At 39.8% G+C, this 54,271-nt stretch overlaps 1 protein-coding gene across 1 annotated transcript; it reads right to left on the bottom strand.

The window, feature by feature from the left end:
• Nucleotides 1–26,188: 26,188 nt before the first annotated feature.
• Nucleotides 26,189–45,294, bottom strand: stk35 (serine/threonine kinase 35). The gene is made up of 3 exons (XM_084367116.1): nt 44,377–45,294; nt 40,618–41,432; nt 26,189–29,230 (listed from the first exon to the last, which is right to left on the bottom strand). The coding sequence occupies exons 1-2, from the start codon at nt 44,933–44,935 to the stop codon at nt 40,690–40,692; spliced, it is 1,302 nt and encodes a 433-aa protein (XP_084223242.1). The 5' UTR covers nt 44,936–45,294; the 3' UTR covers nt 26,189–29,230; nt 40,618–40,689.
• Nucleotides 45,295–54,271: the final 8,977 nt, after the last annotated feature.

Raw genomic sequence — 54,271 nt, 5'->3', positions numbered from 1 at the left:
AGACACCTTTGAACTGATGGTAAAGACATTTTAATAGGTTTGTAAGTCCCAATGTGAGACTGAGTGAACAGAGGTGTTAATTTGCATTCCTCCTCTGTCCTGATGCGATAAAATATAAATTCAAATTAAATGTCTATGGCTTATCATAAATTTAAATGATGGAATATCTGTAGAGCTGGGTCAAGTTAAATTCTCCCTGGCACAGTTTAATTAAAAGCTTCTTCTCTCTCCATCTTTTATTGATCCCTGGGACATCATTTTTCTGCTCTGCGGTATACACGCACAGCTTGTGTGTTTTATTAGCTGGTGGTCACACAGAGTGTGGATGAATTGGTGCTGGATTTCATTATGGATTTCAGGCAGCGTGAGGTCAGTGGGGTTGTACTCAGGTTTAGATAGGGTCAAATTCTGACAGCAAGCTAATCTACAACTTGTAGATTGACTTAATAAATCATTCTTGCCACATTTTCTTGTCACATTAGTTATGTAGGCAGAGATTGTGTGGTTGATAATCTCTGATGCTCGCTGACATCAGATGTATTTGCCACACACATTCACCATATTAAATATCCAAGGTGATAATATGTGTAGAGATATAAGATGTGATGATTTTCAGCGTGTTGTTGAGCTCCGACCCCAGGTAGCTGAGAATAAGTGATTACGCAGCATTAAAGTTAATTCCTCTTTATAGGAAATGTTCACCCATATGTGAAAGTCATTATCTGCTCACCCCCATGCTGAAGGTTGGGTGAAGTTTCATAGTCCACAAAACAGTTCTGGAGCTTCACAGCAAAGCAGCGTTCTCCTGTCATGGGTTTGTGTTACTGTGTACTTCCTTCTCACCTGTGTCCCCACTGTTCTGTTACCCTGTTACCCTCCTCCCCACACCTGTCTCACAGCAGTCTCATTAGGACGGCCTGGTTTCCAGTGTGTCTCCACCTGCACCTCCTCCCCTCGTTAGTTTAGTTTGCAGTTAGGTGTGATTTCCCCTCACTCTTTGTTGGTTCGTCTGTTCAGTTCTCATCTCCACGTCACTCCTGCTGTCATTTGCCTTCATCCTGTGTTTCTGAGTCCCTTCCTGGTCCCCGTGTTCTACAGTTGTTCCACTTGGATTTATGCTTTGTTCTCTGTCTTTGTTTTACAGTTAATTACAGAAATGTTCATGTACTACAACATTTTTGAGTGAACATTTGTTTTAGGAGTCGTTGAAAGACCTTCAGTCTTGCAGGAGGGGCCTCTGCAGACTGTGTAATGTGTCTATGCGATGAATGTTGGGCTTTACTTTTCAGTGGACTCCTGGTGCAGCCGCCTGCTTCTCAGACATTCTCAGATAGATCTGAAGTATTATAGCACAGTTGCGTGATCAGTGGTATTTGGGCTACATGCCGTGAAATGAAAAAGTCTACGGTACAAATTTATATAAAGCCGCTTGAACAACCACCCCTGGTTCGAATGTTCCTCGTGATGAATGGACATTTTTCAAGAGATGACACTTGAAAAAAGAACTGTGAGATGAAGAAAAAAGAAAATAAACTTTTTGGATATTTAATAGTCCATAGATCAGCATGCTCAAACAATGAAATATAGGACACCAACTATGTAACATGTTGCTTTGCCCAGATGTTCTCTCTTTTATGGCAAAACATGTACTTCATGTACAAGTGTCACTTTTTATACCACGAGATGTAAAAAATATATATATAAAATATATATAAATAAAATCATCTCGAATAAAAACACATCTAAATGCATTTCTTTTAAAAAGTGGTCGATTAAACAGATTATTTTCCTCGTTTACCTGCATGTAAAAATTAGGATGAAGAGTCTTACATTGGGATTGCAAATGTTTGACCACTGATTAACTCCGACCAAAACCTATAGGTGACTCTGATGTTCGAGTGGAAACAGAATGAGCAAATCAGCCAGGGTTAGGGTTATACACATCTCAGTAAAACATAACGCAGTTCAAATCACAAAAACAGCCTCCAAAGTGGATTATTCTTAGTTACAAACTTCTTTTTATTAAGTATTCTGTGTTGTATAATGACTAATAAATCACCTTGAACCTTGATAAACTAGCATCTGAGTGTATATCCAGAGCACAGCATCAGTAGAGCGGTCATGCCTCAGAACCCACAGAGAGTGGGAGGAAAAACAAAGGAGCTCTCCATGAGATTTCTTCTCTGTTCGCTAATTTCCTGTCGTGCTGATTAATTTAACTCTAAAACAAGAACTTGCATTAATATTTCTCGACTTTTCTGTGCTTCGATGAAACTTATTTTCATATTCTTGCAATTTTTCACATTTCCTTTGTGTACCTTTATTAGCTTCCAGTGGTGCTGCAGTAATAAGAGAATTATTCACCAGTCTCTCAGGGTGATACTAACATGCCAACTAATGAGTGTCCCCCCCATCCAGCTTTAACATTAAACTCCCTGTAAACAGAATAGATTTCCTGTGGTGTTGTAGGAAAAATTACCACTCAGACTTCTCTTGTATTAATGTTCGTGATTATAGCACTATCTGGAGAAGGTGAAAGCTGTGTATGGCAGGTGGGAACGAAGCACCAAAACTGGACTTCATTGACTTTAGCAACTTATCAGGGCTTTGTAGATGGGATTAAAAATATGCATACCCTTAGTACATGGTTAGCTACCTATATAAAATATAAAGAGATTGAGAACGATGCAGCTGTGAGTCAGAAAAACCTCTAAGTTAACTGCTGCTACCACTACAGCTTCTGTGTCAACTGAAAATGACGTCAACACAACTAATGCATCAGTCGCTATGGGGTGATAAGGCATGGGCGGATACAGTGGTGGGGCCACAGGGTATTGTCTCCATCTTAGAGGGATAGTTCAGGTGTTTTGATGTGGGCATGTATGGGTTAGGGTTAGGGTTAGGGTTAGGGTATGTACTTATCCTAGTCAATGTGTTACCTGCAGTAGATGACCTGTGTGGAGAAGCAGTGTGTAACACAGGCAGGGAAGCAGAGCATTGTACTGGTGTAAACGGTAAAAAGAAAAATGTAAATGTGAAAGACCGTGGGAGTTTCACAAACTACAACCTTAACTTTTCTATTGCGCACTAGTGCCCATCTCGTTTGGTCAGTAGGATCTGGCAAGTCTGGTGCTACTGGACCTGTTTCCCCTTTTGCCTTGAGTGAGTTATTGTGTTGTGTCATTATCTGTCTTTTATCTCTTAGTGAACAGCTATCGTAGACCTTCTTCCCTGCCTCTATAGAGCAGCCTCCTCTACATAACTTGTGACTTATTTCACCCTGAACTCCTATGCACAGTTTCTCAGTAATCCAAATTATATTTAGCCTCTTCAATTAAAACATCAGTACATGGGTAGCAGTTCTAATCACTGGCAATCAATGGCGAGATGTTCCATCAGCTTCAAATGTCTCTTTTCGTCCTCTGACCTGCAATCAAGTGCTCCCAGCATGCCTTTGTTCTACTGGTCTGTATTAATTGGACCACTTAAATGTCCCTCTCATGTCCAGAGCAGAGCGGCTGATGAGACTGTGGTCCTGCTGACAGTGACGCCAGTGACTCAACAGCTCAGTGTTCTCATAAACTGACAAGGACGGAGGAAGTTTGCTTTAATTAATGAAGGTGACCTCATCCTTGAGATGCGGCAAACTAATTACCAGCAAACACTGGAGTCGTGTCGTCAGCCGCGCTGAAAGCTGCATATGCACGTGGGGGATGTGGTAAAGAGTCTTTGGTGTTGATCATCATCCCTGTAGAGTCAACTCTGTGTCAGGATCTGACACACTAAATATGTCATGAGGATTAATTCATCCTTGTGCAATTAATCCAGATAACACTGGATGTTAATGTTGTTGCTAGAGTAGGAAACATGCTGCCGGTGCAAAGATCTGTTGAAATGTAAACTTTCACTAACGTTATGTTGGAGACCTGATTCACCTGTTGGGCCACAGACTACAGAAAATCTTAAATGAACCCAAAATAGCAGTTAGACTGTTGAGTAGTTATCAAAGATGAGGTGCTCTTGGAGACACTAGCAAAGCAACACAGTACATAAAATAAGCGGAGCAGAAACGTTTGTTAGGTCCGACCACCATGTTTAACTTTAGATCTGAAAATGACATGTCTGATGAGTCACAAATAAACAAGTTGACAGATCCTACATGTCTCCACACTGCAAATCAGCCGCCAGTTATCTACCCATGAATTCATTAAAAAACTATTTCCTGTGCATTTGTCACTACGGGCGACACCTTTTGCATTACACATACAGTAGCCACATTGTCTACATTAAGTATTAATTGTTCCAGCTGGTGCTGTCACCAAATATAGAAAGAATAACATGAAACATATCAGCAACAGGTGCTGTGTAGTGATAAATATGCTTCTATCATTTATTGCATCCAACAGCCATAAAGATAAAGTCAGATTTTAATTTCATACCTGACGGTTCATACATGATACTGGCACAGTCATGAAGGTGTTCATTAATGAGATTTACATTTCAGAGGTGGTGCTCACACTGACAAACAAACCAACAGAAGCCTGTGTAAGAGCAGACCTTTATGGACATTATTTATTGAGTGTAGATCAGGAAATTGAATTGAAAAGCGTAGTTTACAGGCACATATATATCTGACAGAGCTGTGTCTTCCTGCTCTAATCCTGCATGTGTTGGCCTTTATCTCCAGAGCTAATAAAAATGATGCTTTAGGTTCGACTGGAGAGACTGTGAGCCTGTTTGATTTAGGATGTGGCTAATCTCTGCAGCACTCTAACAGCTCCCACAGCTGGATCTGCTTCATCTCTGAGCCAAGAGATGAATCTTATATATGACATTATACTGTTTTGATTGGATTAACTCTGAGCTGGTGTTCTGTTAAAGAACATTAAGGTGTTGACTTCAGGTATTTCATATCAACCCTGTGTAAAATAAGGTGTGTGGGTCATCTTGTACGGACGTCACCATCTGTTACGTCATTTTCTTTCACAGTATGTTGTGACTCATCAGACATGGATAGTAACACTGACAACCGTTCTTAAACTCCCTCATGGGATGTTATCTGATGTGATGTTGTTCAGCTCGAGCTGCACCACTCGCCACCTTGACACGGTCTGTTTGAGATGTCACATCCTGGGAGGAAGCTGCATTTCCTCTCCAGCACAGAGGTGTTCAGCAGGATTAAGGCCAAACAGATCGATGCAGCAGCATCACAAACCACAAGCACCGACTCAACTCGCAACCACAGCTAACTGTGGAGTCAGAGGCAGGTTGCACAAAGATAACAAACTGTTCAACACAGGAATCAGTGTGTTTGTTAGATTGTCATCTGAAACATCCTCCCTTTTCACATGTCCAGAGTGGGAAATGGGGCTCTGTGTTCGGTGTCTGAGCCAATCTGACAGTCATGCTTATTTACACAGTGTCTGACCAGGTGTGTAGATGTGTGACAATGGGCAGTATTTATAAAAGACACATTTTAAACTATGCTTAACTCGTTTATGTAATAACTGTACGTTTTATAAGTTAAATTGTTGATGTTTGAGGGTGTACAGAGCAAAAATCTGACGGCAAACCCAGTGAGAGAGGTCAATATTGTGTTCTTAAATAAAACACACAAATACACACATTGAGCACAGAAGGGTATTGTTTGTCCTCAGAGTTAATTACACTTTGCCTTAGAGTAGTAGAGTTGTGTATCTACGATTGTTTTTCAGTGTTTGTGTTAAGAGAGAAGGGTACATGAGGAAACAGCTGCTGCTAGTCTGGTTCTAGTTTTATTTTCTTACATTCATATCAACACTGTTGTCATCATGAGAAGACTTGCATAAATAACCTGCTTCACTGACTCCCACCTAGTCTCTATCTTGAGGACTTGGATTGGATTGTAATTCAAACTGATCATTCACTGTCTGCAGGAAATAGAGGATTTAAAAATGTGCTGAGTCAGTTCTCCATCAGTTAAAGAAACCTTGGAGGATAAATGTCTGAGACTGAATGTGACCCTAATCAGAGGTCAAGAAGTTTCTTATAATCACTTATTGATCCATGTTGGTCAACGTGTGGTGTACTGGTGATCATTCCCCACCAGGGGGCAGTCTATAACTGTAATGAGAATCACCACCAGCAGGTTTGAGAGAAGGTTGGAGCACTAACATCATGTTCGTCCTGACCACAGCCTGATCCTGGTTCCACTTGTAAATCATTTATTGCTTTTAGCTGCTCTGTTCTGAGTCCTGCTTGTGAGTCTATGCATGTGTTACAGATAGGCGTACATGAATTTATATAATTCATTATGTATAATCACTTTCAGGCTTTGCTGTGAGATTTTCTATTTGAATTGAGCATTTGCTGAACAAACATTAGACTGCACATAATAAGCTACAGTTTGCACAAACATGCTTGTTCAGCCTTCCTTGTTGAAACTGTGGATGGGAATTTAAAGACAAAAAGAGTAAGAGTAGTTGTTGTAGCAGGAATCTCTCCGCAGGCAGGAGATGTTCCACCACGAGCCTCCAGAACAGCTTCGGTGCTGCTTCTAGATTATCAAGGTCTCTAATGGGAGGATGAAGCGCATCCAAAACATATGATCCCTTTTGGGGTTTTAATGATTGTACGCTGCCTAACTCGTCACTCTAGAATCTAAGGTGTTCATGTGGACTGAAATCCTCTGACCTTACCTGTATCAATTTCCTCTTATCCATGCTTTAATTTGAAATCCTACAGAGCAGATACAAAAAAAAACGCCTTCCTCACATTAAAGTTGGGGGTTTTCTACACTTTAAAAGTGTCTAGGTATAATTAAAATCATTTTAATTGTACTTGTTCATTCCTTAAAGTTAAGACTAGATCCTTGTAAAGAAAAAAAATTCACAAGGCATTTTAGCCTGTAAAAGAGCTCCTAAGGTGAGGATCTGTTAGGAGAAGGGAGGAGGACTTATAAGCAGTGGAGAAAATGGTGAGGAGGGAGAAATGTTCGCCAAATACTGAATTATATTGAGTTAGTGAAATGCTACAGTTTAGATCAGGCAGGGATAATGTTTGTGGTTGATCTCATAAGAGATCCACTCACATCACAACGCAGTGATCACAGCACAGAGATACTAGGCAACTGTAAAAACTGTAAAACATGCAGCACTAATACTGTAAGTACATAAGTATAATGTTCATTATTACATCATGTCTTAATAAAGACTACATTTTATGGTTAGGCCTTGTGATTTCACTGTCCATTTTCTGCCCATTATCTATAGAAGTGCATATTTATTTCTTTTTTGATCAACCAATCACAGCTTTTAAAAGAATGTGTCACGCAAGCAACAGGGTCGACCCCGCCTCCTCACTAAGATAAAACCTTCTGTCCTTTCCTTGCTCAGAGTCGCTCTAAGAAGTTTCCTAAATCACTCTGAAGCTAGGACTCCTTGGTAGATGCTACGTTAGGAGCTCTCTGAGAGAATCGTCAGAATATTTGTGAAAAAGGGCCTTGGTGCCTTCACTTGTGTCTCGACAGGAGTTGTTAAAGGAGTTCAGTATCCTCACCCGAAATGAGCTCTTTGTGAAGAGCAGCAGCTGCTTCTCACTTATTGAAATAAAAATAAATCAGTACAGGGCTACACCTTTGGACTGACAAAACTAGATGTGTTCTCCAACATCTCTTCAGAAAATGAAATGGGTGCCTGCTTTGTTGATCGTTACGGTCAACACATTATCGACTTGAGATAAACTTTTGATAACCCTCCAAGCAGAAACTATGACTAAAGAAGTGACACGATCCCTTCACTTCACAAGATGTGCCTGTACTCCTTTCAGAAGTCACTTAATGGTAACTTATGCTCAGTGCCATTACACAGCACAGAGTATCATGCATATACAGTATACAGCTAAATACATCTTTAGATATCTCACTGTATAACTCAGTGGTTCTTGACTGTTTTTGACTGATGACCCCGTAAAACAAAGTCATTTTTCCTTGAGTCACCTCTCTTCTTTATTTTTTCTTTTATCAGAATATTATGAAGAGGCCTGATTAGGTAACAACTTGCTGTGTGGTTAAGTTTGCATCCACTGACAGATTTCCTGTTTTTATTTGATATGCGCATAACAACAACATTAGTGCTGCAACACTCAACCATGCACAAGCCCCACATGCTCTGAGTTTAGTCATGATAGCAAAATGCTAACCTGTCCAGGGGAGCTAGAGAGAAGGAATTAATATAATACAGTTACAAATACTGTACAATTATAAATGCAAACAAGTACAAAAATACAAAGCTGTATAGGTAGATGTGAGAGAAGTGTTATTTCTCTTTAAACACATTAAAGTTGTGTGGCATCAACGATCCTCTGTCTGCTGCCATCATTTGTCCATCCTCGTGTCCGGCTGGAGCAGGGTTCTGCCATCCATCCCTCAGCTGTAGCCATCTATCCTGTGCAGCAGACTACAGGGGTCTCAATGACATCACTGTCAATAAATGACAAATGATGATAAATGACATTCTTAGAGACTTGAATGATGACTGTGTTTTCATGTACCTGAACCACATAAACTATGTAATCAGGCTGTTATAAAAAAAGGTGGGTTAACTGCTTAAAGAAAAATGATAACATGACAGCTTGAGTTGCAAAGAAGATTGAGGTGCTTTTATTTCCAAAAAACAGTGATTAAACAAAAACTTGGACTCCCACAGCAATAAGAAAAAAACAACTACACAAATACACACACACACATATATACATATATATATATAGGATTGTTACACTTACTTACATTAAACGAATAATCGGACTCACCACTTCCAAGTCAAATACCTTTAATAAACCCACATCATTTCATTGATAAAGCAACAGAACCTCTGGAGTAGTTAAACATGGCATCTTCCACCATCAGCACCCCTGAGGAGGAGGAGAACAGCAGTTTAGGATAATGACACTTCAGCAAAACTTCCCTCTATAATGAGTATGAATAAACTAATGAGGATTAACTAAACAGTGAAGTCAATGTGTGTGTGTGTGTGTGTGTGTGTGTGTGTGTGTGTGTGTGTGTGTGTGTGTGTGTGTGTGTGTGTGTGTGTGTGTGTGTGTGTGTGGTTGTGTGTGTGTGTGTGTGTGTATGTGTGGACGAACATTTGTGAGAGTGTCATCTTTACAACATGCTGTCCTCAGTGACCAGTGCCTTTGTCTTCATTACACAAGCTTAATGTGAAGAAGAGCACATGAGTCAGCACTTATAACATTTAAATTTTAATAATAAATAAATAATAATAAAATATATTCTCATAAAATGTCCTATACTGAAGTAAATAACACTGTTTATATACAAATATAATATTTTAATAAGTGATATTTAGCTGTAGTAGCAAATAATAAATGTCAATAGTTGATCATAATGTAAAGACTCGTACACAGGTCCAGCCCCAGCAGCCTGCTGTTCACAGGGCTGTGGTTGTTCCTGTGCTGACAGGCAGAGAGCAGCACTGCTCTCTGCAGGCTGCTGCTGTGCTTCATGGATGAGCTGAGCTTTCATTTAGCTAGGAGCCATCAGCTCCCCGGCTGAGGACACAGAGCTGTAAACGTGCTGGGACATCGTGTACTGAACGCTGTGTGCTGCTGCTCCAAACACACACACACACACACACTCAGACAAAAGACTGAACTGCTGTGCTGTGATGTCCTTGTATGTCCAAAGTACTGGCACACCGGAAATGAGAATTTCATCTCTTTGATATTTCATTTGAAATATAGTTGTTGTTTTGCTGTTTGTATTTGTTGCCTTTATCTTTTGTTTAGTCCATTTTTGTATTTTTGTATAAACAAGTGACAGAGTTTCCTTATGCTTTGAATACGTGGTCGGTGCTCATAATGTACATGCTACAGTCACATTGTCACAGTGTATATACAATTGCCCCTGACTAAATAAATAAAAAAAAAAAAAAAAACTTTCTCAAGAAATCATGCCATTGGGTATGAAAGATATATAATATGACTCTTCAAACAGATGGAATTGGAGTGGATAGATACAAATATGTTGGCTGTGGATGCCTTGTACTGAAAATATTTAAACTATAATACTATAATATATATAATATAACCAATTACTGTTTGACATCATTATTTCATTAATGCTGCTTGATTTTAAAATGCAATAATGGTCGAAATTCAGGGGAGAAAATATACAATACTGCTTTTTTTAAATAGTAACTGCTTTTTTTGCTGTTGAATATTTAGCCAAACAGTGTTGAAATACATGCAGAAATGCATGTATGAAACTAAATAAACATGACCTGCAGAGATAGGATTTTGTGGTAAGCAGATGAATGGAACAGAAAGGACAGCATAATGAAAATACAAATAAAACCCCAAAATAAGTGAGGAAATGAAGCTATAAGCAACACAGAACATGTGGAGGACAGGGAGGAGCTGTCCTGTCCTGTCCTGTCCTGTCCTGTCCTGTCTCTGTGTGCTGACATTTTCCTGCTGTGTCATCGTCAGCGGAAAGGATGGATTTAGTGCCATCACCCAGGCCAGGTCAGGCTGTCGAGGCACAGTGTGTCCACGGCTTGTTCTCACAGCAGATTAAAGACCTGAGGATTACGATTAGTCAGATCTATGTATACCTGTGCACACTTCCAGTCTTAATAATGGTGGGAAGAAGGAGGGTGGGGAAGTGAGGAGTGACCTGAGTCAGTCTTGCATTCATGTCACAACAGCGTTGTTGTTAGAATCATCTCCCCCTTCAATGGTTGCCAGTTTGGTGCACTAGCTAACATTGCTAAGGCCAGCTAATGAACTTCTATAGAGTGGTGTAAGAATGACGTATTTCTGTAGGCCAACCTGGAAGTAAAGATCAGGGATTTGTTAGTTAGATTTTGGGTTATTGTCAAAAATAAGCTCTGTGGCAGTTTATGATACTTACACGTTTGGTTCAGCAGGATAATCTTCACAGATGAACACCACTTTTGTTTTTTCGAAGCATAAATTAAATCATTAGAAGTAAAAAGCTAATGTGCGGCTATAAACAGACAACTAAAGTGAAGTAAAGACGGACAAGTGAGTAGATGAGTCTCCATGTTCGCTGTGATGACGTTTAATGTCCCCGACAACCTCTGTAGTCTCATTTAGACACTTAAGTAACTGCCGTGTTTAAGACACGCAGACGCTTTGAATTAAATTGTGGGACATTTAATGATGTATTTTTATGTGTCGGTACCGAGGCAACAGATCATTTTCCTGAAAACATCATCAAAATTATGAGGCAGGGAAACGTGACTGCTCTTAACAAAATCCTCCTGGAAAATGCTATTTTTATTTAAACACTGCTAACAGCTGTTCTTGTCTCACTTTGCTATCATTGAATTTAAATGTCTGTTTAAGTCTCCCTTTAGACAACTTTTTTACTTTAACTCATCATCCTGAAGTAAATAATGATTGCAAAGTGTCATGGCTGTAGAAAAATGAAACCATCTGTGTACAGATTGGTTCCCACTTAACCTCACTTTCACTCTGCTGTCCGGCCTGCCTGCCAGCACTGAGTCTTCCTGCAAAAATGACGGCAGTATTATAGCAAAGGAAACACGTCTGCCTTTGCACAACCATTATTGTAGGCATTATTCTCCTAGGTCACAACCCCCAGGTAACGGTGGAAGAACTAGAATAACTGTGGAAACGCTGCAAATAAAAAAGGAACCTCACTGATGGAGGAGGCAAAGAAGGTGAAGAGGGAGAGTGATAGAAACACCAGGAGGGGGGATTTGATTTTTTTTTGGCAGGAAGTGACGTACCTGGCAGTCTTTTTTTCCATCGAAATGAAGGCTCATTTCTTCCTGTCTGTCAAATTTTGGAAAATAGGGCATTTTTCTTCCGTGATATTTGTGTAGTTCTGTCTCCCACATCATAATAACAGCACGGCCTGTTTTCTCTGAGCAGCAGGTCTGCTTCTGTCTGCTCTTATCTATTGCCAGACTGTGGCCACTCAGTCTGTACATTGTCACTGTCTTCTCATCAGTCACTGTGGTTGGGTAGTCTGCCACAGTGTACTGCCGGATTAGGTCCCAATATTTTTCTAGTGTATGTTGTGAGCTTAGAATATAATTCCATAAGTGATGTCATTATCTTTCTTTTCAGTTATAATCAGGTTAGGTCTCATCTCCTGTAAGTGTAACTGCTCTGAGGCTGACTGGTGGGTGTGATGTCAGAAGGTCAAAGGTCAGCCAGCCTCAGTTGGATTAGATGACTCCTTCCTATGTTCAACTCATGGCAGGATAGGGCTTTATGATGATAATAGGCACGGTTGCATTTTTTAATATGGCTTTTGTTTTTTTCAGCCACACATTTTGCTCACGTCAGCCTGTTACACTTTGTACTGTTAGTGAAGCCAGCGGCTTCCAGCAGTTCCCAGTCTTGTAATGTCTTTGGATGCAGTGAGATGAAAGTGATATTGATCTTCTTGTCTGACTCTGAGACAGAAAACAAAACTCAGTGTTCCTTTCAGGTTTTCCTTGTAGTTGTGTGTTCAAATCAAAGGGCATTGAGCAGGGCATCGTTTGTTTATTGTTTCACACAGATGGACCCATCGTCACTGTTTTTAAAATGAAAAGAGAAACATTTGAATCATGATATGGCAGAACAGACCAGATATCCAGTGACCAGTGCAATGTTTCTATGAGCATCACCATGACACCATGTTGATCTGACAACAGTCTGATTTCTGCTTTTCAGTCGGACTCTACAGACAGAGATTAGGATAAACAGAGGGCAGATCTCAACCTTGATTCAACCGGTCTGTGTGTGTGTGTGTGTGTGTGTGTGTGTGTGTGTGTGTGTGTGTGTGTGTGTGTGTGTGTGTGTGTGTGTGTGTGTGTGTGTGTGTGTGTGTGCACGGCAGCGACGGCTGCCAGTGCCATGTGCCGCCCCGGAACAAGGCAGCCACACTAAAGAAGTGGGTCAGCTTGGTCTGAAAGAGCCAGACAGAGACATCAGCTCCCTGCAGCTTGTCTGACACGTGTTAAGATTTCTGTACTGATGCTGATATTTTTGGATTCCTCTAGTGGTTCCTACCAATGTGTATCTTTAAATTAGACTATTTTAGTGCCAAAAAATAAAGCAAAACTTAAAGAAATTAAGCACATTGAAGAGCATGTCAAGCAAAATAAATGATGTTTTATGTGAATAAAACATAAACAAATAAAAAGCCTGCAGTTATGTCACTCAGTGGTTAAGTTGCATTGTGGGTAATGTAGGCACTGGGCTTTGAAAGACAGTCCACCAGTCTATCATTGCACTCCTTTGACACTATTGGACTCATCATGGACACCAACAGATGACTAAAATCAACACAGAGGAACCAGAGATATCGGCTTTTTTATTCCACGCATTCTTCTACCTTTTCAAAACCTGTTGCTTACATTACCCACAATGCAACTTAGCCACTGAGTGACATCACTGGAGGCAGTTTATCAGATTACATGCAGCTTCCTCTGGAGCCACAAAAAGGGTTTGTAATACTTTTTTTTCACATATGCAGTCTAACTCCCCAAAACATAAACACACTTCAATGTGTAAAATTCTTAAGTTAAAGTCTGACACTGCAGAAATTGGTAGGCTGATGAAATGATAAAGATGGTGAATCTTCGAAGACTGGTGATGGCGAGGTGGAAGGGAATGAGCTGAGAAAGAATCATATTTACGTGAAACGACAGTAGCAAGATGATCAATCTGGGTGTGTCGCTGTGTCATTGGATAGACGTGACCGTCTGATGTGAACAGCTGATTTCAGTTTACAGCCCCTCATAATGACAGCAGGAAATTATAAGTGAGCATGTGTGAGAAGAGTGAATGACAGGATGGTATGAGTTATAAACTAATGGCCTAGACATGCAAAAGAGGAGTCTTCCTGACTGGACTTTCACGAGAGCTTCATTACACAGAGGAAATTATGTACTAAACCAACTTTGAGAGATCTCTTGACTTGATAACTCTGGAGCCTGCTGGAGCCTTATAATAACTTCAGATTAACTTTGGAATACATTTATGCAGAGAAAGGATTCCTCACAGTCTCTTCATGGCCAGAATGAAGGGGGGATGTATCCAGACGCAAACTGTTCCAGTCTTCATATGGATAACTGAGTATTGTTTTTAAAGACTTGTGAATCTACCACTGAATCTATCCACTGTCCAAAGTTCAAAAACACAGCTACCGACATCTTTAAAGAACAGCTGGGTTGCTGGAAGCAACACAGCTGGAAACATCCCAGCTGTGTTTGAATTTTACAACAAGTAGCCAGGTTCCAACCAAGCAACCATGTTGGTCAACTGAACATTTAGAACCTGCTCAAATCAGCATGACGGCCCACCTCGCTCATCACTAAACATAATTCTCTGCAAAATGTTCATCCTTAATGTTAAGACCAAGCCCCCAGGAAGAGAGCCAGGCTTTGAAGCCAGTTTTTGTACTGGCCAAACCGTCATGTGACGCATCGTGGCCCAAAAAAGACTTGTTCCCATTAGCTTACATTGTGAAAGAAGCTTCTACAAAGTGGTGGATACAATTATTTTGAGCATCACAACCCCTATGAAATGACTCATTTCACTACAATCATTTATACGATTATATTATTTTAACCCCATTCAAGTTAGGCGGGTGCTAAACTGAAAGTTAGCCACCTCGGTCAGTGGAAGTCTCTAGAGCACCAGCTCTATGGGCCCCACAACACGGTAGATCTCGGTATTTTCATACCTGGGTAGTTGAGCTTTGTTGGATTCAAAATGCCACTGAGCAGCTTTCATAGGAATGAATGGGGCTCCGCCTCCAAGGCTGTGTCCACATTTAATATAATGTCCTTGGTTAAGTTTCAGAGATGTAAATTATTTTTGCAGCAGATATCTTAATTATAACAAGACTGATGTTTAGAAACCCCATATCTCTGGAAAGCATTAACATCAGCTCAAGGTTGGCTCAACATGGACTAGATATCGTCTCTGTTGCTAGGTCGTTACTAAAGCTCAGCTGGAGTAGTAAACAAGGTTCCATTGCATATAGAAGTCTAAGGACATGACTGATTGTTTTAAAGTGAATTGATTTTAGAAGACTTTATTTAAACCTTTTTTTAAGCTGAAATCTTCACTGTAGCTGCTAAGCTAAAAGCGTAAATGGGTGTGAGTAGATGACGACTAAATTTTTCTTTTGTTGAACTGTCGCTTTAATTCAAGAGCAGCTCGGGAACCTAAACTGTGAAGTAGGATCAACATTGTTCTCCTGTCACCTCAGATCTTCCCATGGTAATGTTACAGTAAGGCAGTTGTGTTTTTAAAAGGCAGCAAAAAAACCTAAATCCAATTTTTTCAAATATATTTGTGGTGTTGAATCGAAACTGCCCACACATGTTCTCAGTTGGTTGATTATCCACGAGACACACCAAGGTCATAACAAAAAGATTTTCCATCATTTGTGTAGTAGTTTGAATTGTGAATAACACACACCCTGACCCAACACTGACAGTCCTACTTCCTGTAGCTTCAGCTCTGGCAGTTCTCATGAGTCTCTGTAGGTTTTAGAAAATGTTAGGCCTCTCTTCAGCCAATGAAGCACTTTTATAAATATAGAAAGAATTGTATTTGAACAAGGCTTTTATCATGCATGTATGAAAAGGTGTTATTTCAGACGGACACAACCTATAAACAGAGGCCCTGATGTGCGATTAAAATCAAACCAACAAAACCCTCGAGCTGCATCAGTCACCTCCTGCACTGTCTCCTTTTACACTATGACTCATAAAGTCGTCCTTCAGATGCAGTCATCAGAGTACATGATGCTGTTCCGAGATGTTTTAAGGGTTAATCCAGATCATTACTTCTTTTATGAGAAGAAACAGAAAGGGAGAAGCCATTAGGCCCATTAATGAACATGTTAACTGTATCAAACAGCACATCAAGCACATTATTTTTACATCTTAAGATGTCCGGATTGAGCAGAAAATCAGTTACAAAGTCTCTCACCACATTAAAGCATGTGCATTTGAAAGGACAGAACCTAATGGAAAATGTGAAGATCATGAAATCATTCAATAGTGTGACTACTCTCAGCAACATCGATTTATCCTTTATAATGAATCTTTCCATTAGGATTATTAGCTGTACAACCCACTACATATACAATAATTAAACAGTGTTCATAATAATACATGTTATTTGTTGCATTATAAGATATCATTTTAACAATTTGGTAAACTGTCATTTCTGGGCTCATTCGTTTTGGGACCAACAAATACAGTCACAAACACGGCGTCACCAAACGAACAAGGCAGAAACTAATAATACTTTCTACTAATTTAACATTTACATTTCTGCACCCTTTCTGCAACACCACCACCCGAGGGTCTCAACATGTTACTGACCTGTTATTTGCACTCCAAGGCTGTTTGTGCAACAGTGTCACCCTTATTAATGGGTTAAAGAGAGACAACAGAGGACGGGGGAAATTACATCCAAATCGTACAAGAAAGTATAGCATATACAGACGGACAGAGAGACGGACAGAGAGACAGACAGATAGAGAGATAGATAGATTTTTCTTCTCACCTGTTGTGGTATTTGTTTCTCCATTCATCCATGTATAATAAGCTTCAGGACTTCCTTAAATTAGACACATCTGTACTTTTTAAAATCAGACCTACTTATTTTGCCTCTAACCTGTAGTGATATTTCTCCATCTAGGTTGTTTTGGTGTGAGTTGCTGTGTTTTGGAGGTATCGGCCACAGAGATGTCTGCCTTCTCGCAAATAAAATGGGGAGCTGGTTGGCCTTCGGCTTGTGGTCCTCAAAGAGCCAAAAAAAAACATTTGAAAAACTCAACAGCAATGTGTCTTTTCAGAAACCATGACCTGTTTACTCAAGATAATCCACAGACCTTGTTGTGAGCAGTTTCCTGCAGGAACTATTTTCTTTCTGTATCACTGCGCAGAAGGAAGTGTGCGTCTACTGAACTAGAGCCTAGCTAACGAAGCAAACTAAACAATGTTACATTTGGGCCGAGGAGGACGCCATCAGTGTTTACATCCCATGCTGCTGAGCATGAGCCTCTCATCCATGAGTAGATACATGCTTCTTCTGCACAGTGATTTGGTTACCGTGTGACATATTATATTAATATTCTACATGGATAAATAGCACTACATTTAAGAGGGAAAAATGTATTTTGATTTTAGGATGGACTGTCTCTTTAAGAAGTACAGGAGCATTAATTATACAAAAATTGATCAACAAAAGCTCAAATTGTTAAAATTGGTTTAATAATTGTCGAACTTCCTGGAGCCCTCAAGCTTATTCCACCTGTGAGGACTGTAAAAGAGCAGCTTTCCCAATTCCATATTAATATATGTGGTATCTAAGGTAAAGCATTATCTTAAACAAATGTGGTATATCTCATTTTTCTAAGTCCTAAAAGTAAAGTAAAATGGTAGCTTATGAAAAAGAAAGTGTTGCTCCCTTTGAGTGGCAGGCGATGGCCTCCCTTTGTTGTCATAGAGGAAACTATGAGGATACAATAAGCCACAAAGTGAGTGTGAGTGTAACGTAAGCTGAAATTTACTGCGTGACCAAAACATATTTCTAACCCACTACTGAATTTCTGCTCTTAAAACAGCAGGTGACATTAACAGCTGAGTTCAGTTGCTATTTCTAAGCACACGTCATGTTAAATAAAATCAATGTGTATTGACGTCATTGCTTCACATCTGAAGAGTGTCTGTGAAGAAAACAATGACATCAACAGTGACATTAGACTCACAGATTGATCTGAGTTGCTCAGCAATAAGTATTTTTGCGATGTTTTTGGAGCATAATTAAGACATCTTTTTTCAATGTGTTATTGTGAATGTAGAATAATAGCTTCTATTACTGTAAGCTACAACAGTCAATATTTTGACATCAAAAGTGGATTGAAGGAGTAACAACTGGCTGGTTAGCTTGGCTGATTAGAGCATGGTGAATAGTGATCAATAAAGTCTTATCTTAATGTGAAAGGCATCAATCCTCCTGCAGTGAATTATCACCGACTCTGCAATTACTCTCAGCTCTGAAAATTATTTAGGCTACATTATAGTCAACCTGGTTTCAGGGAGCAACAAGCTGTTTTCAGCCACTGTTCACTACCTGCTCAGCAGCAGACAGCAGACAGACACAGTAAGGGACCAGCTGTTGAACACAGGGGAGCATTTAGCAGCTAAAGAGACAGGAGTTGGCGGACTCGGAAACAGAGCTAGACAATCTAAACAAAGTTAAAATCGAACATTAATTGCCAACTGCCAAATTAGTCTGTGTGAAACTACATTTAAGTTTGGTTTAAGGCAGAGTAGTGTAGTGAATGTGTTTGGTTTTATTGTAAACATACAGTGAGTATAACATGTGTTTACTTGTAGTGAGGTCCAATCAAATGCATCCAGAGACCCAAGAAGAACAACAGCATCAGTCATTTCAGCAAGTACCCCAAAACAACACCTGTTCAAGTAACAGAGCCCTCTAGTGGTAGTAGTCCATGGGGGGAGGAAGTACAATGTTTGTTGTTACATTCTTCCAGAAGTCAGTATTGTTTTTTTGTAAGTATGGTAAAGACTGGTCATCAAAGGTTATTTTAACCCGAGCACAGATCTTTGTCTAAACCTAACCAAGTGGGTTTTGTGCCCAAACCTTTAAGAAACAGTTCACCCAAAAAATGAAAATTCAGTCATTATCTCCTCACCCCCATGCCAACAGAAAGTCAAAAAATTTCTGGAGCTTCACAGCAAACCAGCATTGCAGCATTCTCCTGAACAACTGAAGTAGCTGTTTTAAAACGTGTAGAAACAACCAGGAACAAACATAAAATGGCTCCGTAAAGCTTAGCCGACATAATCTTCCGTCTCCATAACCCCAGAGATCCTAAATTGATTAGAAAAAAAGATTATTATTTACACCCTGGACGTGCGGCTGAGCTTGTGCACCACTTCAGACAGTGTGCGCGCTAACGCTTTTAGCTTGGCAGCTACAGTGATGATTTTGGCTTATAAAGGGTGTAAATCTGGGGTTCCAGGGCATGCTGAAACTTGGATTAGCCAGATGCAGCCATTTTATGTTGTTTTTGGTTGTCAGTCCCTATCTACTTCTACTTCAGTTGTTCAGGAGAATGCTGCAGCGCTGTCTTTGTGAAGCTCCACAAATGTTTTGTGGGCTAGGAAACTTTGCCCGACTATCCATCAGCATGGGGCTGAGTAGATAATGGCTACATTTTTATTTTTGGGTGAACTGTGTCTTTAATGATAGTGTTGTCACAAATTAATTCTCCAACTGTGATTTGTAAAATATTTATAAGGTACAGACAAATAACGTGACCCTTGTTGTGGTGGCTTCACATCAGAAAATACATGTCATTCTAGAGAACATGGACAAACAGTGCATTTGGTAGTTTTATATCAAAAGACTCGTTAGCTGATATACTGCTCTTGTACCAGCTTACAGTGTTCTGCTCTCAACATGTCGGACTCAAACTTCCAAAAATTAAAGTGTGAATTTGGCATACTCTGTATTAAAAAAAGTTCAAATAATAAAACTGAATTTGGGTTTGGACCCAGCGGTATTACATTATGAGGAGAGCAAACTGACTACAAGGGTCTGCTTATGTAAGCTGGTGAGTATGTGTGTCGCTGCCGGGGTTAGCTGACCTCGTCTATACAGCGCATTTACACATGTCAGAGGGGCTGAGGATGGGGAGTGTTTGCTGTCTTGTAATCCTGACACCAGAGCAGTGTATATGATCCCTTCAATGCTCTCTCTGTGTCTGTGTGTGTGTGTGTGTGTGTGTGTGTGTGTGTGTGTGTGTGTGTGTGTGTGTGTGTGTGTGTGTGTGCATGTATGCGGTGCCCCTCCCTCCTGTTCTATATGTTCTGGAACATGTTGTTCTATGGAAGCCGGCCTGAAAACACCAACGTATCCTCAGGCTGCAGCACATGTGTTCTTACATGTCCCAAATTTGACTGGAGGGGATTTACTCCTACTGTCTACAGCTGACAGTGGCTACTAGGGGAGCGCATGTCATGTAACTAGGACAGGACAATCATTAATTGTGTATTGTGAAAAGGGTAGGTTGAATTAGCTCTGGCTTCTGCCAGCACCGTTTTTTAGCCACTGTGAAAATCTGTTTTGACTTTAGTTCATTATTGTGTGTACAGCTGGGATGGACACCTCCTTCATACTGTACACCACCCATTTACATGACAAAGAGGGGGAACTCACCTCCACCATCTAGAACTGGACTTAGAGAAATGATTTAAATGGAAAATCAACCAAAATCAAATTAATCACCATAATAAATCATGGCAATGTACAGTTTTGTAAACCACAAATATGTTGAACCTTAAAATTTTTTAAGAAAAATTCAGTCGTTGTGACAGCGCAGGTCTTATGGTCTGATTGGGTTTAGGAACAAAGAAACACTTATTTAGGGTAAGGAAAAGATCATGTTTTGGCTTCAAAACACCTATTCTGGTCGCCATAGACATGGCAGAAGATGTCCTGAGGTCTCCTTAGAGTTTCCAGTGGTGTCTTACAAACTTAGTCTTGAACTGCGGTCACTTGCTTCACAGCCTTCTCACTTTTAATGACACCACCGTCCCTTCCACCGCCTGACATGAGAGTCAGCTCATATAGGCTACTTGTAATGTGAACGTGATATGGCACTTTTGTACAAACGTCAACATGGTACGTATCACTTTGAACATAGCGAACGGTTTACAAAAATATTACCTGCCAATATTTTATTCTGCTGACTGGGCTGTCAACCATGGTGTGAGACAGAGAAAACAAGACAGGGTCGGGAATATGTTTCCTTTAGATCTTGAAAAGCCCTTCATCTGTTTTCATCTATATATGTTACCTTTAGTGAGTTGTCCCTAAAACGTATTTTACTGAACTCAAAGACTGAAGAGAAACTGTAGTGACGGTAGAGAAATTTTCCAAGTTTCCAAATTGAGCATTAACTCATGTAGAACTCCAATTCATACATTTGATGCGTTTGTCAAAGTGTGTATTCTTTTTCTTCTAACTGGGGTGAGCTCATGGGAATCTACCCATGTATTATCTACAGTATATTCACTTATCCTGTGCAGGATTGCAGGTGGCTGGAGCTGATCTCAGCTGACATTGGGGTGATGGGGTACGCCCTGGACAGGTCACCAGTTCATCACTGGTCTGACACATAGAGACAAACAATGAAGGCTGGGCAATATAGCCTTAAAATGACACTGTGCTATTTTTAGGCCATATCAAAATATACAATTTAGATTTCGATTTTTCAAAATCTTCTGAAAAGCCCTTCATATGTTAGGACTGACATCAAATATCACAGTAATTTGGACCAAATACTTCGATATTGATATTGTGACAACACTGCAGGGATGACTACTGGTGCTTTCACTAAATATAAGTACAACAGTCTGGTAAGGTCAGAGAATGACATCACTTCACTGTAATGCAGCCTTTAAAACCAGGAAAACAAATGTCCTATAATGATATAACAATATCCAAAATCTAAGATGATGTGTAGTCTTCCATCATGAATACAATATAATATTATATTAAAACATACAGGCACTTTAGAAACTGATCATTAGAATGCTTCCAGGGCATTTAGCCACATCTGACGGCCTTCATCAACAGAGTTTGCTTAGTTGTCATCATGCAGTGGGACTGAGAACAAGAGCAGCTGTGTTTTCAGGAACAAAAGCAACAGTGTCAGCAGTGATTCTACTGTCAATCACAACAAACGACCTGTTGGTATGTTCTACTAATTTCAAACATTAGCATATGTAAAAGAAATATATGAATAAAAAATCAAATATTTGTAATTATATCAAATTAATATAATATAATATAATATAATATAATATAATATAATATAATATAATATAATATTGCACAACAACTAAATAATACATTTAATACCTCCCTCATCAGCACACATAAATAATAAACATGTTTCTTGTTTTTTTGAGTCTGGTCCTTCACTGTGTTGTCTGGCAATTGAGGACTGTTGCACTCCTATTGGCTGTTTGGTGCTCGTGTCACAGCTGCTACAATCTTCCCTGATTCAGCGGCGTCTCAAACTCCCCCCACCCCCGCCTTTTAGCTTCATTTCACCCTCCTATAGCTGCCCCTCCCCCTCCCTGCTCCTCCACTCTTAGAACACTGTGTACTGAGCTGAACATAAAGAGCACAGAACACTGACATATTGTTGTCGGCCGTGTTTATGCATGAGGCATTGTACATCTATACTGTAGGAAGTATCACTGGGGTTTCCCTGGACCCCACCCATCATTAATCTACACATTCCACTTAATCCAGAAGGCTAATCAGACTGTGAGCTTTGTTTCTGACCAGGACTGTGACATGGCAGCGCTGATCTCCTGTGGAGCGCTTTATAATTCAATCCTTACTTATTTAGGCAGGGGGTTTGCCACTTTCCCTCAGCCAATAGGATCACTGCCCTCTGTTATTCTTTCTGTATTATCCCTTTTAGCTGCTATCGCTGCAGCTGCTGCTCTTCCTGAAGTCTACAGAAAAAACACTCCAGACAGCAGACACTCACATGCACACAGTCCAAACATAAACTCCTAACTCACATAGTGGAAGCAGAAAAAAAACAGTCAGAAAAAAATTAGGGACAATCAATAATGTAAATCTTCTTCTTCTTCTTCTTCTTTTTATTATTATTATTATTATTGTGTTGCATTTTGATAAAGTTGGTTGATTCAAAGAGAAACAAAAAGAAACTTAGTAGATGTTACTGCTACACAGTACACTGTTGTGTCTTCACATTCTGTTGATAGTGTTAGTTCATTTTTTTAACGTTTTAAACTAAAATACTGCCATATCTTACAAATTGCATCATTAAACTCCAAAACACTGGAGGTTTGGGGGTGGTGATTGGATTAAAGCAACAGTTCAGTCATGATCTACTCACCTCCATGCTAATGGGAAGTTGGGTGAAGTTTGTCATCCACAAAACATTTCTAGAGGCTTCAAAGCAAAACAGTGTTGCAGTGTTCTCTAAATAACTGAAGTAGATGGGGACGTAAAAACCAAGAAAGGCATACAATAGCTCCATGTAGCTTGCCTGGTGTAATCCAAGTGTCTGAAAGTCCCAAGACCCCACTGAGCAGCTACAGTGAATATTTTGGTTCAAGAAAGGGTGCAAGTAATGTTTTTAATCTCATCTACACCCTATCTACTTCAGAATGCTGCATCGCTGTTTTGCTGTGAACCCTCAACACTTAAAGACAACAAAACTTCACCCCACCTTCCATCTGCATCTGGGTGAGTAGATTATGACAGAATGTTCATTTATGGGTGAACTGGCTAACCCTAACCCTTTAACTTCATTTAAGTTCATTATATAACAGAGTTTAATTATAGAAACAGTGTTGAGTGAGTTTAATTAGCAGTTAGCATAAAGAACCACTTTGGTCAAATTAAAACTATTCTTGTCACTTAAAATGACATTTGAACCACAGGGTTATATAAGTCAGTCTGGTCGTTCTGTAGAGCCTGACTGGGATGTTTACAGGTCTATAACTGTCGTCATTACAACAAAACACAATGCAGATTAATCTGTTTCTATCCTTTGTCCTAGTATAGCCTGTACTACAGTCTGCATTGTGCTCTCCGTAGTCTTTACATCAAAATGGGTGATTAGTAGAATCCTGAAATGGTCTTTGACATGAAACTCTCACCCTCTGATAACTGTATAGGTTGTTGTTTGAGTGATGATCAAAGATAGGCGGCAGACTGGTGTTTCTGGACTGAAAAAACTAAATCTGTGGGATTATCCAGTGAGGATCGAGGGGATTAGTGACAACCGTGGGAAACAACTTCTTCCATTTGGTGCCTGTGCCTAAACAAACAGTGATGGGACATGGACGCTGTAAAACAAACCATTTTGCTATGTTTAAATGAGCAGCACAGTCGCTACACAAGTCAACAGTTACAGACCATCACCGTCACTGGAAAATGTCTTCACTGCCTGTTTAACCAAACGTCAGTCAAAAGAAGAGTTAAGCTTTATATCCACATAATGAAGCTAGGTATACAGCTATATGGACTCTGAGTTCCAGGGTAACAACTGATCATGAACTCTAATCTAACCTCTGAATAGTTTTTACACAATAATTCAAATGAATAATTATGACAATAATACTAAAATAGACAATGAAGTCTGTTTTAGTCACTGTAAACAAAGTTCAGACAGGTAGACTCCTCTTTAGCATGCTTTGGCCTTTAGTCTATGACTCATACCATCGTGCCATTTACACTTTAATTTGCTGCCTCATTGATTTCAGCTGCTCACATCAGCAGTCAGTCACTATCCAGTAGAACAGTGACTCACCTTCACTGTTTCATCTTGCTGCCATCTTTTTAAAAATGATGCTTTCTCTGCCCTCAGTTCATTCATGCTGCTGTTTATGATCAGCTTCTTCAGCTTCATCACCTCATCAGTCTTCCAGTCTCAGAACAGCCATCAGCCACCACCACCACCAGTGTCTGGACTCCATGGGGGGGTTCTTGCAGCTGCTCAAGTGCCAAAGACTTTCTGATGAGACTCAATTATCACATCATCTGCTGTGGTAAACATCTTTAATTCATTCACTTGTCTCTCCTGATTGAACTGTTGTTGTAAAATTTGACATGTTGACTGCAAATAAAATGTTTTCTTCTTTTATAAATTCAGTGTAAATCATGTAATCAGTTGAAACAGAGTTTTCAAACAGCTGGTGAGTGCTTGCGTCTCTCCCTCTTCATCTGCTTGCTGTTGGTGACTGTGTCTATGCTGCGGCTGCTTTGACCTCAAGTGTGTGGCCTATTTTGGCTGTTCAAATTAATATGAAAATCATGAATATTGTACATGATTTTCTATGGATCATATAGACTGACCTCTCAGCACCTCCAACTGTGACTGACTTCGAGTGTCCCTAGGCAACCCCCACTGTAAAGACAACACTTCAGACATGTTATGCGATACAGTAGCTGCTTCCCAAAGCCAACAGGGTGGGAGCACCAGGTCAGTTGTCCCGGGCCGTGGGTCATGAAATGGCCCTCTTACCCTTAAAATAATCTGAGACTATCAGCTTCTGCCTTTACTCTTTGTGCTAACCTAAGGTAACATGTTTCAGGCGTGGCTCTTTGTTTCTCAAACACAAAGAACAGACTGATATCAACTGTCTCTTTTTTATGGGTGCAACAAACAGGGAATGAAACTTGTGAAAAAGTTTTGAATGTTTACATACTGTTGTAGTCAATGTAGTCAATCAGGAGTGGCTGACATTTCAAAATTTGTGGCCATACTGAGATTTTAAATAAATATTTGTTTACCATGAACCAAAACGTCCCAAGTTCACTTCTGGCTAGGGACCAATGGGAATTGACCTGGAGTATGTTTACGACTCTTAAAATATTAGCTGTTTGTAATTAAAAAAATTGGGAGATAAAATGTATATAGGTAATCAATAAAGGTTTGATATGAAAGAATTTAGTTAAACTAAAATTATCAATAGAATGTGAAGAAATAACAGTTTTAATAGCAGCTACACACCTGCTAACTGTAGCTGCCGTTAGCTAGTTATCTCAGGAACAGAATGGGATTTGGCTAGCTGGTTAGCATTGCTAACTTCAGTATATATTTTTGCAACACAATATATGGGCGTCATAACATTAGAAATGTTATTCACCTCCTGTCAATTATTGAGTTAAAGGTACTCTATGCAACTTTTGCATGAGCCAATAAACAGAGATAAAGCTCACATGAATTGTAGATGTAATTTAAAGCATTCATGTTTGTAAACATTCGAGCAAAACAGGCTTATATTTTGACTCATGGTGAGGTGAGAACAAGAAGAGCACATTGCCCATCCGGAAGTCCAATGGTTCAATAATATGGGACTAAATAACCAAAGTTGTCATTAAGAAAGCTGTGTAGTGCACCTTTAGAAAAGCCTTATTAAATATACAGTATACTCATTAAACACCTTTAAAGGGCTAGGTAAATATTTCCTTGATGTGTGAGGTACAGCTGGGAAAATTTGGGTTTGGGACCTCAGAATTTGAATCCTGGCTGTATCCATGCACACACACACACACACATACATATATACACACACATATTCAATCCAGACAGTCATAGTTTTATCATTTATTCCAAGAAAAGTTGTCAAACATATTTACAACAAAAAAAAACATGATGCTTTCTCAAACATCTAATGGCTCCTGTCAGCGTCATAATTTTACAGAACATCTGAAACAAACATTTCTGTACACACTGGAAATATGCACTAAAAGATAAAAATTCAAGATATTACACGCAATTATTTGAGAACGGTGTGGCTCTGTACGGTGTTTACAGTGAGGCAGTGAAACCTTTTGCATAGTGTAAAGTGTTCTCAAGTGGAATCATTACTAGTCAGAAGAGAGCTAAATGAAATCGCATATACAAAAATACAGTGACAGCAGGGCAGGTGGACCACAAGTTTTTGTATCTATGATTTAGTTGGAAAGATCCTCAGTTAGCAAATGCATCAACCACAGCAATGTCATACAGTCTTTTAACCATGTTAGGTTTAACGCTAAAAGCAACATGTATATTGAACAATGCTGAGCAGGTCAGAGGTTTAACATCCCACAGATGTATCTATGTGCTAAACTAGTCCTTTAGCGAGAAGTGAAAAATGAAAGATAACGCAGCCATCAAGAGAGAAGGTAACAGGTGTTTCCAGATGTAGTCATTCTAAAGGGAAAAGCTATGCGTCACTTGTAACAAGCAAAACAATACACAGGGAAGTCAGTCAGAGGTTGGTTCAGGATCGAAGAGATTGAGTCTGAGGTAAAAAAAAATCTATCCCACTGTCCCAAACTAACACAAGGCTGTTAATGAGAGGGTCAAGGTAGATAATACGGTTCAGAGTGCTGAGAATGAGGTAGGATCACACTACAAAACACCTCAACAGCTACTACTACTGCTGAGTCACTGGACTGTACCCAAAGCTAAGCAGTGCTATGAAGCCAAAAGGAGGTTTTAGTCATTCCTCTGGTCTGTGCTGGGGAGTGAAGGCCAGCAGCGCTTTCTAGGTCTGGAACAAATATACATTTATAATGTACATTGTGTCAGGCTCACCACTGTATGCTTTAAGTCCCATCTGTTTTCCTTTTTTCTTCTATCATCCTGGAAATCCTAGTTTCTTCAAGTACTGTGGACCAGTCATGTGGTTTGTGGCCCAATATTTTTTGGTTAACCCCAGGGTGCACATGTAGCGGTTTTCTTGAATCAGAGCACAAACTAGACATGATTTTCTCCCAACTCAGATAGTATTCTACAACCAACCACTGCCTGCAAGAGTTTGAAGCACTTCAATAAAGAGGGGAAGGAAGGGAGGAAGGAAGGGACAGTTAGGGTGCATAGCTCATGGCTGCTTTTGGGGATTATTTCCAGATGGAAAACCTTCAAATGTCCTGTGAGAGTCTCCAAATCAGATACTCTAACATTCAGCCGCAGATGGCTCAGTACTGCTTAGGTGTCAGGCTGTTCCCATAGAATGACCCATGAAACACTTTTCAAATCACACCAATCAGAAACCTTAAAACTCAAAAGGTATAGAGCACAGAACAATGGTCAGTAACATTTTGTAATAACCTCAATTTAACTACAGGTAAATCAATAGGTAAACTTTAGTTAATAGTTTTTGACTGTTACCAAACAATGAAATGCTTTATAAACTTGCATTCTCGCACCAGATGTTTAAATAAACCTTTACAACTACTTAATAAATGGTTTAATAAAGCATTTCATTGTTTGTTAACAGTGAAAGAACTATTACTTAAAGTTGAATTAACCATTAATTTACCACGAATTACCCATTGACTTGATATCCTGAACTGTATTTAAAGTGTTACTTCAACTTCTGAGGAATCCTTTAAAGCCACACTCATCATCATTGTAAAGAACATTCAGTATAAAGTCACCAAAACCCACCAAATGATCATGATTGTTTCTTGGTCACACGTTCATTTCACAAATATGTTAATACTAAGCTTTGCAGTGATGATAAACAGATATATGCATTTTGTCCAACAGGCGTTTTTTGGATTCAACAGGAAAGTAATGCCCAATAAGACCAGTGATTGCCCTGCCGGATATTGTTTGGTTACAAATGTACAGTATTTTATGGAGTTGATGCAGGCCTGCTACTTCTTAGGTGTGCATTCTGTAGTACACCTTCAAAACAACATAAAAAACTGATAGTATTCACATTTATTCTGCCTCTGCCTCCGGAGTATGGCACAGATTTGTGAAATATTCTTGTAAACCTTCTTTGCATGGGCGTTCATGTGACACAGAAACAAAATCTTAGGATAATTATCATTATCATCATATCATATGATTCATTTTAGTTTAAGTTTTTTGTACATTTCAGCTCCATCACCACAATTGCACTTTAATTTTTAAGCAGACGGGGGCCACAACATGATCTCATTCTCACTTGACATTATTGCCTGCCATATTGTTTAAAAAGTGTGACATCATTGAAAGCAAAAGATTCCATTGGTCAATTGTGAATTTCGCCAAACAGAAAGCTGCATTAGAAAACCATGGTTTCTGTCTTGGTGTTTGAGCTTTCACTTTAACCCGCGTAAAGATTTTATTTAAAGATCCAATCGCACTTCTGTGTTTCATCTTTAAGGCACGAGGTTGTATGGAGCAGTGTGGGAAAGAGAAACTGCTATTGTCATCGGTTGTTCATAGTTTTTCACATACTATCATCGGTTTAATGATGGGTAGCCCATGCTTTGACCTTAGAACACTGGTACAGTCCGGTGCAGTAACCTGTGCCACAGCCGAGTACATTACAAATGTTAAGGAAGAGCAGGCCTGTACTAGAGCTGTTGGGAACAAAAATCAACAAATATAAAACAATAAATGTCATAAACCATCCAGACACTGGTATTATCCACCAATTAAATGTCCTCAGCTCTAAGGTGACAGTGATTGTAACAGGATGGTGCTGGAGTGCTCTGTAGTCTGATTTGCATAATGTTCCTGTCCCAGAGTTTGGAATCATCAGCTGATCCTTTACTTCCTGCTCAAATTATGATTGTGGATTCTTCACAGTTCAGTTTGTCAGAGTCCCTTTTTCCATTGGAGTCCACGTCCATGTAGTAAACAAAGCTGCAGAGACACAAAGATTAAACAGGTCAGCATGGAACAACAAAGGCTCAATCCCAATACACCCTGCTCCCCTGCCACTCAGTCCTTCCCCTCCATTTTACACAATCATGCCTCAGGGTAGGGTGCTGCAATTCTTGCTGAGATAGAGACTGAGGGTTATGAGAACTCTCAATGTATTATGGTCCTTTTCTTTATATAAAAAAGACGCTTTAGTTTGCTGATATCTTGGTAGATAACTTTCTAGCTAGCTAATGTTACCTTGTTATTGCTGATTTGTTCATGACAGTCTCACATTTTGACATATTTCCGTCAAATGATGACGTATGAGGGTCTTGAAGGGTTGTCCCATTTCATAAGGGGAGACTTCAACCACTACATCTGTAACTTTATTCCGAGGGGAAAGGGGGCACTAGAAAACAAGGGGTATGGGGTGAAAAATTGGAAATGTGAATGACTGGGAATATTATTTCAAAGATAATGTTTTATTTTTGTGGCTGTATGGAGTCACTGGCTGTGTCACAGTATAAATATGCAGCTCTTCCACACCTGCCTCCAGCACACCACCTGTACTTCCTGCCTGTAGATGTGTCCAGCTTTACTTCAGTGCTGTGTGCTAATAATAGCCCAGTGGTTGCATGCCACAGCTTGGCCTAGCAGTGGTTTGTTCCTCTTCTCATAGGTTGCATAACCTCACAGCACATGGTATGAACACAAGTGGGTCAGCTTAGCAGGATGCATGCATGATGGACATGCTGAATAAGGTATGACGTGCTGAATGGAGACATGGAAAGTGCTTATGTCACTGCTGATGATAAGCACTTTTAAATCTACACATATTTACAGTAAGTTACAGAATACTGTTTATGTCCTATTGGAAAAAATGTGTCCTAAAGGCAAATACAAAATTAATTCAGACTGGCTATGAAAACACAGAGTTAGGTCCAGAGGATTCCACCAGTGGCTGATTTAATTGTTGTTCTGACTTAAACTCTGTTTTCCTTTCATCTGCCAACATACTCTGACCAAAAGTGTTGTTGCTGATGAGTTCACAGTGCTCTGCAGTGTCTGTCTGAACTCACTGGCATGGTTCTAATTCTTTAACACTCAGCAATTTTTTTTCATCTCTTGTTTTAACAGGAGCAGCGCTGACCGTCCTCTCTGAGGGAATGTTGTACCTATGTGTGAACTATCTGAACTTTAATGAGCATGCCTGACATACCTGAATTTACACCCAAGCATGGATAAATCATGGAACTCTCTGACAGCTGACTACAATCACTGCTGCGTATGTAGCTCTGCTGAGGGCTTCCTTTGAGACAGTTATTGGTTTATTGCTGTGCTTTCTATTAAAGTAAAAGCATGCACACTAACAGTAAAACTAAGTATTCTGAAGGAATGTTTGCATGGTAAATTGTAATCTTTTGAATGGACTTTAGAATGATAGGTTAATGGCAGACATTTTAGACGAAAAAAACATTTCTATGATTATGAGTAGAATAAAAGGCTCCAAATGCACTCAGGTAGTCTGGAACATGCACCAACCCAAGCTGTAAAACTGGAATGTGGTCTTAAGATGAATGCAACACTTGAGTCATCGTGTTCTGCCTGTGTCAGCAGTGGATAAATTTAGCCACAGACCTGCTGGTGGCTATGACACATTTTGAAGAAATGGCCTATAATCCTGAAGTTAAATATCAGTTTCTTTCCAGGGAAATTGTAGGGAAATACAGGGACATAAAACTAAATTGGAATAAACACATGTGGCTGACAGTTGTAGTAGTTGTAGAAGCACCAGCGGAACACAAACCATTAACTCGATGGTGTGACTGGCTGTATTGATTTCAATTGAAGTCTAAAGCTGGGTTGCACCAACAAGGATTCATTTCACATAAGATTAGCTCTAATCAGAGTTTAGTAAAATTAGGTTTAATGAATAAATCTAGATTTAAAATAAAGCAGAGCTCTGTTGACCCATTCAAAATTAATCTCTGCTTAGTAAAGCGAAGTTTATTTATGTAAACCAAATTTCATCTCAATCAATGTGTTGATGCTGCTGAAATGATAATATTATAATAATAATTAATAATAAATATATGAATAAAATCAATTTGTGTGCTGCTGTGAAGGGGAAACACGTTTTGGCTGCTCTGCATTTCTTAGTAAAATATCATGTTGTTTGCTAGCTAACTTAAAAATTAGCTTAACTGTTTGTTACATCATACTGGTTTTCAGCTGTTTCAGAAGCCATGTTAAGTTACTGCTTGTGAAAACCCAGTATTCCCTGATTTAGCTGCTTTATAATAAAAGCTTTTTAATGACAAAATGACATAGAGCTTTTATTGTGAAGAATTTATAGGAAATTAAGTTTTACCAAATTAGTGGAGATCTGAGGGCGCAGATTCTTCAATAATAAAGCCAGGGGGAAGAGTGTTTACAGCCGCTCCTCTGACTGCTAGTCACAGCCATGGACCAGCCCGCTGCCTTCAAATGTCTTCTGCTCAAGACAAATTTCTGAAGTTAAAGACACACCTTGGAGCTGGTAGGCCTGTTGTCATGGAAGTATAAATCTGTGCAGAGTCAAACTGAGTCAAGCCAAGCTAGCACATGTGGAAATGCCTGATAAGTTTACCAGCTGCATCTCCTCCCCTGCCCTGTCTGACAGTCGGTCCAGTCTTCCTGCTCAGCTCCAGAACTTACTTAACTGGTATCTTGATAAAAATTCAGCAACATCATGAAACTCATTTGGTTTGAGTCCATCCCTTAATTTTATTCCAGTACCTTGACTATTTTGATCAGTTCATTAAAAAAATACATGCAATTTTAAAAGTTAAAGCTCCTCACGTGTGAGTTTACAGATAATACTGGATCACAGTTTGAACTGGAGTTGAAAGTTTTGGTGCAACAGAATTCTATTTAATCTAGCTTTGGAGGGGGAAAAAAACTAAACTGAAGTTTAAAGAGAGGTTTAAATTTTAATCTAGTTTTATAGTTTTGTGCAAAAGAATCTAAACTTAAATCATGAGGTTTAAAAGTGAATCCTTGTTGGTGTTCTGTCAGATGTGTCCAGTGTTGACAGCCTGTACCTGTCTCCTCTGATTGATTGTTCTGTTGGGGACATTGCTATTCAGGCAGCTCTTTGACTGACCTCAACATTAGCGTCCCCTTGAGAATTCACATTTTGCCTCCACAGTCAGAGTATGGGCAGCTGTTCTTTACATTTTCAATACATAATGGACCCAGTGTGCTTAAGTCCTACTGGTCCATACAGTGTGTGCTCTACAGGCGTTGAAATATAAACATGTTTCAAGCTGTTAACAGCCACAGTTGAAGGCAGAGGGACGAGTCTTACTTCATAAAGAGGGGCAAGATGAAATGGAAGCGTAGGAAGTCCTTCCTTAGTCAGTCAGTAAGTCAGTCTGATGATCAGAGAAGCAAACTCAGTCCTTAAAGGATCCGTTCACCCAAAAATTAAAATTCAGTCATTTTCTACTCACTCCCATGCCAATGGATAGTCAGGTGAAGTTTGTCAGTCCACAAAACATTCCTGAAGCTTCACAGCCTCAGTCTCTAGAAGCCCTGATATCCCAAATTGATTTGAAAAGATGCTGTTTATACCCCCTGTAAAGATGAACTCTTCACTGTAGCTGCAAGCTAAAAGCTCGAATGAGCACCCCGTCTGAAGTGGCTGCACAAGCTTGATCAAGCATCAAAGATGCAAACAACAACTTTTTTCATACAATCTTGGATCTCTGGGCTTTTGGATCCATTTTATGTTTTCTTTCAATAGTTTTTTTACATTTTAAAACAAGTCCCCATCTATTTTCTAGGATACATGGATTCAAGTCCCTCACCTTGATGTCCCACAACAAGACAGTAAATCTGTCAGTTCCATTGGTGCTGACCTCTGACCTACCAGCAGAGGAGGGGGTAATGACCATTTCCTCTACACAGTAGTCAAGACACACATTATTAGCCAGACTTAGATCAACAACACACTGACCAAAAGGTTACAGTCTAATAAGTCAGTTTGTTTTCTGTGGTCTGACCACTGAAACCTGATCAAACTAACATGGTACAACATCTAAACAAACAAACCCTCACTGAAATCAGCGGATCAGTTTCCTGCTTCTTTCTCTGTTGGAGTTATTAATTCTATGTAAATAAGCAAAATGAAGGAAACGAGTCAAGGTCGAGGCCCAGCAGATCCTGGACTAACATTCGGCCTGCTGCCTATTCAACCATCCTACCAGCCTTTTGTTGTTACATAACTTAAAAGCAGAATACCTCGTAAAAAACCGGCAGGGACCGGTATCTTTGGGGAAGTGGTGGGGGTTGATTTCTTGTACGCCTGGGACACTGTGGCAGCTCTGTATGATAACCAGTTGGAGAGGCAGTGTTAGCGTTTTACGAGTTTGGGGTGGTTTTGTGGCTGGGAGGCATGCAAAGCAACACATTCCACTTGGCTGGCATTCACAAAAACTGTTCATTATGCAAGTTTAGGTGTGTGCCTCCCAGTTCCTCGTCATGCAAAACTGACAGAGCATTTCCAACAGTCCACGAACAAGCAGTCCAGAACCCTAAGAGGTTTTTCCTGATAAATAACTTAAATAGTTCGATAATTGATTAATTAATATTTTTTGGGTTGATCAATAATCAATTAAAGTATGTCATTTGTGCCAATAGGGGTCTCTCAATCAAAACAGAAGACATAAGTCATCATCATCATGGGAGTTTTCTGTCTTCACCATTAAACAACCACCAATGCTGATGAAAATCTATCTGACATGACTCAGTTTACGGACACCGTAGTGTTTTAAAGTTTTAGTCATGCTCACCGACTTCCTTCCTCACTCTCTTACGAAAAGCGATGGGTGACCAAATGAAACCGTTGGTCTGGGACAATGGAAGTACACAATATATAAAATATACGACAAAGGTCTAAAGGTTTAGACATAAAATAACTACTTTGTCCAAATTCAGAATACTTAAGAATTACATAAGTACTTAAATAATACTAAGTCCTGAGAAAAGAGACATTTGACTAATGAAGGCGCAATCTGGTCCTGAAATAAATAAACACATGCATATCTCCAAAGCTTCTGCAGCATTTCAGAAACAACAGCTGAAAATGTGAACGAGGATAAATATTTTCTAAGGCCAAGCTTAAAGGTTTGTTCCACTGCTTGTTTGTGTGACCATCTGCGATCCCTCCGGTAATCCTGTCATCTTGAAGTTCTTATTTTTGTATTTTGTCACGGGACAGAGCGCACAGTCAAAAACAGCAATGACACAGCAAATCCAAAAATCATACAGTAGACCAATCTCTGCTGTCTGCACCAGTTGCTGACCACACCTCTTTTCATCTATTATTTACACGTCAGAATAAAGCCCGTCAGCTTTAATAGAACTGGTCCAACAAGACTGAATTGTCAACACAACAGTGGAACCACAGAACTACCGAAGAGAATCCACTAAGAGGCCAAAATATTACCACGTACAGCACCTGCAGTGAGGCTGTGAGGAGATTAACACGGTGTTAAGAGCTTACAGCCTATCAGGTCCAACAGAGCCACCATGAATGGGGACAGTGGAGTGGAAAAGACCTGGATCTGTGTTATTCCAGAGTACTGTGGGATGGCAGGGTTCCCTGGGCTGAACAGGGGAGCTGTAAGGTCCATCATAAATTGTCGACTTTTATGAGAAATGGCATAATAAAAAAGGAAGGGGTCAGATTACTGAAATGGCTTGAGCTTTTCACTCAGGCTTTTCCCTTCACTCTCCAATTTTGAATAAACACAAGAACACAAAGAGTTGCTTCACCAGAATCGTTTGTGTAGGAACTCGTTTTTGCGGTTCTCGCTCTGGACCCTGAGGGCCCTGAGGAAATATTTACAACCTTCTCAGCCACTGAATGCTCGTTTTTACGACCATGTTACATAAGAACGCCAATGTGCTCATCTCACCCACTCCCAAAAACTCGTAAAGGTGGCCTCTCTCTGGCATTTCTCAGCCCCTCTGTAATACCCCCCACTGACAGAGCCAATAAGGAACATACTGTACCCTGCCTTCAAACTGCTGTCCAAACAGCTTAATTTCCTTTAGAGGAGCAAGATCAGCATTCTCTCAGACCCTGATGCCTTTGTTCAAAATGTATGCTGCTTTGGAGTATTCAGATAAGATGGGAGAGAAAAACATCAATCCTGCTTGAAGGTATAAGTATGTTTACTACAGTGCGTGGAGGCATTCTTGCATGCAGTGCAAGGCCAACACCCTGAAAATGCCTCAACATGTAAAGAGCCCGTTCATGCTGTCGATGAAATCAAAAAGGATTCCCAAAGTAAAAAGTGTTCACGTGGGCAGGGCCGGGGCTTATAGTGCTCTGGCCTGGTTTAGACTGAGGCGGCACATGGCTGGCAGGCAGCGAGAGGACAAAATGTTCCAGACGCAAGCCTTCATAAGCCCTCAACCTGGAGCAGCACTCTCATTGTCCAGCAGAGGGGAGAAGGATGGAGGGGGGATGACAGGGAGGATGGGTGAGATAGATGGGCAAAACACATGGTCATGATACAATGTTGACAATACACATTTTATATAGATGCTCCACTCCTGATCCATGTCATTACTAATTATGTAGTAGTGCCAAAAGACAGCATCTTCTCCAACTCCATAACTGACTGCAGCTCACAGAAAGAAATCTAGTGATGGTATGTACCGAAGTACATTTTCAAGTGCTGTACGTAAGTATAAATTAGAGGTACTTTACTTGAGTTTCCATTTTCTGCCACTTTATACTTCCATTTTTACTCCACTACATTTTTTTATAGCTTTATTTGATAGAAAAATTTAACAATATCAAGTATTAATCAATTACTTTTCAAGTATTTCAATGCTACATCAGAGCCACAGCAGTGCATATTTAAAATAATTCATTCTATATCATTTAAAAAACACACCGATTCAATGAGGCCAATAACTGGCTGACCAGTGTGTACATACAATTAAATATTTCATTATTATAAAACATATGTTTGATACTTTTGATACTCAAGTACATCATGTTTTGTTTAAGAGTGTAAAAACACAATTGATAACAAAAAGAACCTGCCAAAATACTTTGTAAGTCATCCGTGTATGTTTAAACTTTTTCGGATAAACTTAAGATTGTATGTAAACTAGGTACATTTCTGAGTAACGTTCTGCCTCTGTTTAAATAACTTAGCTAGTACCAAAGATCTACTCTGGCTGTTTACCATTGTCCTATGTATTTTTGTTACTTATATGTTTGTACTCTGAGAAAATTACTTTTGATAGCTAAGTACACTTAATATCAGATACTTTAAAACTTCTACTCAAGTACTATTAGTATTGGTGACTTTCAGTTTTACCAAAGTAATATTTAAGCACAATAGCTTGTAGTAGTAGGACTTTTGGGTACTTTTGGGTACACTGATGAAATCGCAATTCCCCTTAGAAGGGACCTTCTCATATGGATTATTGTCAGCAGTAATTGTGCATAATCTCTTTTCATGATAGCACAAACCCAACAGCTCACCAGCTGTCGGGTTTGTGCTATCATGAAAAGAGTAGAGCAAACATGGGACTGACAAATGATCAGGCTCAGGCTTCGGCTCATAAATCTATTAATATTATTCGGAATTGGTCTGTATGTCGGTCAATAATTAACATCAAATTGCAGTATTGAAATGTAGATGATATGTTTGAGGTAAGGGTTGGGCAATATATTGATAGTATATGGTTATCTTGATATGAGACTATGTATGGTCTAAGATTTTGGACATCGTTAAATCATAATATGGTATAAGTCTTTTCCTGGTTTTAAAGGCTGCATTACAGTAAAATTATGTCATTTTCTGGACTTACCAGCCTGTTCTAATACTTACCTTTACCCACCCAGTCATTATATTAAAATTACAGATGTAATAGTTTAATCAAAAATATGGTGATATTGGATTTGTCAGGCAGTCCTAGCATTTATGCAGTGCTTTTGAGGAGACTTATATCGAGATATACTGTATGTTGCTTTTTGTGATATAGGCAAAAAATATTTCAATATTATTTTAAGGCCTTTTTTGCACAGACCTATTTGAGTTAAAGATGTAACGTTTAGAGCCAAAACAATTTGTCATCGATTGATTCATTGATTCAAAAATAAAATAATAGAAGTGAAACCGTCCCCACACGGGCTGCACAACATCCCACAGACTCCTGAAGAAACAATACCAGCCCCATTTGTTGTCCCATCAGACTAAAGATAGTTTCTCTTTTATCTGTACGTGTGAAATCTCATCGGTGATCAGCGCATTGTCACTGTGCTGTCGTCAGCTGTCCCCTAACTTAACCAGCTCCTGACATAAATACACATGCAGCAGTAACAACCTTCCCCCCCTCCACTGTTTACAGCCACTAATCCCTCTCTCCAACAGATGACAGGTTTTCCCATTGAACCAGTGCAGGGCCATGGGTCTGTTGCGTAATATGCTATCCCATCATGCAAGAGAACGAGGCCAATCTGCAGCAGCGGACTAGCACGCCATGGCGCCTTCACAGTACATCGGAGGCTCTGCTGACAGCTGGGAGCCAAGAGGTGTTACGTCATGGGTGATGGGGCAGGGTCTCTGGGAGGGGCTTACAGTACGGGGTAAACAGAGAATGGTTGTAGGATTGGAGAGCTAATTGTCAAACAAATGACGGGCTTAGTCCTGGTCAATGGAGGGTTCAAGTTCAAACAAACAGACGCTAGGTTCGGGTCAGTGAACATCCACTCAGCGGCTGATTGATGTGCCGAAAAGAAGTTTCCGCTCTAAATAGCAAAAAGAGACAATTAACATCTTACAGGGACACCTTTTCTACACTGTCCCTGCAGCACACCCCTGCTGAGTGTGTATGACTGTTTGGGGAGGGGGGTTTCTTCTCTGATATCCAAAATATATTCCTCTTTAGAAAGTAGTGAGGAGGGGGAGGTTAGGTCTTGAATCTTTAATCCTTTTAAAATTAAAAGTGTCACTTCCTGTTGGAGCATTTCCAAAAACTCAATGAAGGTGGAAGGTATATGTTCTGTCATAAATCATTAGTTTTATGCTCCGACAACTGTCATTTAATTTTCATTGAATTCTTATACAAGATAAGGGATAGAAAGATAAGGGTATTTTGCAGCAACAGTTTGACTCTATTCCAGCGGCTTTTTGTAGGTGAAGGTTAGATTCACCAAAAATAAAGATTCCAGAGTTCAACAAAAATGACCCTCCTTTAGGGATTTAACAGTTAACAGCAAAAGACCGAAATACAGTTTTTCTTATAAAGTTTGGTTTCTCAAACCTCTTCCCAAGCAAGTCAATAAATGATCTCTGTAAAAGAAAATAAACTCATCTCCAACACCTGTCTACATTAATGCAACTGAAGCTTGGTGTACAAATCTGACATGCAAAACAACATGCAACATGCATGAGTCAGCAAGCAGCAGATAGTGATACATTTGTCAGAAGTGGCTTGTCGGAATATTCTCTGGTGGGAAATAAGCCAGGTCACTGTCAGTCTGGTGCAACAGTCGGTACTTTGATGGAAACAGGAGTCAGAATGCAGTGTTTTAACAAGAGATGCAATTAAGTGTCAGGTGTGATTATGAACCAGGTAAACTCATTTACAAAACATGTCAAGTTAATGCCAAATTCCTGTTGATTCATCTTGACTGTTGATGCATCTCTGCCAAAAAAATTTCACACACGCACACAGACTATACACATTTCATTAAAGCCAGGCAGTCTGCCCTCAGGCCCAGGGTGTACCCTGCTTGGTTCCCAGTGCCGATCTCAAAGTTATCATCCCTTCTGCTCACACACTAGCTGTGCTCTTACACCACACTCTCCACCCTGAGGCCATCAACACACCTCCTGTTACCTAACTTCACCTTTAACTTCTCTTCTGTGTTTGTTAGTTGGTGAGAGTCATATTCGTCCTGCAGTGACAGGCATAGTTAGTCAACTTGTGCACCTCAGTCCTCCTGTTAACTCTATAAATGGCTCAGTTTTATGTCTTGACGTCAGTGCTCTGCAATGGATACTTTCACTTTTGTTAATCCTGTTTCCTTGACAGTGACGTGGGAAGCTTTGGCAGAAATCAGGAGCAGCAGTAAGGCTTAGGAACTATTTGGAGTTAAGGGACTGGCCAACATGTCGCCTCATGTCTTGTCAGCCGCTTGTGGTTCCCATGGTCCAATAGATCATCAGACTCGCCAAGAGAGAAAATGAAATATTTTTCTTAATAGTTTTCCAAAAGGATATTTCTAGTTTATTACAACTTAGATCTTATTTTGGAGGTTTTAGCTATTTAGTTCTCATCAGTAATGTTAACACTGTACTAATGAAGTAAATAGATTAAATCTCAGAGTGCGGCGACATCAAATCTCCAGGTTGGCCATTTCTCCTTTTAGTAAGAAAGAAGAAACTAAAGTTGAACCAAACTCTCCACTGCGAGGGCCCTGACACTCTAGGCCATCAGTGGCTCTAGTTTTTGCGGTGTGCCTCGCACTTTTGGCATTAGTCAGCCCTTGTCAGCAGCAGTTTTCCTCTTGAATGAGTGATTATCAACAACTTTTTAGACAGAATCATTTTCTGTTTTTCCTCCTGATAAAGTGGTTTCAACAATAAGGAAAATCTGACTACTTGTGATTTTGGATCCATTGGACTTTGTTGTTGTGATGCAGACATATTCCCACATCTTTGGGGAGGACATTATCAGGACAAATAGAAATCGTGACCAAAACTACAACTAAATATAACAATTCAGTTGGGATTATCCTTTAAGAAATCCTTTGACCAAAGGGAATAAAAATGCTTTGAATGATGCAAGTGGTTGTTTTTCATGACAGACAAGCTCTACTAGGTTTTATTTGTGAAATCTCTGTGCTAATGTCAACGTGGTTAATGGAAGTAATAAAAATGGCTTCTCTCTTCACTGTAAATAATGGCAGTGAAAGGACATTTTTGAAACACACAGTAAAAAAAAGTAGTAAACCATTAACAACCAGTGACTTCTCACCCCCAGCAGCAATTAAATGAGGGACGTTCCAGCTGGTGACCGGGACAGGTAAGGCTAATGGTGTCAGCTCAAAGGAAGATTACCTGTCTCAGCCGTGGGTTACCAACGGCCAGTGCTCCCTTTCAACCAGTAGCAGTGAGTCCAGTGTCACGGAGGAGCCTGAGGGGCTTCAAGCCCCACTAATCACTACATTAGCTCTTTTCACTGACTGCTCCTCCTCTGTGGTTTAATGCATGCCTGTTATTTGGTTGCATATGACTAACTTAAGAGAACATGCCCAAAGTTGGTAACATAGTTAATAACTAATAATTTATCAAGGGAGTGGAGCTTACCTGGGAAGGAAAGGGGTCCCTTCTTTGACTGGTTAGGTTAAGAAAGGAGAGGTTTTGGGAAGATGGTGGCTGTCACGCAGCACACGTGACTTGGTCCATCCGCACCTCCAGCTGGAAGGCGTCCGGCCGGTCCTGAGGGTTGACTGCGAGCATGTCCTGAAGGAGTTTCTTCACCCCCTCAGACATGGAGCTCCTGGCCTTCTGAGGAATATGGAGAACCATTTTGGGGTTCTCCAGCAGAGCCTCCCCGACAGGTACAATCTCTGTGCCCTGGCGTATGTAGGTGCCCAGAAGTTCACGCTTGGACTCTGCGTCGATGAAAGTGATCCGCTCGACCATTGCCCAGATGATGATGCCCAGGGCAAAGATGTCAGCCTTGGCTGTGTAGTGGCCCTCCCACACCTCAGGGGCCATGTAGAAGTCCGAGCCACATGCCGACGACAACCAGAACTTGTTTATATTGACGATGTTGTTCTGGTTGCTGCCTTTGCCACCCGCTCCCAACACAGGGAGGTCTTCACTATTCTTGGAGTTTAGGCCAGCACAAACTTTACTGAGTCCAAAGTCAGCCACTTTGAGAACAGGTGAACCAGATTTCTGTGAGATCAGAATGTTGTCTGGCTTCAGATCACGATGGACGATGTTGTTCTTGTGCAGGAAAGCTACAGCACTCGTCAACTGGCGCATAAAGCTCCTGTTGGTCTGGGGGTCGGGCCGGCGGGACAAGATGTACTGGTTGAGGTCCCCGCCCTCACAAAACTCCATGACGAACCAGAGATAGCACGGCTCCTCTGGGCAGCCCAGGATGCGCTCACCTGCAGCATGCAGATTAAAAATGAACACATAAGACCTGATTAGTGAGATAGTGGCTGTCAGACTGTAAAATTTAGTCAGTTCATTAGCCCTCAAAACAGTGGCGCACCATGGCCAAACTAAAATTCACTCCAAACTTCAAACCCACAACAACGACTCATACACAAGTCAAGTACGCACAAGTACAGTGCTACTCTCAGTGTTGTTTCAGCACAGTATTTGACATGCAAATTATTTTCTGACAGAGCTACGAGACTGAGACTTGCTCTTTATGTGTCTATTCATTTTTAGAATTCCAAAGCAACCACAAACATAAGTTGTGGTGTCTGTAGTGTGTACAATACTTCAGGATTTCCTCTTCAGTAAGCAACACCGTTATCAGTGGTTTGTAAATGCATACAACAGATACTATCATGATCTGTTGATTCAGCTGTGTCACTCACACTTCAAAGAGTGTCGCGTTTGAAGTTTCAATCCTCAAACCTTTACAAATTTCACTTATGGCTGGGCAACATTGTTGTCTTGTGACTAACTATCTGAGACAAAATATTGTTATATTGTGATGTGGCATAAGGGTTGCCTTTTTTCTGGTTTTAAAGGCTGCATTACAGTAAAGTGATGTCCTTTTCTGAACTTACCAGCCTGTTCAAATTTTTCTTATACTTGTCTTTACCCACTTAATCATCACATCCACATTACTGATGAGTTTTTTTATCAAAAATCTCATTGTGTTAATATTTTTTTGAAGTACCAATCGTCATCCTAACAATGTTGTCACAATATCAATATCGAGGTATTTGGTAAAAAATATTGTAATTTTTTATTTTGTCGCCCACTCCAAGCATCTATGAAGTACTTTTGAGGAGATTTCTAAATATCAAAATGTATATTTTGTATCACAATAATATTTACATATTATGTTAAGGCCACATCGCCCAGCACTAATTTGCTTTGCTAATAAGCTTCCTCTATCCTGACACATCTCTTCTTGTGATCAATTCAGTTAGCAGATGATGGCATAAACATACTCACACTAGCTAAATATATGGCCTTACAGCACCTCTGCTCTTTTAGCCCTGGAGGTGGTCTTTGTTTCAGTGGAGGAGGATCACCTCGCCTTGTAAACACTGAGGGAAAACACTGATGGTAGGGCTATAAATCATGGACACACTAAAGCCAGACCAAAACAGGATTTCTGAGGCCGATACTGTCATTGATATTTCAGAGTTTAAGAAATGAGCTGATATTTGTTTTGTTAAATAAACAATCATTTTGGTTGATATGGATCCCTTACATTTGGTTAGTAGAGCTGTGAGCAACATATGAGGTGAGTGAACACATTAGTCAGTGCTGCTCCTACATGACCTCAAACATATCTTTGACATTTATCTACTGACATTTGTTGTTTCTTATTAGCCATCATATATGCCGATATCAACATAATGTATTAGTGTGTCACTTTCTAATGACACTGGTTATTTTTCTCACATATCACCTCATAAGGTCAACTACCTGATCAGACTCGTTATATAAAACTATTAAGAACAGGACCCTAAAGTATTTTACTGAAAATGTTAGCACTTCCTGAATCCTGTCTCTTCCAACAGCTCTAAGAAATGTAATGAATCTTTGAGTTAGCAGTGAAATAGGCTTTCAAAATGTCCAAACTGCTTTGCTCTCCCACACTGACCTGCCCTGATGTTCCCTCTGTGGGTTGCTGTTTATGACTATTTGGCTTTTCACTTTATGTCTTGGTTGAATGGACACAGATAAAAGCATAGAGGGCATAAAAATTAAAAAACAAGTCCTCTGCGTTATTCTCAAAATCCTGCAAACAGTCTGTATTATCACTTGATGGCCGCAAAAGATGTCAGCTCAAAAATAATATTTCATCTCAGCAGCCAGGCTATTAAAAAAAAGAGACAAAGACTGCAAAATTTAACAACACGGGTTAACATTGGTCTTTAAATGCAAAATTTAAATTTTAAAAGACATATGTCACAGTTGTTATCTATTTCTATTAGCCCTGCTGAACAATAACAAAGGGAGTCATAAGTAGGTCAAACTGGATTGATGACAACAATGACACTAATAAGGGTAAATAAAAATGTAGCTTTCATAACATAAGTTTTCAGAATTTCACTAAAATATCCCACATTACACTGTAACATCATTGTTCAAAGTCTGAAATTTCAGTAAACAAGCAACGGCTTAACATGGTGTCAAGTAGTACACTGTGTTCTCTTGTGAGCAGAGGGAAACACAGTGTACTCTCTGTGCCTGCTATAGGTAACGTATAGCTACGTCACTGGCAGAGAGAGGGCTGCCATGTTATCAATGCTACTTTTAATTCACAAAATCCTTTAACAGTGGATTAGCCTTCCATCATACACACTGTTTATAGCACATTTTTATCACATTATTTAGTTTTAGTACAGAAAGAGCACTACACATCATCCAAACCATATCATTAATGTATAATATTAAAAAAGACGACCTAAATAACTGCAACAAGCACTGTAAACTGCATGTTTTACTTTTTTATTCATCTGTGGCTGAGTGTGATTTAGTAAAGCAGGGCCACAGTTTGGGTTACACTTACAGCCACCAACTGCAAACCCACATTGTTGGGTTATATAAGCTGAAAACACATTTAACCACAATGTAGATGCCATTAGTGTGATTTTATTGCAACATTTATAAACTGGGCTTTTAAAAGAAAGGCTCATAAAGTTTGATCTTGGAGCTTAAGCTGGCAAAATCACTGTCACTTTCTGAACTACTTATTGAGAATCATTTTTAAGGCATGTTTTGGACTTTTTGGAGCTCATTTGATTCCCTTTCATGCAACCAGGCTATTTCTATTATCTCTGTCGGTATTAGTACCATTTGTTACGTGGCTGACTGCTAACAGCTGCGGAACAAACAAGACACAAGCCTGTCTACCTTTGAGCGATGTCTCCACCAGTCGCAGGTACTGTTTGGACCTCTTGTTCCCATGGCTCATCTTCTGGGCCAGGCCGTTCCTCTGCATGACACACTCCTCCAGCTGGACCACATTCTGGTGCCGGTTCTCCAGGCTTGTCAGGGCCCAGAACTCGGCCAGAGCTAGCTCTACGTTTTCCGGGGCGTCGCATTGGAGCCTCTTCACCGCCACCCTGGCCCCTGTTTTCCGGGCTATAGCCTCATACACCACCCCGTAGCTTCCCCGGCCGACCTCTCGCAGCAGGCTGTACCGGGGAGACACCACGACGGCGGGCTCGAGTCGGTCATTTCGGAGGAAGCTAATGGAGAAGCAGTCGTCGTCGTCCTCTTCCTCCTCCATAGGCTCCGTGTGGTTGTTGTCCTCCACCGTGCGGGAGCGGAGGATTCTGCCTAACGTGAGGTCCCGCTTCATCTTTCCGGCGGCCACGCTCCGCCTGCAGCCCCGCATACCACCGCTTACCTTTCTCCTCTTCTTCCCGTCGCAAATATCCATAACTTCTTTTTTGTTGAAAGTAAGCATGAAGGGAGGACGTGTTTATCTTTCATTACTTTAACGCGAAACTACTATAGTTTGACGTCCTGACGTCTACGTGGTTGCAGCTCGGACAGGTGAAGCGCCAGCCTGTCAGTGCGGACAGTGTGGACAGTTTGGACAGTCTTACAGTTTACAGTGAGCAGGCTGGTGAGGAGTCACAGGCTGCCCAGCTGTAGTAAACACAATGTTCCAGCTCAGACTACACAGAGAACAGAGGGCGGGCTCGCTCTGCGGCTCCGACACACGCTGATTGGCGGAGAGATAAAACGGCTCGTGGAGGACCTGTAATGATCCAGAGAGGTGGAGAATACAGCGAGCATGCACTGTTTGTTTTTATTTTGAAATAAATGCATTTAAAATAAATATCAGCCGTGATAAAGGTGCACTGACACTGAAGTTTCTGGTTTTAAACGCCTTATTAGGCTAATACAAACTCAACCGGTGCAGGCTCCTCCGTGCACGCTGCGCCGCTCTGTGGCATGCACAAGCACGAGAGGGGCGGGGCTTGAGCACGTGTATACAGGCATGGACAGAGACCACGGGCTCAGCATCATGCTCAGAGACCATTGACAAACAGGACACACAGGTATGCAGGTATCCAGCTGCTGAGGACACCACAGTAGGCTCCCCCTCCCCCACCCCACCACACAGAAAACACTGACAACACTTTTTTTGTTTTTAAAGGGCACTATATGGTTTTGGAAATAAATTCAAACTAAAAGATATTTACAATATTAATAATCCAAACTCTGAAATATACATTGTTTTTCCCATAAGTGAATAAACAAGCTGTTCTCAGAGGAAAATAAGGTCCAAGAACACTGTTTGAAGCTAGAAAGGTGGCAGGGTCCGCCAAATATAAACAAATACAGTATGAAATTGTCAAAACACAAGATTGGAAGTCAAATATGTACAGTATAAGGATGTACCAAAAGTAAACATGTATGATAAAAAGACAAATAAAAATAAAAATCAGTTGAAGCATTTAAAGGTGCACTAAGTAGTTTCTGGGTGGGCTTTTTTGTGCTTTTTTTGCCAAAACAAACTAAATAATCAAACTGTCTTTGTTTTCATGAATGAATAAACTGAATAAACAAACTGACCTTAAAGGACAACACAATTTATACTGATTTACTTTGTTTATATGTGGCCGACCCTGCCACCTTTTTAGCTTCAAACAGTGTTCTGCAACCTTATTCTCCTCTGAGAACAGCTTGTTAATTCACTCATGGAAAAAATGTACATTTCTGAGTTTGTATTTTTACGTCATTAATATTGTAAATATTATAATCCTGAGTTTGAGTTTCTTCTCCAAAACGACGATAGAGCCCTTTATAATATATTATATATAGAGATCACTTAAAGTGCATACTTCCAACTTAAGCTATGCAATCATCAATTAGTCAAGTAATATATTTTCTATCTATATATAAAAAAAACCTTAAGGGTGAAAAAATTGAGGAAACCTCAGACAGAGTAACAAAGGAGGGAACCCTGTATTTATGACAGACATGTAATGGTTGTTGTGTGTACAGAATTAACATCAAGATAAAACAAGAATTCACAAGATATACAATTATAATAGCAATGAAATACAAATCCAGATATATGTAGATGGAAAAACATAGGTAAAGATTATGAATCCAGGAGAATTAATATTCTGTGTTAAAGCATGAAACCATGCGTGAAACGACAACACTGCCTTATCCTTGGTGGTCATCTGGCAGGATGTGGAAAGGGGAACCTGGCAGTGGTGAGCACGATAGCACTTCTCTATCATAGAGCCTATGGTGACCTGGAGTAGCCTTCTCCCAGACACTCCATGAGGGTCAATGCATTAGGGCTGTCAATCCTCCCCTCAAATCATATTCGAATTTCTAATGCTTCTTATGTTAAATATTCGAATAATATTCGAATTTTCTAATGTTTTTTTTTTTTATTATATCATTATATACACCGATACCAGCTTATTATTAGGCCTACGTCCCGCGTCCACTAGAGGGCACTTCAACCAAATCTGTTATGTAACATTTGCAAGTTTTACCAAATCAATACAAAACTTCATCAAGGGAAATCGAAATGTTATTAGGCCAGATACACATATATAGATATAACGCCAGAAATATCCAAGCAATGATGTTTAAAGGGGAGCTACCGTTTATTACAACCTGGACCTTATTTCTAGCATAAAATATGATCATTTACTCACCCAGATAACTTTGGTGTCATTTGGAGTCGTTCAGACGAAATTAGATCCAGTGTAGCGCCGATATATTCATATAATGCAAGTGACGGGGTAATGAAACACAGCCTCTATATAACACATTATCTGCCACGAAACTGGTTCATTTCACCAATATTTTGTTACGATATGCTAGTGCTATTCCCCTCTGAGTCCGGGCTCGTCTGTTATCAACATCCGGGGTCAAACTAGCAGTAGCAGCTACAGGTAAACAAGCCGGCTGTCGCGGGTGCGCGCACAGCTCAGAGATGACATCTTCCAGGTCAGAGGTAGTAGGTCAACCTACAGACCCCGGATGTTGATAACAGACAAGCCCGGACTCAGAGGGGAATAGCCCTAGCGCGTCATAAAAAAATATTGGCGAAACGAACTAGTTTCGCGGCAGATAATGCTCATAGAGGCTGCGCTTCAGTGCCCCGAACACTCGCATTATATGGATATACGCGGCGCTACACTGGATCTAATTTCGTCCGAACGACACCAAATGACACCAAAGTTATCTGGGTGAGTAAATGATCGTATTTTATGCTAGAAATAAGGTCCAGGTTGTAAAAAATGGTAGTTCCCCTTTAATGAAGAAGCTGATGTTCAATCATTCACCTTGGCTCAATCTCGCGGATGAAGTCCTTAAACCCGTCCCCCTGCGAGATGTTAACTGGCCTCATATCCTTGCAGATAAACTCAGTCAGCTTTTTCGTTATCGCCTCTTGCCGAGCAGCTGGCAGACACAATAACAATGCCGAACGTCACGACGCACGACGTTGACTTTGGTTTGCGTCGTTGCTAAGGCACAAGTTCGAACGTCAGTTTCCACACTCGAATCTTCTCTTTTTTTTTTTTATTCGAATAGCAAGTTCGTTTTGACAGCCCTACAATGCATATGCTGTGGGAGGAAATAAATGTTTAGATCAGTCAGTGACTCCAGTAATAAATCATTCATTCTAGTCTGCCCTATTCAGCCCTTCTGAATAGGGCAGACTACCCACTACCCAGCCACCTTTAGGGAACCTTGTTTAGCGAACAGCATAACGTACCTCACCATCACTAGTCCAAACAACCTGGCAGCCAAGAGAAACTGTAGAAAAAGTGAATAATGCAGTTTAAAAGGTGAACATATGTGAACAAACCCAGAAGATGAAACAAAGCATAGAACATTTTAAAACCTTTTTCTTTCTTGTATTGTGTTGAGTGTTGAGGTGACGCTGTACGATCTTGAGTTTGCAGATTTGTATTGTGTTAATCCCATTTTTATCAAGGTTGTTCGGGCTAGTGTGTTAGACTGCATTACCCTCCTAATTCTTTCACCATCACAGAATATTTCCCTTTTGTACATCCCAAGGAAGAAAATTCCATTGTGTTTTGGTGTGAGGTTCAGGATGAGTACGTGAAATGCCCTTAGAGAGAAAGTTTGATGCTGCGAGGGAACTACCGACATCAAGATACATACTTTTACCAATAAGCCTTTTGGTCTCAACCTGTCCTGCAGCCACTTGGCAACCTATAGCGGGATATAACACCTTGATTATGACAAGAAAACTGACTTTTAGCAATAAATACTGTGCACCAAGATTTTTTGTGCGTACATTTGTCTGTTGTTGTGTGTCTTTACCTGGTGATTTCTCTCTGATTGTCTGATGATGGCTGCCACTTGCATGCGTGCACTTTGTTTCAGTATATAATATAAATATTCATCAGATATGTGGGTTTATATATAAATATATGCTTCTGCCATCTTCTCTCAAATCATCCTTACATACTTCTTCAGAGGATTTCTCAAGTTCCTTCTCAAATACATCCATATCTCCCTTTTTTACAAAATGAGACAAGGCCAGTATTCCCACAGATATTGTAGTGTACACCTGTGAGGGGGTATGTCTGCAGTTGCCAAGGGGTCATTGGAAAGATTAAAGAGAAATTCAACTAATTTTTGTGTATGCATCCACTTAATGAGTCAGCTGGAACACCTGAACGCTATATTTTCCACGAGCAAGCAGAGAAGTCTATAGGTAACAAGTAATGGGATAATGGTTGAAAAAGTTGGCGAAAAGTAATTACTAAATGGTAGCTTATTGTCTACTTACTGTATGTTTATGTTATGGCCCCCAATTTAATTATTTTACCTTGGTTTCTGAGAAATTCTGTTTTGTCGGTAATTGTCGGCACGGCAGACGAGTCTAAATGGCCTACTACATCTATGAGCCTCTGCTGCTGTTGTCATGGAGAGGTCTGTCTGAGGTGCAAAGAAGAGCAGTAGCGAATTCAAAAAATGTCATTGTTACAATTCACCCACAAGTGACTCAGAAGTGTCTGGTTGTCAGTTCTTTCAATCCTGTTGGATTAAGCTTCCATCTGCCGTTCTAGAATTTTAAGCTCTGTGATTGGAGGTTTCTTGCTGAAATGCACTTTGGGAGTCATAGTTACCTACCTCTCAGTTTTTATGCACACAAGCTGGTACCTTGGATTTTTATCAATGAACCAAAGGTTTTGTAAGAGTTCTTAGAGAGTCTCATGTCGATTTAAACAGTTGTAGCAGTAGTAACAGCAGAAAATATAGCCTAACATATAGCGGGCAGATTTTAATCAAGCACAAATGGGCCAGGATAGTATGCTGTGAATCAAAGATGCAGCTGCAGACTGTCTGATAAGAGATGATGAGTTACAGTTCCTATGTGGCAGTGAGCTCTCCTCCACAGTGTGTGTAAATAGGCACTATAAAAAGAGAAACTCGCTCTTTCAACCTGAAACATTGTTGAAATATTGTTTGCGTCCACTTACAAGTGTGATAATAAAACACCAGAAAGAGAACTTTTGTTCGTGAGTTCTTTATTCACAGAAATCTCTTCCACAGGAGAAGTTCTTTAGCTGCGAGTCAAGAAAGATGAAAAGGAGGAGTCCCGAAGCCCTTTGCACTCAATCACAATCACATTCAATTCGTGATGTCTAGTTAGTTATAGTTTTTTCTTTTCTTCAATTTTATATATATATTATATTGTCAAAGGGAGGTCTCTTGTGTAAGCCTGTGGATTCTTGACCTCTCCTGTTATATCTGTGTCATATACAGTATGTGTGCAAACACAAAAAGCATGGATGTGCTGATTTTGAGGGCTTATATGATCAAATTGCCGTTTTTTGAGAAAGTTAACATGTCTTGGTCTGAGATAATGAGCTTCCTTCAGACTGCCGGTCAGTGCTGCCTGTCACTCTGTTAGTGGCCCCTGGATTCCATGCTATTCCTTACACCCAACAGGGCCAGAAGTTGTACAGTTTAACTGACCATCAGAGTGATATGCCATCCTGACAGCCCTGCTTTTTGTTAGCAGGACTAAAAACCCAACACGGTCAGATAAAAACAAGTCCTGCTTTTGTATTATGCCATCCCACTGTGGCATTCTTTGCCCTGCATACCAGGCTGGCTGGACTTAGAGAGCAGACTGTCTATTGTCACAGCTCAGTGGCCAGTGAAGCTTTATTTGTGGCTCTAATCAAAAGGGGAATTTACCGAGGCTTAGGCTATCTCACTGCAATCAGCAGGAATCTAACTGAGGACACAGCACCAGACTCTTCACTTTTCAGGACACTGCAGACTTACTTTATATCTCAGTCCTAAAGTGTCACATATTACCACAATGTATCACAAAATTAAGAATATATAATCATGCTAAGTTTTAAGGTTTTACCTTCAGTTTACTTGTTTGACATTAAAGGCTAACATGTAGAAAGACATGTTCATCAGATTACAGTGAAAGAGACTGCAGGTGTGCAGCAATAACAGCAATAGTGTGGAGGCAGACATGTAACAAAGGTGTTCAGCCAGAATATTGGTGTTATACGGTATGCAACTTAACTATTCAGCTGTCGAAGACTCCAGGATGACGTCTATTTTAATCAAATCAGTGTTGATCGTTTTTCAAAGGTGTCCTCTAAATATCAAAACTGTTAAATGCATACATTTTGACTTTACGTTAAGGGAGAAAAGAGCAAAGTGGTTTCATTAAATCACAGTGAGGACAACACCTCTCCACTGGTGCATTTGGTTTAAATGACTCACAATACACTATATATAATATGAAGTGTAGAATAATGTCTCTGAAAAGCACATTTAATATTTAAGTCCGCTTGTACAGCTGAATAATTGCAACAAAAAAAACAAAGAAAACCTGAAGGTCTGTATGAAAAACTGATTGTTGCCTGATGACTGCCTCTGTGAAATCAGAGGTAAAAAATAAATAGAATAAAATCAAAACTGGACGTCAAGATTTCCTGCAACTCCCTGCTACAAAATTCTGAGACAACATGAAGTGCTGGTGATTGGCCTCGTCAGACATATAGACACCACTTAAATTAATAATGAATTAATAATGTATTCATATAGCACTCAAAAACACAAGTAACACAATCAGTTGGTCAAGTGACAACAACAACATTTGACAGCCCTTTAATGTATTTTTGATAGCCAACAATCTCAGTGGTACTTTTGATGTTATCCTCTCGTCTATCCTTTTCTTTCATCTGAGTCTTTTGTTTTGTTTTTTGCTTGTTGCTTTTTTTGTTATGTAAAGTTACGGTTGAACTGTACTTAAGGGTAACTCCACCAATCTTACAATGTTAGGAGTACTACTGCATATGTAAAAAAAAAAAATGTAAAAAAGTAATATGAAGCCTTTTGTGGCTCCAGAGGAAGCTGCATGTAATATGATAAATTGTAGTAGCTTAGTTGCATTGTGGGTAATGTAGGCACCCGGTTTTGAAAAAGAAGATGTATTCTAGGAATAAAAAAAGAGATATCTCTGGTTCCGCTGTATTGATTTTGATCAATTGTAGTCAAGCTGTCTCTAATGAGTCCAACAGTGTTATATGAGTGAAATGCTAGACCAGTCGACTGCTTTTTAATACCTGGTACCAACATTACCCACAATGCTGCTTAACCACTGAGTGACATCGCCTCACATCAGATTATATGCAGCTTCCTCTCTGGAGCCACAAAGATTTTATATATTTTTTTAATTTTACATATGCAGTAGCACTCCCCAAGACCTGTAAACACACTTTAATGTGTAAAACTGGTGGAGTTATTCTTTAATTAAATGTACACCATGCACAGAGCAGGAATTGTCATCAAAGATTTAACCTACAGTCCATCTGCAACATTCTTTATTCTTTGTGAAATATTATTCTGAAATATCAGCGACAACATCAACTGGCAATGTTTTCAGTTTGAGAGTCTGTGTGTGTGGCAAAATGTGTTCCTGGACACCTTTTGTGGGAGGGACATATAAACATGTTTGGCAACATGTTTATAAGCCTGTCTGTCCATCTATGGACAGGTTTTTGTCAGTGTGATAGTGTCAGATGTAAGATGAAGTCAGAAAACTTTACAGGTGTATAGCTGACATCAAAATAAAGGTTGAGCTGAAGCTGATCGGCATGGTCTCATATAATGATGTAGCTAGTACTCACTACTGAGTAGTCATGGGTCAGAACATGAACATGTTGGCGGGTGATGTGGCTGCTGGGATGACATCACAACATGGTGCTCAGTGGCAGTCTCCAGTGGCAGTTAGCCTGTGAAACCAGCAACAATTTAATGTATTTATTGAGACAGTTCATAACCTGTGCTGCACTATACCAAACAGTAAAAATATGCAAAATGTACTGTGCCCCCTTATTTGCATCATATAGTGGCAATGCATAAAGAAAAAAAAGGAAATACAGAAATAAATGTTAGTGGAAATAAATTGGGGGGGAAATGCAAATGGAAAATAATGCAGAACTAAATACAGGAATAAAAACTTAAAACTGCTGTAAGTGATATATTTTTTATCAAATGAAGTGTTAGATAGCTCAATAATCCATCAGTAATCACTGTTATAGAGTGCTTGTCAGCAACCCATGTCTCTCCTCCCCCTGCTCATGCAGTAAACAAGAAATTGCCGCTTTTCATTCATGTGGTGATGTAGAGAGAAGGGAACGGATTGCTAACTGCAAAACCGACAAGAATTTAGCTTACAGCAGCTTTAAACAAATACATACATTTAAACATAAATTAATATATAACTAAGGTAGAAAATTTAATGGAAAATTAAATAAATAGTGGAATGTATACAAAGGTAAAATAATAAAGAAGCAAATGACAGTGGCTACATTTGCTTTTAATGTCATTTTGGTTAATGTAATATTAATTTCTTGAGCTATTTGTTGTGTTCTTTATTCATTTTTGATTTTGGCAGTTTCAGCCCTCCATACTCTGGCTGGTTGAGATTTACCTATTTTTAACTATTTCTTATACCGATGGCTTCTTTAATCTATTACATTGCATTACATTTTTTAAGCTTTTTTTCTACATTAAACCTAATTCTTCAAGTAACTGGTAAATACAGCTGTAAAATAAATGTAGTTGATTAAAAGGTGCAATATTTTCCTCTTAAGTGAGTCATAGGTGTCACAAACTCTCGGGACATGTCCCCACCACTTTTATGAAATGGCAATTTTTTTTCCCATCACTTTTTAAAAGCATAATTTGTGAAACATTTGATAAAAAGAGCGTACACCAAGAAATGTTACCAACAAATCAGATTTAAAAAGACCATACCACTATATATATAAATATATTATTTCATTACATACTACATTACATTGCCTAAAATCATGTCTATCTATCTATCTATCGATCTATCTATCTATCTATCTATCTATCTATCTATGCAGTGAGTATGTTAAGATGCAGTAATCTTCTTCTTGACCGTTACACATAATATAAAGCATCTTACTGTAATGAGATTAGAGTAACAGAGACTATGAGACTCTTGAAAAGCGTGCACTCCTGACCTCTAGTGGCCGACTTGGAATAAACCACACTTTTAATCTTTCACCTGTTGGTAAGTCGGTATACTGAGATAAAAACATCAAAAGATGAATGTGCGTGAATTGTAACCTAGATGATGGTGTCCATGGGGTACTGGACACCATCATCCAAGATTTATACCACAACTGAAAGTCTAGGCTGCGCCCTGCTGATGATAAAGTTCTGGAAGACATATTAAAATACATGGCAAATAAATAAATAATCAGATCTGAACACA

Source organism: Pagrus pagrus (assembly GCF_965226575.1).
Source record: "Pagrus pagrus genome assembly, chromosome: 11".
NCBI lineage: Eukaryota > Metazoa > Chordata > Actinopteri > Spariformes > Sparidae > Pagrus > Pagrus pagrus.
This window is presented reverse-complemented; position numbering and strand designations above follow the sequence as displayed.

Bases quoted from the DNA above. Each gene is read 5' to 3' on its own strand.
- stk35 (XM_084367116.1), bottom strand. From the start codon at position 44,935: ATGCTTACTTTCAACAAAAAAGAAGTTATGGATATTTGCGACGGGAAG. The intron at 41,433-44,376 runs GTAGACAGGCTT...TGCATGCTGCAG, and splicing joins GGTGGAGACATCGCTCAAAG to GTGAGCGCATCCTGGGCTGC.